General features: G+C 40.7%; 1 protein-coding gene across 1 annotated transcript; it reads right to left on the bottom strand.

Annotated features, from left to right (window-relative positions):
* Positions 1–31,365: 31,365 nt before the first annotated feature.
* LOC137317438 (NACHT, LRR and PYD domains-containing protein 3-like) lies at positions 31,366–69,494 on the bottom strand. The gene is made up of 10 exons (XM_067980785.1): positions 69,294–69,494; positions 60,300–60,395; positions 45,759–45,925; positions 43,093–43,261; positions 42,922–42,987; positions 38,227–39,982; positions 35,911–35,997; positions 34,640–34,810; positions 33,308–33,478; positions 31,366–31,540 (listed from the first exon to the last, which is right to left on the bottom strand). The coding sequence occupies exons 2-10, from the start codon at positions 60,361–60,363 to the stop codon at positions 31,366–31,368; spliced, it is 2,826 nt and encodes a 941-aa protein (XP_067836886.1). The 5' UTR covers positions 60,364–60,395; positions 69,294–69,494.
* Between the last annotated feature and the right edge of the window lie 2,595 nt (positions 69,495–72,089).

Here is a 72,089-nt window from a genome sequence, read left to right as displayed (position 1 = left end):
GAGAGGGAAAGCGAGAGGCTGTGGTGTGAATAATTCATCATAGGAACATAGGAACAGGAGTTGGCCATTCAGCCCCTCGTGCCTGTTGCGCCATTTGATAAGATCACGGCTGATCTGTGATCCAACTCCATATACCTGCCTTTGGCCCATATCCCTTAATACCTTTGGTTGCCAAAAAGCTATTTATCTCAGATTTAAATTTAGCAATTGAGCTAGAATCAATTGCCGTTTGCGGAAGAAAGTTCCAAACTTCTACCACCCTTTGTGTGCAGAAATGTTTTCTAATCTCGCTCCTGAAAAGTCTGGCTCTAATTTTTAGATTGTGCCCCCTACTTCTAAAATCCCCAACCAGCGGAAATAGTATCTCTCTATCCACCCTATCTATTCCCCTTAATATCTTATAAACTTCGATCAGATCACCCCTTAACCTTCGAAGCTCCAGAGAATACCACCCCAATTTGTGTAATCTCTCCTCATAACTTAACCCTTGAAGTCCGTGTATCATTCTAGTAAATCTACGCTGCACTCCCTCCAAGGCCAATATGTCCTTCTGAAGGTGCGGTGCCCAGAACTGCTCACAGTACTCCAGGTGCGGTCTAACCAGGGTTTTGTATAGCTGCAGCATAACTTCTGCCCCCTTGCACTCCAGTCATCCAGATATAAGGGCCAGCATTCCATTGGCCTGATTGATTATTTTCTGCACCTGTCCATGACACTTCAATGATCTATGCACCTGAACCCTTGGTCCCTTTGGACATCCACTATTTTTAACGTTTACCATTTAGAAAGTACCCTGTTCTATCCTTTTTTGATCCAAAGTGGATGACCTCTCATTTGTCTACATTGAATTCCATTTGCCACAGTTTTGCCCATTCACCTACTCTATCAATATCGCTTTGTAATTTTATGTTTTCATCTACACTGCTTACAATGCCACCAATCTTTGTGTCATCGGCAAACTTAGATCTGAGACTTTCTATGCCTTCATCTAAGTCGTTAATAAATATTGTGAATATTTGAGGCCCCAAGACAGATCTCTGTGGGACTCCACTTGTCACATCCTGCCGATGTGAATACCTACCCAAAATACCTACTCTGTCGCCTTTCGCTCAGCCAACTTCCGAACCAAGTCCGTACTTTTCCCTCGATTCCATGGGCTTCTATCTTAGCTAACAGTCTCTTATGTGGGACCTTATCAAATGCCTTCTGGAAGTCCATGTGAATAACATCCAATGACATTCCCCTGTCCATACTTTCGTCACCTCTTCAAAAAATTCAATCGGGTTTGTCAGGCACGACCTTCCGTTTCACAAATCCATGCTGGCTCTCACTGATGAACTGAAAATTCTCCAGGTGTTCAGTCACTCGATCCTTAATTATAGACTCCAGCATTTTCCCCACAACAGATGTTAGGCTAACTGGTCTATAATTCCTTGGTTCCCCTCTCTCTTCTTTCTTAAAAAGCGGAGTGACATGTGCAATTTTCCAATCTAGAGGGACAGTTCCTGAATCTAGAGAACTTTGAAAGATTATAGTTAGGGCATCTGCAATGTGCTCACCTACTTCCTTTGAAACCCTGGGATGGAAACCATCTGGTCCTGGTGATTTGTCACTGTTTCGTGCGATTATTTTCTTCATTACTGTTGCTTTACTTATGTTAATTTTATTGAGTCCCTGTCCCCGATTCAATATTAGTTTTCTTGGGATTTCCGGCATGCTATCCTCTTTTTCGACTGTAAATACTGACACAAAGTAATTGTTCAACATGTCCGCCATTTCCCCATTGTCAATGACAATATCCCCACTTTTAGTTTTTAAGGGGCCAGCACTGCTGCTGACCACCCTCTTTTTCCGAATGTAACGATAAAAGTTCTTCGTATTGGTTTTGATATCACTTGCAAGTTTCTTTTCATACTCTGTTTTTGGAGCCCTTACTATCTGTTTTGTGACCCTCTGTTGATCTTTGTATCTTTCCCATTCGCCAGGACAGGTGCCATTTTTTGCCTTTTTGTCTGCCCTTTCCTTGTGTCTTATACTGTCCCTTACTTCTTTAGTTGTCCATGGCTGTTTTTTTTTTGGCAAGTTGAGTTCTTGCCCCTCAGGGGTACAATCCGATTCTGTATCACGTTGAATGTTTCTTTAAAGATTTCCCACTGATCATCAGTCGTTTTACCCATCAACAGATTAGCCCAGTTTACTGTGGACAGTCTCTGTCTCATCCCATTGAAGTCGGCCTTGCCCAAGTCTAGAATCTTAGCAGATGATTCACTTTTTTCCCTTTCAAACACTACATTGAACTCGATCATCTTATGATCGCTATTGGATGGATGTTCACGCACAGTTAAGCTGTTAACTAAATCTGGTTCATGACTCATTGCTAAATCTAGAGTGACTTGCCCCCTTGTTGCCTCTAGGACGTACTGCTGTAGAAGACTATCCCGGACACACTCAATAAATTCACTACCTTTCGGACAGTTGGTGGTCTGCTTTTCCCAATCTATGTGAAGGTTAAAGTCCCCCATTAAGACAAATCCTTCCTATTTCTCAATTCAACCCTTAAGGTCTATGTTGGCTGCTTACCTCTCGTTATATCCTCCTTTATCATTGAAGTGATTTCATCTCTAATGACGAAGTCTGCTCCTCCCCCTCTTCCATTTTCCCTATCTCTCCTGTAGACCTTATAACCCGGTATATTTAGTTCCCAATCCTGACCATCCTGCAGCCATTTCTCAGTAATAGCTATCATGTCATACCCTCCAATTTGAATTTGAACCTGTAGTTCATTTAATTTATTCCTTATACTCCCTACATTTGTGTACAGAACTCTTAATTGGGCCACACACCTTCGCCAGACCTTCAGCTTTGATGCTGGGTTAATCGCCTTACACTTTCTAGTTTTCACCTTATCTGTATTGTCTAAAGTACACTTTCTTTCTGCTGCTCTACGCTTTTCCCTTTCACTTGTTCTTGAACAAATGTTTGTATTATTTGTATTGTAAATTTCCCCTGGGTCTTCCCCTCTCTTGCTGCTCTTAATTTACCCCCTTCTGACTCCCCGCTCAGGTTCCCATCCCCCTGCCACTCTAGTTTAAACCTTCCCCAACAGCACTCGCAAACACCCCCGCGAGGACATTGGTCCCGGTCCTGGTCGGGTGTAACCCGTCACGCTTGTACTGGTCCCACCTTCCCCAGAACCGGTCCCAATGTCCCAGGAATCTAAATCACTCCCTCCTACAACATCCCTGCAGCCACGCATTCATCCGGTCTATTCTCCTGTTCCTATACTCACTAGAACGAGGCACTGGTAGTAATCCTGAGATCACTCCCTTTGAAATCCTGTTTTTTAATTTATCTCCTTAAATTCGCCTTGCAGGACCTTATCCCTTTTTTCACCTATGTCGTTGGTGCCGATATGGACCAAGACTACTGGCTGTTCACCCTCCCGCTCCAGAATGTTCTGCAGCCGCTCCGCGACATCCTTGACCCTAGCACCAGGGAGGCAGCATACCATCCTGGAGCCACGTTTGCGGCCGCAGAAACGCCTATCTGTTCCCCTTGCAATTGAATCCCCGATCACTATAGCCCTGCCACTCTTCTTCCTCCCCTCCTGTGCAGCAGAGCCACCCGTGGTGCCCCGAATCTGGCTCTTGCTGCTTTCCCCTGATAAGGAATCTCCCCCAACAGTATCCAAAGCGGTACGTCTGTTTGAGAGGGAGATGGCCCCAGGGGACTCCTGCTCCACCTGCCCAGTCCTTTTACTCTGCCTGGCAGAATGAGCTGCTGAAACTTCCAGTACAATTAAACGTAGAACATGTAACTTGAAGGTGTTATTATGATGTGGTCAGATTGGGTGAGTTTTTCTGTGGGACTCGCTCCTCATGTTTGAATCCCTGTCAGCTCCTCAGTCTGGTTTTGTGAATGTTCCTTGTTTTCCACATTGACATTGAACATAATTAGAATTTGTTTAAAGAATAGAATCAGAAATGTATTGATCGTGATGAATTATTCGGATACTGTACGTTAAAGCTGGGCGGAATTCAATAAACAACGAGGTAGATTTAATTAATACGCATAAATTTAATTTTAATTGAATGGACAAGTTAAATTTATTGAACACATTTTATAGGCACTCAGGTTCCCTGACATCAATAACCACAGAAATGAACTGTAGAATGTAATAGTTGGATTGTGTCAGTGGGACCGATAGGTTAGATTTCCTTTAACACTCTGCTGCAGTCTCTCCCTGCTAATCCCAGCCTCCCCTCCCACTGCATTGAATCCTCTGTCTCCTCATCCCTTAGTTCAGTTTGTCCGCTTTCCCAAACCATCTACTCCTGATTCCTCTCCAGCTCCGACATGTTCTTTTCCTTGTCTCCCTCCCAATCTCACTCACTGGCTCGGACTCCAACTGCCTTTCCCGATTAGTGCCAGCCGCTCTCGGCTATCTTTACCCAGAGCAAAAAACCAGCTGTACCTCCCCCTGGCCCCTCACCTTCCCGACCCTTCCCTCTCTTCCCGTCATTCTGGAGCCCAAATCTGGCTTTAATCTGCTGGATTCCCGTTGTGTAAAACCACATCTCCCTTCCCCACGGGCACTGTGCCCTCACTCAGCCCTTCCAGTGGATCCGGTGCTCACTTTATTCACTTTCTGTATCCATCTCCCAATTCATTTTTCATCATTGTGTTTAAAAACATCTCTCTGTTCGAAAGCACTGCCCAGGTCAATGAATCACTTTCCAACCTCCGATGCATCAACAAAGCTCGAAATTTCACCCCAGATCCTCTCAAACTGTTGCATTTGCTCCAGATCTGATGAGTAATTTCTCTGCTTCCTTTTCTCTCTCTTACAGTTAACTTGGTGGCGATTGTGATCCTGTCCCGAGGAAAGTGCGGTCTCTCCAAATGTATCAGTCGCGACCTGGTGGGAATGGCAGTGGCTGATCTCATGATCGTTATCATTAGTGTGATATTGAATTGGATTGGTATGATTTATTTCAGAGATTCATTCCTGCTCATTACTCCCGTGTGTAGTTTTATTGACTTCTTGGGTGCTGCAGTCACTGTGGTTTCTGTTTGGTTCACAGTCGCTTTCACCTTTGATCGATTTGTGGCTATTTGTTGCGAGAAGCTGAAAACTAAATATTGCACCGATAGAACGGCGGCTGTGGTTCTGGGAACAGTGAGTGTGCTGGGCTTTTTGGTGAATGTCCCCACGTACTTTGTATATGAACCTTACGTTATAATTGATAATGTTCCCTGGTTTTGTGAGATTAAACCGAGTTTCCGTACTTCCCCCGCATGGGCCGCATTTGACATGTTTCAATCCATTTTAACCCTTTGTGTCCCGATCTGTCTAATTTTGCTGCTCAATGTTCTAACAATCAGGCGGATTTTAGTGTCCAGTCGAGTCCGCAGGGGACTCCGGGTCCGCAGTAATGGAGAGAATCAGAGTGATCCAGAGATGGAGAACCGAAAGAAATCCATCATTTTACTCTTCACTATATCTTGCAGTTTTATACTGTTGTGGCTGACACAGATTGTATTTTACATTTATGTGCGAATTGCAGACATTCGGTTTGTTTATTCCTTCACTGACCCTGTTTATCTCACAGAACAGATATCAAAGATGCTGCAGCTAATCAGTTCCTGCACAAACACGTGTATTTATGTCCTGACCCAGACTAAATTCAGAGAGGAGCTGAAGAACGTGATGAAATACCCATTCAATCTAATTGTTAAATTAGTGAAATCATTGAAAGAGCTGAAGGGTTTCAAGCACTAAACTAAATCCCATTTCATACTCCATCCCCTACACTTCACAGGGGATGGAAAGTACATTTTATATTAGCAGCACAGAGCCATTAAATGATCTTAATCTGATTCTGCGATTATATTTTATTGCTAATCTGAACCATTGAGGCAGGATTTACTCTGCAGACGATACGTACATTTTTGCTCGAAATGACGGCACTAAAGAGCTCAGCTGGACTTCAACTAAGTATTTGTCCATCAACATTTGCAAAGTTGGGAATCAAAGTTGCTGCTGTGGGCCTGATCATAATGAGTGCACGCCAAATAAACGGAGAGAGTTAGAGAGAGAGAGAGATGTATAGAGAGGGGAGATGGAGGGAGAGATGGAGCGAGAGAGAGAAAGACAGAATGATTGAGAAAGAGGGAAAGGGAGAGAGACTGAGACAGGGAGCGATACAGAGAGGGAGAGAGGGGGGCGGAGAGAGAGTGACAGAGAGACAGAGAGAAACACATAGCGATAAAGAGTGATAGAGAGCGAGAAAGTGATTTGTTGAGCGAGAGAGAGACAGGGAGTGAGAGCGAGAAAGAGAGAGAGGGAGGCAGAAAGCTACACATGCTGAGGGTGAGAGAGAAACAGAGAGAAACAGAGGTAGATAGCGAGACATAGACAGAGAGAAAGAGAAAACGAAAGAGACAGAGAGAGACAGAGGGAGAGAGAGATGGAGGGAGGTGGGGACAGAGCGAGAGAACACAGGGACAAAATAATTATAATGATTAAAGAGCACAGAAAATTAAAACATATTCACATAAAAGGGAAAGGGTGTGCGTGAGAGAGAGAGAGATAGTAACAAAGAGGGGGAGAGACAGAGTTACAAAGAGAAGGAGATAATTAATGAGAGTTTGTAATACAGGAGAGAAAAATAAATAGAGAGAGAAAGAGCGAAATAAAGCGTATCAATATATAAAATGAGAGAGAGAGCAAGCATTTGAAACGAGAGAGAGAGAATGACAAAGAATTATAAAGTGATGGAAGTAGAAGTGGAAATATCAAGCTGGAAAAACAAACAGAAAATAAATAGAGACAGACGATATGAACAGAGAACAGAAACAATGAAAGACGGACAAACATATATAGTGACAGGAGGGTAGAGACAGGAGTGAGAATAGAACACAGAAAGCATTAAATAACCAAACAAACTGTGTAATCAGCCTGGAGTGTGTGAGAGTGCTGACCAGCAGAACAGCAGCTGATGAAGCAGGTCAGACAGTTCATGTTTGTTCTGGGGTAACACTCTTGTGGATTCAATTTTGACATTTCTAAAGGTGATGCCTGGAGGCTGCACAATAAAGTCACTCAGTCTTGTGTACCTGACCCTGACCATTACTTACTGCAGGAGTTTCCCAGCTGCTCTGTGTAGCAAAAAATCATCTGATAAACGAAAGCCTGATCCTGTTAAGTAGGAACTGGAGAAGGTTACTCAGCCCCTCGATCCTGTTACTTAGCAACAGGTGGAGGCCATTCAGCCCCACGAGCCTGTTACACAGGAATAGATCATTCAGCTCCTCGAACCTGTTCCGCCATTCAGTTCGATCATGGCTGATCTATATCTTAACTCCATCGACCCGCCTTGGTTATTTAATCCTTCATACCCTTGACTAACAAAAATATATCAATCTCCGTTTTGAAATTTCGCATTGACCCCCAGCCTCAAAAGAATTTTGTGAGAGAGAGCTCCAGATTTCCACTACCCTTTGTGTGAAGAAGTACTTTCTGACATCACCCCTGTACGACCGAGCTCTAATTTTAAGGTTATTCCCCCTTGTTCTGGACTCTCCCACCAGAGGAAGTAGTTTCTCTCCATCGACCCTATCAACTCCTTTAATCATCTTAAACACCTCAATTTGATCGCCCCTTTATCTTCTATATTCAGAGAATACAAGCCCAGTCTATTCAACCTGTCCTCATAATTTAAACCTTTTAGCCCTGATATAATTCTGGTGAATCTGCGCTGCAGCCCTTCCAAGGGCAATATATCCTTCCTGAGGTGCAGTGCCCAGAACTGAATGCAGTCCTCCAGATGTGCTCTAACCAGAGCTCTGCACAGCTGTAACATAAGTCACACCCCTTTATATTCCAGCCCTCTTGAAATAAAGGCCTTTTAAATTATTTTTGTAACTGTCCACTAGCTTTTAGTGATTTCTGTACTTGGACCCTAAATCTCTCTGCTCCTCCACAGTTCCGAGCTCCTCACCATTTAGAAAACTCTCTGATCTATCTTTCTTAGATCCGAAGTGGATGACCTCACATTTCCCCACATTGAACTCCATTTGCCACAGTTCTGCCCACTCACATAATCTCTCAATGTCCTGGGAATGTTCGGTAATTTTGATTGGTTGGAGAATGCTTCATATCAGATCGTTATTTTAAAAAGATTACAATTGATTTTTATTTTGTACAGTTTAAACAAGATCATTATTCCCCGATCAGTAAAATGTCTGTGTTTTTCAGATAGGGGAGACAGTTCAGAGATAGTTCCCTTTTTGTCTACTTTATTGAAATGATTTTTTGCTGATTTGAAATCAGCTGTATTTCTAAGCTTGAAAAAGCAACTCCTCTGTTAGGTGAGGCTTCACTCCCAATGTCTCAGTGTTTCCGCTTGTCCAGATATCAATGTAACATTTGAAGGGCTCCAGGTAATGAACAGTGAAATCCCTTCAGATTATCTCAGCCCACTCCTTCTATCCAGTACCTAATAGTGCCTGCTCTTCAGAGGGTGACAGATTCACACTACACGAGACATTGTTTTAAACTTTAACTGTGATCAAATTGATGAAACAGTATGAGAACATGCAGAATAGTAGCAGTAAGACAACAGTTTTACTGTAAAGCTCAACCAGATCCTTATTGGAAAAGAAAATAAGAAATAATTCACAAATACTATACGAAACTGTGACCGAACTTTCGAACATCCTGGTTCTTTGTTGTCTTTTTCTCACAAACTATGGAAACTGTCGACTTGATTAACATTCTCAGAGATTCCAAACAGACTCACCAGTTTGAAAAAGACAGGCTGATAAATGGCTTCAAAACAGTGACTGGCAGCCAGTCATTTTAAGCAATGGTCTGTTTAATTCAAAAGAAGCTGCCAATCAAAACTATAGGAGAAGAAATGACCCCGAAGGTTTGGATCTGAATCAAATGTTTGACTCGTTCCCCCGGCAACTGCCCGGGAACAAGCTGCTAATTGATACATTGCGTGTATTAAATTAACCTGGGACATTATTTCTGTGTGAAGCTAGTTTGTAATCCCTTATGTACCATGTATTCCTTATGTACTCCTTTGAACGAGCTATCCAGTAAGTCCCTTAAAGAAGCCAATACCATGTGAAATATTGGACACCCTTGCTTCATTTTGTCACACGGGATTACTTTGCTGGACCACATGGCGTGTTACACAGTATGGCGTTGGCTGTAATTAAAATCAGCGTTTTCTCAGACTCACTCTGCCCATCAACATGGGAGATCTGCCACTGTTTACAAACCGCACAGAGAAAGGGCTGAATCATAGAAATTTACAGCACAGAAGGAAGATATTCGGCCCATCGTGTTTGTGCCAGCCGAAAAAGAGCCCTCCAGCCTAATCCCACTTCCCATCTCTTGGTCCGTCGCTTTGTAGATTGCGGCACTTCAAATGCAAAAGTTTCTTCTATACCAGACAACAAAAAGACCAGACAGCTTTAGACACTAGTATTATCGTGTTAAACATTTTAAAGCCTGTCTGCACTCATGCAATAATTCAAATTTGCTCTTTCTTTAAAAAAAACAAACTTTTCCCCCACCATTGATGAAAGCGAGGCCCAGCTTCTCACTCACATTATCCCACACTAGTCGGGCAGGAAACCTGAAACTGCCAAGGCAGCATTCAGTGTGGGGGCCGCTGGCACAGGTACAGACAAATGGTGAGGGTACAGTAGCCTCACACACAGGTATCTAAGTTACTGCCACAATGGGCACTCAATGTGACGCACCACAGTTTACTGCAGTCAAGATATCGGTTTTATTTAAGAGGATCCTGCAAACTCATTCGAATCAAATTGTTTGTTGTATATTAAAAATGTTGAGAGAATTACTGACTGCAATTCCTGTATTGACGATCCCTGCTAGAAATAATCACTGAATAGAGGGCAATGCAGAGCCTGCAGAATAACTCGACTCTCCAATCCCTGCATCACTCGTCTCAACCCATACCTGCAGTCGAACACCATCCCTCTCTGTTTGAAGCTCAACATAATGGCACTGTGCACCTATGTACCAAACATGGGCAACAGGAAAGGGTATAGCTAGTGGTATGGTATCATCGTATCATCGTATAAACACGACAAAGCAAAATCGTCGAGCAGAAATTGATAGCCAAGTTCCGCACCCATGAGGACGCCCTCAACCGGGATCTTGAGTTCATGTCACGCTACACGTAACCCCACCAGCAGGAAAAAAAAGTTATCTGCTTTTAATACAACTGGACATTCTCTCCCTCTCTCTCTCTGCCTTTCGGGTCTCTTTCTCTCTTTGTCTGTGTAATTTGACCCATTGCGTATTCAGTATACTGGGACCTACTGTTTTCCGTGGCTAACCTGTTTGAACACCAACGACACCTTTGATTGGTGTGATGGTGTCCCAGCCTAATATAAGGTATGCGATTTGAGAACCTCTCATTCACTCACTCAGCTGACGAAGGAGATAATCTCCGAAAGCTTGTGATTTTCAAATAAAACTGTTGGACTATAACCCGGTGTTGTATGATTCCTTACATTCATCGTAGGTGAGCAGAGAAGGAGGCCATTCTGCCCATCATGCCGTCTCTTTGAAGGAGCTATCCAGTAAGTCCCATTCCCCTGCTCTTTCCCCATAGCCCTGTACATTTTATCCGTTCAAGTATTTATCCAATTCCCTTTTGATAGTTTCGATTGAATCTGCTTCCACCGCCCTTTCAGGCAGTGCATGCCAGATCATAACAACTCGCTGCGTAAATAAATGTTTCCTCTTGTCCCCTCTGGCTCTTTTACCGATCACCTTATACCTGTGTCCTCCGGTTACCGACCCTTCTGCCACTGGAAACTGTTTCTCCTTATTTACTCTGTCAAAATCTTTCATGATTTTGAATACCTCTATCAAATCTCCCCTTAACCTTATCTGTTCGAAGGAGAACAACCCCAGCTTCTCCAATCTCTCCAGATATCTGAAGTCCCTCATCCCTGGTATCATTTTGGTAAATCTCACCTTAACCTTCTCTACTCTAAGGAGAACAACCCCAACTCTCCAGACTGTCTTCATGACTGAAATCCCTCATCCCTGGTCCCGTTCTGGTAAATCTCTTCTGCACCATCTCCAAGGCCTTGACATCTTTCCAAAGGTGTGGTACCCAGAATTGGACATAATATTCCAGCTGAGTCCTTACCAGCATTTTACAAAGGTTTAGCATAAATTCCTTGATTTTGTACACTAAGCCTTTATTAATAAATTGATATGAAAATGTACTTTTACTCACTTCAATAAAATCACAAGGTTATTAAACTGCAACCATGAAACAATGCTCCAGCAGAGTGGGTAAATTAATTGTGTGCATGGTCCTGAGGTGTACAGATCAGGAAGGCCCACATTTCGATCCATACGCTGAGTTCGCTGTTTAAAGCTGAGGCAGCAGTGAGTGCTATTAGGAACCATAGAGCCCAGGCCAGACAGAGAGAGAACACGGGTACGATTGGATCATTTCAGATACAGGGTACTGCTCAAGTATTGTTTATAAATCTGGAATTAAATGGTGAAACTGAAAACCAAATTCTAGGCCTGCAGTTTGTTGCATATTGGTGGTAAGATACCATCTCCATTACTTAGAACCATCACTGATAACCCTGAGTCCACAGTACAGAAGGTGCTGATCACCACCACTGATAACGCTGAGTCCACAGTACAGGAGGTGATGAGCACCATCACTGATAACCCTGATTCCAAAGTACAGGAGGTGCTGAGCACCATCACTGATAACCCTGAGTCCACAGTACAGGAGGTGATGAGCACCATCACTGATAACCCTGAGTCCACAGTACAGGAGGTGCTGAGCACCATCACTGATAACCCTGAGTCCACAGTACAGGAGGTGCTGAGCACCATCACTGATAACCCTGAGTCCACAGTACAGGAGGTGCTGAGCACCATCAATGATAACCCTGAGTCCACAGTACAGGAGGTGCTGAGCACCAACACTGATAACCCTGAGTCCACAGTACAGGAGGTGATGAGCACCATCAATGATAACCTTAAGTCCACAGTACAGGAGGTGCTGAGCACCATCACTGATAACCCTGATTCCACAGTGCAGGAGGTGATGAGCACCATCACTGATAACCCTGAGTCCATAGTACAGGAGGTGCTGATCACCACCACTGATAACCCTGAGTCCACAATTCAGGAGGTGCTGAGCACCATCACTGATAATCCTGATTCCACAGTACAGGAGGTGCTGAGCACCATCGATGATAACCCTGATTCCAAAGTACAGAAGGTGCTGAGCATCATCACTGATAACCCTGAGTCCACAGTACAGGAGCTGATGAGCATCACCACTGAAAACCCTGAGACCACAGTACAGGTTGGTGCTGAGCACCATCACTGATAACCCTGAGTCCACAGTACAGGAGGTGCTGAGCACCATCACTGATAACCCTGAGACCACAGTACAGGTGGTGCTGAGCACCATCACTGATAACACTGTGTCCACAGTACAGGGGGTACTGAGCACCATCAATGATAACCCTGAGTCCACAGTACAGGAGATGCTGAGCACCATCACTGATAACCCTGAGTCCACAGTACAGGAGGTGCTGAGCACCATCACTGATAACCCTGAGTCCACAGTACAGGAGGTGCTGAGCACCATCACTGATAACCCTTAGACCACAGTACAGGAGGTGCTGAGCACTATCACTGATAACCCTGAATCCACAGTACAGGAGGTGCTGAGCACCATCGATGATAACCCTGATTCCACTGTACAGGAGGTGCTGAGCTCCATCACTGATAACCCTGAGTCCACAGTACAGGAGGTGCTGAGCACCATCACTGATAACCCTGAGTCCACAGTACAGGAGGTGCTGAGCACCATCACTGATAACCCTGAGTCCACAGTACAGGAGGGCACGTAGACGATGGTCCGAATAGACTCCTGATGTGTGGTAACTTTCTCTGATTCTCTGATTCTATGATTCGCTGAAGTACTTTATTCACTACATTTGTGACCCTGACGCGATCGACGAGATTTTAGATCTGGACCCTATCAGAGTTTTACGAGGCTTGGACATTATTTTTTGCTTTTGATATTTAAGAATTTTCCTTTAGATTACCTTTTGGTCTAACTTGAGTCATTTTGACCTTTTCATCATGGCGTCGGAAGCAGAAACTTTCCCCATTCAACAAGCTCCTGCAGCAGCAGTCAGCTTTAAACTGGCGCCCTTTTGGTCGACCGACCCAACAATTTGGTTCGCCCGGGTGGAGGTGCAGATCATGACCAGAGGTTTAACAGCTCAGGCAAACAAGTACGCCAACGTCATCGCCTCGCTACAACCTGAGATCACTCAGGAGGTTAGAGATCTACTAATCGACCTGCCGACGGAACGTCCTTATGAAGTACTGAAGGAACAACTGGTGAAACGGACTTCAGCTTCGGAGCAGAATCGTCTTCACCAACTACTGGTCTCGGGGGGGCTTGGGGGTCGAACGCCTTCACAGCTCCTCCAGCGCCTGAAGCAGCTGTTCGGTCAGAACACCCCGGAGGACAGTGTTTTAAGGAAGCTCAACAGAGGTCGCCCACCAACATCCAGCTCATCCTGGCGTCATCCACCGTCAGTGTCAAATTGAACAACTTGCCAACATCGCTGTTAAAATCTTGGACGTCACTGTACCGCCATCCACCATCGCTCCAGTGACCACTCCAGAATCTCTAGTGGGAGCAACTTCAGCTGGAAGTGAGGTGAACCGACTCAGCCCACAAGTCGACAGACTCACAACTCAAGTGCAAGCCATGACCTGCCAGCTGCAAGAAGACCATCGGAGACGTGGTCACGACTGAGACAGTTTGAAAGAACATAAAAGATGGTCTTCACGAAGCCCGAGTGCTCGGCAGCAGGCTGGCTGAGCACACTGGTGCCACTGGTGTTTTGGGCGAGATGCCCACGAGTGTACCCCTGCTTGCACATATTTAGACCAGCCGAGACAGAGTCAGGGAAACGACCAGGCCAGCAGCTGAAGGCGAAGAGTGCAGCTGGTCAGGACAATGAAAGTCGCCTATTTTACGTCACAGACAAGTACTCTGGCAACCGTTTTTTGATAGACACGGGTGTGGAGGTTAATGTTCTTCCTCTAACTCCAGAAGAACGCCGGCACCCTACTTCAACCGTTTATTCACTATAGGCGACTAACAAGTCCTCTATCGTCACGTTTGGTGAGAGGTCAGTAACTCTGAATATTGCTTTACGCCGAGTTCGCCGTTGGGTTTTGACATCCAGACACCCATCATCAGATCTGATTTCCTGAGGCATTTCGGTCTGTTAGTGGATATCAAACATCGAAAGCTCATTGATTGATTCCACGACCAGTCTAACTGTGCAAGGTATCGCTTCACGTGTTCCATTCTTCAGCCCAATGTTTGTTAAGCCTGATAACGCCGCAAGTTTAGACACCCTCCTTCAATGATATTCAGAGATTACTCGACCGATATACAGTGAAACGTCAATCAAACCTCCACTATACACTCGTGGACCACCAGTCGCAGCTCGACCATGGCGTCATGCACCGGATCGTTAAAAGTTTGCGAAAGCTTGGTATAATACAACCTTCAAGCAGTAACTGTTCCTCACCTCTGCACATGGTTCCAAAGAAGACACCTGGAGACTGGTGGTCATGTGGTGGCTGCCGCACATTGAACCGTGGTACTGTACTGGGTCATAAGGGCATAAGAAATAGGAGCAGTAGTAGGCCATACGGACCCTCAAGCCTTCTCCACCATTCAATCAGATCATGGCTGATCTTCAACCTCAACTCGACTTTCCTGCCTGATCCCCATATCCCTTGATTCCCCGAGGGTCCAAAATCTCTATATTTAATTGAGTTAATATTACCATTAGTTTCAGTTCTTATTCATTACATAGATGATCTGCATCACTACAAGGATGTCACGGAGCGGCTGCAGGGCATTCTGGAGGGGGAGGGTGAACAGCCAGTAGTCGTGGTCCATATTGGTACCAAAGATATAGGTAAAAAAAAGGGATGAGGTCCTGCAAGGCGAATTTAAGGAGTTAGGAGATAAATTAAAAAGCAGGACTTCAAAGGTAGTGATCTCAGGATTACTACTGGTGCAACGTGCTCGTGAGTATCGGAACAGGAGAATAGACACGATGAATGCGTGGCTGCAGGGATGGTGTAGGAGGGAGGGATTTAGATTCCTGGGACATTGGGGCCGGTTCTGGGGAAGGTGGGACCTGTACAAGCGTGACGGGTTACACCCGAGCAGGACCGGGACCAATGTCCTCGCGGGGGTGTTTGCTAGTGCTGTTGGGGAGGGTTTCAACTAATGTGGCAGGGGGATGGGAACCGATGCAGGAAGTCAGTGGGAAGTAAAGTGGTGACAGAAACAAAAGGCAGTAAGGGAGAGTGTACAAAACATGACCGGACAGATGGTCTGAGAAAGCAGGGCAAAGACCAAGGGAAGTCTAGATTAAACTGCATTTATTTCAATGCAAGAAGTCTGATGGGCAAGGCAGATGAACTCAGGGCATGGATGGCTACATGGGTCTGGGATGTTATAGCTATTACTGAAACATGGCTAAGAGAGGGGCAGGACTGGCAGCTCAATGTTCCAGGATACAGATGCTATAGGATAGATAGAGGAGGAGGTAAGAGAGGAGGGGGAGTTGCGTTCTTGATTAGGGAGAACATCACGGCAATAGTGAGAGGGGATATATCCGAGGGTTCGCCCACTGAGTCTATATGCGTAGAACTGAAAAATAAGAAGGGAGAGATCTCTTTGATAGGATTGTACTACAGACCCCCAAATAGTCAACGGGAAATTGATGAGCAAATATGTAAGGAGATTACAGACAGCTGCAAGAAAAATAGGGTGGTAATAGTGAGAATCCCTACGTGGTCAGTTTTCGGTAAAATATTAAGATGCCTATGTGGCAAAGAAGCAGAATGCAAAATGGTTAGAAAGGGTTAATTAGTTAGTAACTGAGATTGGTACAGATAGCCTGGCCTCCTGCTGGGCCATATGTTTGCGTAGTCAGCAGGTTTGCATGGTCTTAGCAATGTAGAGTCTTTGATGTGATTCAAGGACTGGTCTGAATGTCTTCATGTTTATGGCAGATCAATATAGGTAACGAGCTTAGCCAAAGTTGAAAGACATTCCAGGTTGGGAGATAAGGAACAGAAGGGACAGGGAAGAACATTCCAAGTTGGAAGGTGAGGAAGTGTCCCCTTTGATGTCTAACAGCAGCATGATCAGCACATGGACGATTTATGATTGGCCGGAAATAATGTAACCTCGCATGGCAACCTATGCCCGGCTTATGATTGGTGTTGACCCTCGTTAAGTATGTTCCAACCCTATTCATCTGTATAAAAACGTGTGGATTTCTGTATGTTTTCTTGTTCTTGCTCTCCCAGCATAGAGGGACTCTATCAGGAGTCCAAATCAATGCTGCAGACTAAGAACCCTGCTATTAAAGTTGTGCTGAACTTTAAAATGTATTCGACTTCAGTTTTTACTGAACCAGACAGAGGGGAAAGAATCCGGATCGTCATTTGGTGTCAGAAGTGGGATCTTAACGGTCGTTCACCGAGAGTTCGCGGTGTAAGAGGCGGATTGTCTCACACACGGAGGAAGGAAATGGCGCCCCGATGTAAGTAATCTTAATTTACTATGTCGGTTTTCCTCCAATCCGTCAGTCTGACGACGAATCGTCCAATCGCTAACACTCGTGTGGCGTCCTTACAAGATTCAGGTCAGTCTGGCGAATACACAGAAATAGCAGGAAGAGGTCAGTGGTCGAATATCACTGAGGGTCAGCTCCGGCTGAGGGTCAGCGTACGTACTGAGGGAATAACTTGTAAGCGGTAGGTCAGTGGTTAATATCACTGAGGGTAGTCAGGGTTTAAGTTCCTGGTGATTGGATATAAACAGGAACTATTGATAAAACTTAGATGCCGCCAAAAAGGCTCAGGAATTAATTTGGAAAAATAACAGAGGTACCACAGCCAAAGAACTAATTGCTTTATGGAGACAGTACTGTAAGAATAAATATGGATAGAATTAAGTGACTAGACAAATGTTTAAAAGACAGAGACCCGAAAAAGAAAGGTTTTGTTGTTTAAGTGTACTGTCCCTTTAAAAAGCCTGTCTTGATCAGTGTTTTTTTTTGTCGGTGTTGTGGGCCACGCCCCCCTTCTTACTGTGTCTTATGTGTTTTCTTCCTTTGTGTAATGTATCTGTCTTGTCGTGTGTTTAATTCTGATACTGCTGAATTAAAATTGGAGTTATTGAGGTTAAGTGACCTATTAAATTCTGGTTCTTATAAAGTGTGGGCATGTTAAATTCCAGACATGGAATCTTCAAAAAATTGGCATTTTGAATGTTTATTTTGTGATTGGCTGTGGTTTAAAAAGAGGTTAAAAATTAACGGGATACATTAAAAAAACTATCAGGATCATTGTGATCGGAAAAGTCGGAAAGCTGGAACAGCTCGGAGCGTTGATTATAATCACATCCACTAAAAGTATGTGAAAAATAGTGTGCAAAAATATAGTATAAAGCAATCCACAAATGTGAGAAGTAAAAAAAATCAGTCAAACCTGTGTGAAGTGAAATTTTGAAGGTGGGAACTTAATCTCAAAAGGGAGAAGGATCAAGTTACTCCTACCACAAGAGCAAGTCAATATTAACCCCTTCCATCCCAAGAAGCCAGACTGTCATGCCAAGACCAGTTCAAACAGATAGAAATGACCCAGTCGGTTGAGAACTGTCTGAGGCTAACCATTACACAGGTGAACATGAGATAACAATTGGTATAGGTTATATTAGTAAAATTGTCCCAATCACTCGGAAATGCCAAAGGCTACAATTGACTGAGATAAGTTTTCACGCTACAGTGAAAAATTGATAAGAAAGGAATGTAAAACAAATCATATGAAAAGGAAGCATAGGTTAGACAATTGGAAGTCCATTACTTGAGCTATGTACTGACACAGGGTACTAAACGCCTATCAGTTTTACCCTGCCACAGTATGATAAGGAAGTTTTGACAAGTTCTGGGGCTATTCAATTTTATTTGAATTTAATAGTAGAATACAAGATCTGACCAAAGAGGGGAGACCTTCCCTGACAAATTATATAACTCGCATTGAGAATGCTAAGAAAACTCAACAATTAGATCAACACCTCCTAACTCAAGTGTTAAAACAAAGAGCCACATGGAATGGAGGTGGACATCGTAAAAAGAGATAGGCAAATATGGAGACGTAAAGTGGAGACGTAAAGATCTGTGATAAGTGATATAGCAACTGCCTTTGCCTCAGTTGTTAACACCATTGATTTGACAACATTAGATCAAAAGGTCAGAGATTTAGGGTCTCGCATTAAAGATATATTAAAAGATAAATGAAAATACAGATAAGGAATTGTCTGAGGATCAAATGCTGACCATATATTTGCAAAGGATAGCTACAGTGCTAGAAACACATGCCCAAACCATTAATAAATTAATAAAAGAGGAATATAATGTATCTTAGCAGGCGGCTGCTAATGATATCTGCTTAATGTAGTTACATCTTGAAAACACAGATTAGGACTTGGAGTTAGAAATTCCAGTCTGCAGCCCTGCGTACATCTGTATGTGGGAGAGACCGTGTTTATTTCAGACAGGCTGCGTGCTTCAGAGAGAGAGAGACTAGGCAATTTCTCTCTCCTGTTTTGTTTTCTGAATTTGTTTTGGGTAAAGGGATTATTCCTTTGGATAGATAAATAATAAATGAAGATTTGACAAATTAATCATTTGGGCTCTCAAGAAGAGCCGCAATGGATTTTCTGTGTTTCTTTTAAAACAGGTGACCCTGTTTTTTTTTGGACCACGCGAGTGTTGATGGTGCAGGATTACCAAGAGTAGTGACAAAGTTACGGTGCAACCTTTGCTGGAGAAATTTGGTGCAGGAAACGATCCAATGGTGTTAAAGATTTAAGACTTTTGCTGCAGACATCAGCAGATACCAAATGTCACAGCGTGGTGATATCAACCTGATTCTCTTCTTTTGAAAACATTTTGATTTGTTTTGTTTTAACCTATTTGTTGTCTTCCGAGACAGACTGCTCGAGGTGGGGAGATATGTGAATTTCTCTAAAGTCATTGAATTGGGCATGATAAAAAAAATCAATCTGGCATAAATATACAATCTAGTGGAAGTCAGGAAAGTGTAGTTGAGAATAGTAAATTGATAGCTTTCTCGTGGAGATATTTGTGTCCTTGCCTATGAATAATGAGAAAACTACACTCAATAGCCTGGCCACTACCCTGACATCGGGACCATGCACGGGGAGATAAGCACTCTAGACACCCCTGATCTTTTTGATAAGATAACCTGAAAACCTAAGAGTGGCTACAGTGGACATAAAAGATACAAATGTATGTTGCCATCATCTGAAACGGAGATCAGGATGAAGAACATGATTACAAAGGCCTATGGCCTGGTGAGCTATTGCAACCACTCTTTAAACAAACCAGTTGCTTTTACAGGACTGAAGCCTACAGGACATATGATGTGTCCCATGGGAAATGTTCGGAAATACCATGAGGAAGAAGAGACTGGCCAGCAGAAAGTTAATATCCAAGAACACTAAGCTCATTCCTATGAGATGCTGCTAGTATGCGGAGATACATGAAGAAGATACATTGCAGAATGAGTCTCAGACAGGCTCAGTTACTTGACAACAGCACAACAGGAAAATGGTTAATGTGGTTCAGGCGAGTGAGAAATCCTTTTAAACAAGGCACTGACACATGGTCCATAGAGAAACCAACTAATTAATGAAACAGTCAGGAAACACTGGTATCAATCAAAAGGACTGAAATTAAAGTAAAGAGGGACACAGTAATTTGGATTTCCAAAATTCAGGGTTAGGTTCCCATCAGTTAACAATAAAATTGGGAGAAACAATATTTAGAAGATATCCGCACGATGGATACAAAATTACAAAATTATGAGGGGCTCGGATAAAGTATACAGGAAGTACCTGTTTCCACTAGCAGAGGGTTCAAGAACTAGAGGACGTAGATTTAAGCTGATTGGCTGGAAAAAAATTAAAGGGATGTGTTACTGGACATTTTGTCACTGTATGTCCACATAGTGTTGGAGACAGCCTAGAAGCACAGTGTGGGTTTAATAATACCGGTACCAATCGGGATATTAACTGTACCATGGAGGCCCTAGAGGCGGATCTAAAACCCACTTAAGTGGCATATGCCGGAGAGGGCAAATATTGTGTTACAACTAATTTGAAAACGTTTAAATATGCCAATCTAACTTGTGATATTTTAAGTCCAGAATTCTACTCCATTTCTGAAGTCCTGGTTCGGATTGGACCCGAGGAACTGGTAGAGATACACCGGCATAACCTCACCACCTTACAAGTTTCTGAGAATGTCAGAAAGGACTTAAAAGAATATTAGGACACATTTGGGTATCTGCCACCCCTGTTGCCTAAATACTTGAAAGCATTGCGAATGGAGATACGCCTCGCCCAGAAGGTTTATTATAACCTACAACAGGACAATAACAACATTAAGCATGACATTGACCAAATTAAAGTCACCACCTGGTGAAATGACCTCTGGAATTTGGGACTGAATATACAGATCCATCCTTGGATTAGATTAGTTTCATATGTATTAGTCGTAGTGCAGTTTGTTGTAATGTGCTTCTTGATTTTCATTGCATGTAATAAATGTAAGCAGAGGATGAAGGGTTTGGCAAAGATAGTAAAACAGAGCCTGGGTGAGAATGTCCCCATTGTCTCTGTGGTTTCAACTAAGAACACATCTTAATGGTACCGGGAGTAGCACCCGCTGGGGTAAGCTGCATGTAAAAGGGAAGACAATTATAGTTTGATAGGATTATCAGATGCTCTGCCTCTCTTCCACCCGGACTGGTGGCCAACACGAAGGGAACCTGGTTAAGATGAGGTACAGCATCTAACGGGATATTGTAGGGAGAATTTGGATTAAGGGATATAATGGGGAGGGCACCAATTCACAGGTGTAAAATGGTCTGAAAGGTACCATTCAGTCTAGTTAGGCTGGAAACAAAATATAAAGCACCATAGGATATTTGACTATGTTAGCCTTTTCAAATTAACATGAATAGGTTTAGCTGAACAAGGACATTCGCAGCTTACTTGAGAGATGTTTAGAAGGAGTCTGTTCCTGAGAACAGATAAGAGTACAAAGGCCTATTGATGAAACATGTCTGTGTTCTATTGGGACTTCTCTAGTTCAAGGGCTAGTCATATTCATTGTTATAATTATTATAGTTTATTGCTTACTTAAATGTTGCTGCACTGCAGAACCAGTGAGCACCGTAATAATTGGTTATCATGTAATGATAAAAGGGGGGAATGAGAATCCCTACGTGGTCAGTTTTCGGTAAAATATTAAGATGCCTATGTGGCAAAGAAGCAGAATGCAAAATGGTTAGAAAGGGTTAATTAGTTAGTAACTGAGATTGGTACAGATGGCCTGGCCTCCTGCTGGGCCATATGTTTGCGTAGTCAGCAGGTTTGCATGGTCTTAGCAATGTAGAGTCTTTGATGTGATTCAAGGACTGGTCTGAATGTCTTCATGTTTATGGCAGATCAATATAGGTAACGAGCTTAGCCAAAGTTGAAAGACATTCCAGGTTGGGAGATAAGGAACAGAAGGGACAGGGAAGAACATTCCAAGTTGGAAGGTGAGGAAGTATCCCCTTTGATGTCTAACAGCAGCATGATCAGCACATGGACGATTTATGATTGGCCGGAAATAATGTAACCTCGCATGGCAACCTATGCCCGGCTTATGATTGGTGTTGACCCTCGTTAAGTATGTTCCAACCCTATTCATCTGTATAAAAACGTGTGGATTTCTGTATGTTTTCTTGTTCTTGCTCTGCCAGCATAGAGGGACTCTATCAGGAGTCCAAATCAATGCTGCAGACTAAGAACCCTGCTATTAAAGTTGTGCTGAACTTTAAAATGTATTCGACTTCAGTTTTTACTGAACCAGACTGAGGGGAAAGAATCCGGATCGTCAATAGTAGGGGACTTTAACTTTCCCAACATTGACTGGGACAGCCATAGCATTAGGGGCTTGGATGGAGAGAAATTTGTTGAGTGTATTCAGGAGGAGTTTCTCATTCAGTATGTGGATGGCCCGACTAGAGAGGGGGCAAAACTTGACCTCCTCTTGGGAAATAAGGAAGGGCAGGTGACAGAAGTGTTAGTGAGGGATCACTTTGGGACCAGTGATCATAATTCCATTAGTTTTAAGATAGCTATGGAGAATGATAGGTCTGGCCCAAAAGTTAAAATTCTAAATTGGGGAAAGGCCAATTTTGATGGTATTAGACAGGAACTTTCAGAAGTTGATTGGGAGAGTCTGTTGACAGGCAAAGGGACGTCTGGTAAGTGGGAGGCTTTCAAAAGTGTGTTAACCAGGGTTCAGGGTAAGCACATTCCTTATAAAGTGAAGGGCAAGGCTGGTAGAAGGAGGGAACCTTGGATAACTCGGGAGATTGAGGCCCGAGTCAAAAAGAAGAAGGAGGCCTATGACATGCATAGGCAGCTGGGATCAAATGGATCCCTTGAAGAGTATAGAGATTGCCGGAGTAGAGTTAGGAGTGAAATCAGGAGGGCAAAAAGGGGACATGAGATTGCTTTGGCAGATAAGGCAAAGGAGAATCCAAAGAGCTTCTACAAATACATAAAGAGCAAAAGAGTAACTAAGGACAGAGTAGGGCCTCTTAAGGATCAACAAGGTCATCTATGTGCGGAACCACAAGAGATGGGTGAGATCCTGAATGAATATTTCACATCGGTATTTACGGTTGAGAAAGGCATGGATGTTAGGGAACTTGGGGAAATAAATAGTGATGTCTTGAGGAATGTACATATTACAGAGAGTGAGGTGCTGGAAGTCTAAACGCGCATCAAGGTCGATAAATCTCCGGGACCTGATGAAATGTATCACAGGGCGTTTTGGGAGGTTAGGGAGGAAATTGCGGGTCCCCCAGCAGAGATATTTGAATCATCGACAGCTGCAGGTGAGGAGCCTGAAGATTGGAGGGTAGCAAATGTTGTGCCTTTGTTTAAGAAGGGCGACAGGGAAAAGCCTGGGAACGACAGACCGGTGAGCCTGACATCTGCAGTGGGTAAGTTGTTAGAGGGTATTCTGAGAGACAGGATCTACGGGCATTTGGAGAGGCAGGGACTGATTAGAAACAGTCAGCATGGTTTTGTGAGTGGAAAATCATGTCTCACAAATTTGATTCAGTTTTTTGAAGGGGTAACCAAGAAGATAGATGAGGGCTGTGCAGTAGACGTGGTCGACATGGACTTTAGCAAAGCCTTTGACAAGGTACCGCATGGTAGATTGTTACATAAGGTTAACTCTCAGGGGATCCAAGTTGAGGTAGCCAATTGGATACAAAATTGGATTGACGGCAGAAGACAGAGGGTGGTTGTAGAGGATTGTTTTTCGAATTGGAGACCTGTGACCAGCGGTGTGCCGTTGGGATCGGTGCTGGGTCCGCTGTTATTTGTTATTTATATTAATGATTTGGATGAGAATTTAGGAGGCATGGTTAGTAAGTTTGCAGATGACACCAAGATTGGTGGCATTGTGGACAGTGAAGAACGTTATCTAGGATTGCAACTGGATCTTGATAAATTGGGCCAGTGGGCCGATGAATGGCAGATGGAGTTTAATTTAGATAAATCTGAGGTGATGCATTTTGGTGGATCAAATCGGGCCAGGACCTACTCCGTTAATGGTAGGGCGTTGGGGAGAGTTATAGAACAAAGAGATCCTGGAGTACAGGTTCATAGCTCCTTGAAAGTGGAGTCACAGGTGGATAGGGTGGTGAAGAAGACATTCAGCATGCTTGGTTTCATTGGTCAGAACATTGAATACAGGAGTTGGGATGTCTTGTTGAAGTTGTACAAGACGTTAGTTAGGCCACACTTGGAATACTGTGTACAGTTCTGGTCACCCTATTATAGAAAGGATATTATTGAACGAGAAAGAGTGCATAAAAGATTTACTAGGATGCTACCGGGACTTGATGGTTTGACTTATAGGGAGAGGTTGGATCGGCTGTGTCTTTTTTCCCTGGAGAGTAGGAGGTTTCGTGGTGATCTTATAGAAGTCTATAAAATAATTAGGGGCATAGATTATGTCGATAGTCAAAATCATTTCCCAAATGTAGGAGGGTCTATAACGAGGCGGCATAGATTTGAGGTGAGAGGGGAGAGATACAAAAGGTTCCAGAGGGGCAATTTTTTCACTCAAAGGGTGGTGAGTGTCTGGAACGAGCTGCCAGAGGCAGTAGTAGAGGCGGGTACAATTTTGTCTTTTAAAAAGCATTTGGACAGTTACATGGGTAAGATGGGTATCGAGGGATATGGGTCAAGCGCAGGCAATTGGGACTAGCTTAGTGTTATAAACTAGGCGACATGGACATGTTGGGCTGAAGGGCCTGCTTCTATGTTGTAAACTTCTATGATTCTATGATTCTATATTGTATCATTCTGTGATATTGCGGCAGCTTCATGGCGGACATTTTGCGCTGCTTGTCGGGAGGCCATTTTGTCGACTCCCAGCTGAGCTCTTTTGCTCACAGTCCATCTCAACATTTTGTGTAAATTGCAAATCCAGACCGTCCCACATGGGGAAAGACCCTCCCAGTTCAATAGACCAACCGATCACATCTATGATGCCTTTTGGAGGAGGTGTGACGTAGTTTCCAGGAACGTTTATTCAATATTTTAATTTTAAATAATGGGGAGACAAGGCCTGAGCTGAAGTAAACGATGGAGTTTTATTAACATGGACAACAACTTACATTTAAATAGAGCTTATACAGTTACAAAACGTCCCAATGTACTTCACATGAGCAATCACACAAAATTTGACACTGAGCCAAAAAAGGAAATATTGGACAGGTGGCCAAAAGCTTGGTCAGATAGGTATTAAGGACCATCTTAAAGGAGGAGAGAGAGGGGGAGAGTTGGAGAGGTTTTGGGAGTGAATTCCAGAGCTTAGGGCCTCGGCAGCTGTAGGGGTGGTACACTGGGAAATTTGTTGTAGATTCTGACTCGTCACTGGGAGGGGCACTGAGGAGTACTGAGTCCAATTATTAGTGTCCCACTGCATCCCAGACGAACCCCCACCCTGGGCCCTTCATGTCTGTACATTGACCAAGTGTGTCACTGGAGCCCAGACTGAGCCCCAGCCTGGAACCTTCCTGTCTCTACATTGACCCATTGACTCATTGCAGCCCAGACTGAGCCCCACCCTGGGCACTTCCTGTCTGTACATTGACCCAGTGTCCCATTGCAGGCCAGACTGAGCGCCACCCTGGGCCATTCCTGTCTCTCCATTGAACCAATATCCCACTGCAGCCCAGACTGAGCCCCACCCTCTGCCCTTCCTCTCTGTACATTGACCCAGTGTCCCACTGCATCCCAGACTGAGCCCCACTCTGGGCCATTCCTGTCTTCACATTGACCCAGTGTCCCACTGCAGCCCAGACTGAGCCCCACCCTCGGCCCTTCCTCTCTGTACATTCACCCAGTGTCCCACTGCAGCCCAGACTGAGACCCACCCTGTGCCCTTTCTCTCTGTACATTGACCCAGTGTCCCACTGCAGCCCAGACTGAGCCCCACCCTGGGCCCATCCTGTCTGTACATTGACCCAGTGTCCCACTGGAGCCCAGACTGAGCTCCACCCTGGGCCCTTGCTGTCTGTACATTGACATAGTTCCCCACTGCAGCCCAGACTGAGCCCCACCCTGGGCCCTTCCTGTATGTACATTGACACAGTGTCCCACTGCAGCCCAGACTGAGCCCCACCCTGGGCCCTTCCTGTCTGTACATTGACCCAGTGTCCCACTGCAGCACAGACTGAGCCCCACCCTGGGCCCTTCCTCTCTGTACATTGACCCAGTGTCCCACTGCAGCCCAGACTGAGACCCACCCTGTGCGCTTCCCTTCTGTACATTGACCCAGTGTCCCACTGCAGCCCAGACTGAGCCCCACCCTGGGCCCTTCCTGTCTGTACATTGACCCAGTGTCCCACTGCAGCCCAGACTTAGCCCCACCCTCGGCCCTTCCTCTCTGTACATTGACCCAGTGTCCCATTGCAGCCCAGACTGAGACCCACCCTGTGCCCTTACTTTCTGTACATTGACCCATTGTCCCACTGCAGCCCAGACTGAGCCGCACCCTGTGCCCTTCCTTTCTGGACATTGACCCTGTGTCCCTCTGCAGCCCAGAGTGAGCCCCACCCTTGATCCTTCCTGTCTTTGCATTGACCCAGTGTCCCACTGCACCCCAGACTGAGCCCCACCCTGGGCCCTTCCTGTCTGTTCACTGACCCAGTGTCCCACTGCAGCCCAGACTGAGCCCCACCCTGGGCACTTCCTGTCTGTACATTGACCCAGTGTCCCACTCCAGCCAAAACTGAGCCCCACCCTGTTCCCTTCCTGTCTGTACATTGACCCAGTGTCCCACTGCAGCTCAAACTGTGCCCCACCCTGGGCCCTTCCTGTCTGTACATTGACCCAGTGTCCCACTGCAGCCCAGTCTGAGCCCCACCCTGGGCCCTTCCTCTCTGTACATTGACCTGGCATCCCACTGCAGCCCAGACTGAGCCCGACCATGGGTCTTTCATCTCTGTACATTGACCTGGTGTCCCACTGCATCCCTGACTGAGACCCACCCTGGTCCCTTCCTGTCTGTACATTGACCCAGTGTCCCACTGCAGCCCAGACTGAGACCCACCCTGGGCCCTTCCTGTCTGTACATTGACCCAGTGCCCCATTGGTGACCATCCAGCCCCGGATATCCGGCAGAATCAGCGCTGTGGGACCGGGTGACTGAGTCTCGTGACCCTGTCGCTGGGCCTCTGACGTCACAATGGGAGACGACGCTCGCTCAGCTCGAGCTGGAAACCGTTCAAGGGCCGTTCGGATTTCAACCTGGAGCGCGGCCGGTTAAAGGGGAGGGATAGAGAATCGGCCAAAAATGTTCCTATAATAAGACCAGGAATGGTTATAAATTGAAATGTTCATATAATGAGACCAGGAATGGTTATAAATTGAAATGTTCACACTTTCACACTTAGTCCGGGTCTGGATTCCCGCAGCGACTTCAGGAGTCTCTTTCCGTTTGAACTGAACTGATTCCACCTGAGCCTGTAACAGATTAAAGATTAAACAGGAAATAAACAGATTGAACAACAGTGTAAATAACAGGGAGACTAGGGTTAATATTTCAATAATAATTACAGACAAATATTACCCATAAAAGGGACTGAATCCCATTGATATTTTATTTATTACATTAAACATTAACACACACTCACCAGATCCGCTCCAGACTCCTCCGGGTCAGTATGAGGGAGCAGAGAGCGGGGACAGATCGGTCTGTGAAGGAGTTTGATCCCAGGGACAGATCCGTCAGTGACCTGTTTGTACTGAGAGCGGAGACAAGATCCTCGGTACAAGAATCTGTGAGACCGACATCATCCAGACTGTGGATCAGAGAGAGAGAAATAACAGGAATCAGGGTAAATCCCCAGTGTTTATTAATAACACTATTACTGATACTAATAATAATTCACAGTGTTTATTAATAACACTATTGCTGATACTAATAATAATTCACAGTGTTTATTATTAACATTATTTCTGATACTATTAATAATGTACAATGCTTATTAATAACACTATTACTGATACTAATAATAATGTACATCGTTTATTAATAACACTATTACTGATAATAATAATGAACAATTTTTATTAATAGCATTGCTGATACTAATAATAATGTACAGTATTTATCAATAACACTATTACTTATACTAATGTAGGTTGATTCGGGTAAGCCACCCCGAATTTGTTCAAGGCAAATCGTGTTTATCTAACCTGATAGCGTTTTTTGATGAGGCAACAGAGAGGGTAGATGAGGGCAATGCTGTTGATGTGGTGGATATGGATTTTCAAAAGGCGTTTGATAAAGTGCCACCTGGTAGGCTTGTCATCAAGATTGTGGCCCATGGAATTAATGGGTCAGAAGCAGCATGGATACTAAATTGGCTAAATGACAGGAAACATAGAGTAGTGGTGGACGGTTGTTTTTCGGACTGGAGAGAGGTGTAGAGTGGTGTTCCCCACGGGTCGGTGCTGGGCCCACTGCTTTTCTTGATATATATTAATGACATGGACTTGGGTTTTCAGGGCACAATTTCAAAATTGCAGATGACACAAAACTTGGCAGGGTAATGATCAGTGAGGAGGGTAGTGATAGACTTCACGAGGATTTCGACAGGCTGGTGGTACAGGCGGACACGTGGCAGATGAAATTTAACGCAGAAAATAAAGAGGTGTTGCATTTCGGTAGGAAAAGTGAGGAAAGGCAATATAAACTAAAGGACAAAATTCTAAAAGGTGTAAAGGAACAGAGATATCTGGGGGTATATGTCCACAAATCGTTGAAGGTAGCAGGGCAGGTTGAAAAAGCGGTTGAAAAAACATATGGGATCCTGGGCTTTAGAAATCGAGGCATGGAGTACAAAAGTATAGAAGTCATGATGAACCTTTATAAAATACTGGTTCGGCCACAGCTGGAATAGTGTGTCCAGTTCTGGGCACCACACGTTACAAACGATGTGAATGTTAGAAAGGTTGCGGAAGAGATTTACTCGAATGATTCCAGGGATGAGGGACTTTAGTTATGTGGATAGACTGGAGGAGCTGGGTTGTTCTCCTTGGTACTGGTCAAGGTTGCGAGGCGATTTGATAGGGGTATTAAAAATCATGAAGGGTCTGCACAGGGTAGATAGAGAGAAAATGTTCCCATTGGCGGAAGGGTCAAGAACCAGAGGGCATAGATTTAAGGTGATTGGCAAAAGAACCAAAGGTGATATGAGAAAAATATCTTTTACACAGCGAGCGGTTAGGATTTTGCAAAGATCCGGCATGGACTCGATGGGCTGAATGGCCTCCTTCCATGCTGTACCTTTCTTTGATTCTCTGATTCTAATGGTAATCTACAATGTTTATTAATAATACTGTTATCGACATTAACAATAATTTACACTGTTCATTAATAACACTATTACTGATACTAATAATAATGTAGAGTGTTTATTAATAACACTACGACTGTTACTAATAATAATGTACAGTGTTTATTAATATCACTTCTACTGACACTAATAATAATACAGTGTGTATCAATAACACTATTACTGATACTAATAATAATGTACAGTGTATATTAATGACAGTATTACTGATACGAATAATAGTGTACAGTGTTTATGAATAACACTATTACTGACGCTAATATTAATCTGCAGTGTTTATTAATAACATTATTACTGATACTAATAATAATGTACAGTGTTTATTAATATCACTATTACTGACGCTAATAATAATGTACAGTATTTATTAATAACACTATTACTGATATTAATAATCCACAGTGTTTATTAATAATACTATTTCTGTTACTAATAACAATGTACAGTGTTTATTAATAACACTATTACTGATACTAATAATAATGTACAGTGTTTATTAATAACACCATTACTGACGCTAATAATAATGTACAGTGTTTAATAATAACACTATTACTGACAATAATAATGTACAATGTTTATTAATAACACTATTACTGTTACTAATAATAATGTACAGTGTTTATTAATAACACCATTACTGACGCTAATAATAATGTACAGTGTTTATTAATAACAATATTACTGATATTAATAATTCAGTATTTATTAATAACACTATTACTGATACTTATAATAATGTACAGTGTTTATTAATAACACTATTATTGACAGTAATAATAATGTACAGTGTTTATTAATAACACTATTACTGACACTAATAATAATGTAGTGTTTATTAATAACACTATTACTGATACTAATAATAGTGTGCAGTGTTTATTAATAACACTATTACTGATATTAATAATCCCCAGTGTTTATTAATAATACTATTACTGATACTAATACCAATGTACAGTGTTTATCAATAACACTACTACTGATGCTACGAAGACGATACAGTGTGAAACATTCAGGAACGACAACAGCTTGTAATTATACAACGTGTTTAAAGCTGTAAAACATCCCCAGGTACGTAACAGAAGAGTTATCAGGCAAAATTTGTCACCGAGCGACAGAAGCAGATTTTAGGACAAGAGGTAGGTTTTAAGTAGCGTCTTAAAGAAGGAGAGAGAGGTAGAGAGGTTTAGGGAGAGAATTCCAGAGTTTATGGTCGGGACTGCTGAAGGCACGGCCTCCAATGGTGGAGGTGAGGTAATTAGGGATGCATAAGTGGCAAGAACTGGAGGAACGCAGAGATCTCGGAGGATTCTACACTACAGAGATAGGGAGGGGCGAGATCATGCAATGGTGGACGCAGCAGGAAGTTTGGTTTGGGAGAGGGGAGGGGATGTGAGTGATGAGGCAAACAACGAGGTGATCAGAGATGGCTAAATCTTTATAAAACACTGGTCGGCCTCAGCTGGAGTATTGTGTTCAATTCTGGGCATCACACTTTAGGAAGGATGTGAAGGCCTTATTGATGGTGCAGAAGAGTGACACTAGAATGGTACCAGGTGTGAGGAACTTCAGCTATGTGGAGATATTGGAGAAGCTGGGGTTGTTCTTCTTAGAACAGAAAAAGTTAAGGGGAGATCATGAACGGGTTTGACAGAGTAAATAAGGAGAGACTTTATCCAGTGGTCGAAGGGTCGGTAAGCAGAGGACACAGATTTAATGGGATCGGCAAAAGAGCCAGAAGCGACATGAGGAAAGATATTTTATGTAGCGAGTTGTAATAATATGCAATGCACTGTCTGAAAGAGAGGTGGAAGCAGATTGAATAGTAAATTTAAAAGGGAATTGGACAAATACTTGAAGGGAAACAATTACAGGGCTACGGGGAAAGAGCGAGAGAATGGGTCGAATTGCATAGCTCTTTCAAAGAGCTGGCACAGGCACGATGGGCCGAATGGACTCCTCCCCTGCTGTACCTACTATGACACTATGGCCTTCTCTGTGATTGAGGCGATGGGAATAGAGAGGCCACGTGAGATGGGAAGGTCAAGGGGGTGGCTATGAATAGGGGTAGAAAACTTTATATGAAGGGAGAGGTTACATCAGACAGGAAGGCAGAGAACTCAGATGAGATCCATTTATTATAAAGAGAATCTGACACAGTCTGGCACTTACCGCAGTTTCTGTATTTTACAGTCCGGGTTCCTCAGAGCCGCAGACAGTAGTTTCACTCCTGAATCTCCCAGTTTATTATTACCCAGATTCAAACCCGTCAGTGACCGGTTTGTACTGAGAGTCGAAACGAGATCCTCGGTACAAGAATCTGTGAGATCGGCACGATCCAGACTGGGGATCAGAGAGAAAGAAGTAGCAGGAATCAGTCTATTAATAACATTATTACCGACACTAATAATATACAATGTTTATTAAAAACTCTGTTGCTGATACTGATAATCTACAGTGTTAATTAATAGCACTATTACTGATACTAATAATAATCTACAGTGTTTATTAATAACATTACTGATAATGTAGTGTTTATTAATAACACTATTACTGATACTAATAATAATGTACAGTGTTTATTAATAACATTACTAATACTGATAATGTCTTGTTTATTAATAACACTACTACTGACACTAAATATTATGTACAGAGTTTATAATAACACTATTAATGACACAAATAATGTATAGTGATAATTACTGACACTAATAATATACCGTGTTTATTCATAACACTATTACCGATGCTATTAATGAACAGTGTTTATTAATAACACGACTACTGTTACTAACAATAATTTACAGTGTTTATTAATAACACTCTTACTAATACTGATAATCATGTAGTGTTGATTAATAACACTAATAATAATGCGCAGTGTTTATCAATAACACTACTACTGACACTACTAATAATGCACAGGGTGAAACATTCAGGAACGACGCAGCTTGTAATTATGCAACGCGTTTAAAGTAGTGAAACATCCCCAGGTGCGTCACAGGAGAGTTATCAGGCAAAAGTTGTCACAGAGCCACTTAAGACGATATTATGAGAAGCGGTAAGTTTTAAGAAGCATCTTTAAGGAGGAGAGAGAGGTAGCGAGGGTTCGGCAGGGAATCCAGAGCTTAGGACCTGGACTACTGAACGCACGGCCGCTGATGGTGTAGGTGAGGTAATTGGGGATGCACAAGAGGCAAGAATTGGAGGAATGCAGAGATCTCTGAGAATTCTACACTTGGAGGAGGTTACAGAGATAGGGAGGGACGAGATCATGCAATGGTGGACGCAGCAGGAAGTGTGGTTTGGGAGAGGGGAGGGGATGTGAGTGATGAGGCAAACAACGAGGTGATCAAAGATGGATAAACCTTTATAAAATACTGGTAGGCCTCAGCTGGAGTATTTTGTTCAATTCTTGGCACCACACTTTAGGAAGGATTTGAAGGCCTTAGATAGGGTGCAGAAGAGATTTAATAGGGTGGTACCAGAGATGAGGGACTTCAGTCATGTGGAGAGATTGGAGAAGCTGGGGTTGTTTTCCTTCGAACAGAGAAGGTTAAGGGGAGATTTGCTACAGGTGTTCAAAATCATGAACGGGTGTGACACAGAAAATAAGGATAAACCCTTTCCAGTGGGAGAAGGATCGGTAACCAAAGGTCACAGGTTTAGAGTGATCAGCAAAAGAGCCAGAGGGTACATGAGGAACCTTTTTTTTAAGCAGCGAGTAGTGATGATCCGGAATGCACTGTCTGAAAGGGTGGTGGAAGTAGATTCAATAGTGACTTTCAAAAGGGAATTGGACAAATACTTGAATGGAAACAATCACAGGGCTATGGGAAAGAGCAGTGGAATGGGTCTAATTGGAGAGCGCTTTCAAAGAGGCACGGGCACAGGCACGATGCGCCGAATGCTCCTCCTGTACCTCCTATGATACAATGACCTTAATTGCGATTGAGGCGATGGGAATAGAGAAGCCACGCATAATGGGAAGGTAGAGGGGTTGGCCGTGAATAGGGGTAGGAGGGTTTATATGGAGTCAGACAGGAGGGCAGAGAACTCAGATGATATCCAGTTATTATAAACACAATCTCACAGTCTGGTACTTACCGCAGTTCCTGTATTTTACAGTCCGGGTTCCTCAGAGCCGCAAACAGTAGTTTCACTCCTGAATCTCCCAGTTTATTATTACCCAGGTTCAGATCCGTCAATGACCGGTTTGTACAGAGAGCGGAGACGAGATCCTCGATGCAAGAAGCTGTGAGACCGTTAAAATCCAGCCTCGGGATTAGAGAGAGAGAAATAACAGGAATCGGGGTAAATCCCAAATGTTTACTAATAACACTATTACTGATACTAATAATAAAGTAGTGTTTATTTATAACACTATTACTGATATTAATAAACATTGTACATTATTAATAACACTTTTACTGATACTAATAATGTACAGTGTATATTAATAACATTATTACTGATACTAATAATAATGATACTGATAATATTCTGCAGTGTTTAATAATATCAGTATTACTGATAATAATGTAGATTTTTAAAAATCACACTATTGCTGATATTGATAATCATGTACAGCGTTTATTAAGAACACTGTTACTGACACTAATAATTTTGTGCAATGTTCATTAATAACACTATTACTGACACTAATAATTGTGTACAATATTTATCAATAACATTGTTACTGACACTGGTACTGTACAGTGTTTATTAATAAAACTATAACAGATACTGATAATAATGTACAGTGTTTATTCATAACAATATTACTGATTCTAATAATATACTGATTTGATTAATAACACTATTACTGAAGCTGATAATAATGTACAATATTTTAATAACTATTACTGACACTAATAATTATGTACAGTATATATTAGTAACACTATTAATGACACTGGTAGTAATGTACAGTGTTCATTAATAACACTATTTGTGATACTAATAATGTACAGTGTTTATTAGTAACACGATCACTGATACTGATAATGTACAGTGTTTATCAATAACACTATTACTGATGCCGATAATACAGTGTTTATTAATAACACTTACTGACACTAATAATGATGTACAGTGTTTAATAATAACACTATTGCTGATAATATTCTGCAGTGTTTAATAATATCAGTATTACTGATAATATAGAATTTTTTTTAATAACACTATTGCTGATATTGATAATAATGTGAAGTGTTTATAAATAACACTATTACTGATACTGGTAGTAATGTACAGTGTTTATTAATAACACTATTACTGACACTGGTAATAATGTACAGTGTTTATTAATAAAACTAGAACAGATACTGATAATAATGTATAGTGCTTATTAATAACACTATTACTGACACTAATAATAAAGAAAAGTGTTACATATCCGGTTATTATAAACCCAATCTCACAGAGTCTGATACTTACCACAGTTCCTGTATTTTACAGTTTGGGTTCCTCAGAGCCGCAGACAGTCGTTTCACTCCGGAATCTCGCAATTTATTATTACTCAGGTTCAGAACCGTCAGTGACCGGTTTGTACTGAGAGCGGAGACGAGATCCTCGGTACAAGAATCTGTGAGACCGACATTATTCAGCCTGAGGATCAGAGAGAGAGAAATAACAGGAATCAGGCAAATCCCCAGTGATTATTGATAACATTATTACTGAAACTAACAAGAGTGTACAATGTTTTTAATAACACTATTACTGTTACAAATAATAATGTACAGTGTTTTTAATAACACTATTACTAATACTAATCATGTACAGTGTTTATTAATAGCACTATTACTGATACTAATAATAATGTACATTGTTTACTAATTACTCTATTACTGCTACTGATAATGTACAGTATGTATTAATAATACTATTACGGACAGTAATAATAATGTACAATATTCATTGACAACAATATTACCGATGATAATATGCAGTGTTTATTAATAACTCTATTATTGATTCTAATAATAATGTACAGATTATTTGATAACACTATTAGTGATAATAATACACTGTGTTTATTAATAACAACGTTACTGACACTAATGATGATGTGCACTGTTTAATAATAACACTATTACTGAAGCTGATAATAATGCAGTGTTTTTAATATCTATTACTGACACTAATAATTATGTACAGTGTTTATTAGTAACACTATTAATGACAGTGATAGTAATGTACAGTGTTCATTAATAACATCATTACTGATACTAATAAGGTACAGTGTTTATCAATAACACTATTACTGATGCCAATAATGCAGTGTTTATTAATAACACTTATTGACACTAAAAATGATGTTCAGTGTTTAATAATAACACAATTACTGATAATATTCTGCAATGTTTAATAATATCAGTATTACTGATAATAATGTAGAATTTGTTAAATAACACTACTGCTGATATTGAAAATGTACAGCGTTTATTAATAACACTATTACTGACACTAAGAATTGTGTGCATTGTTTATTAATAACACTATTTCTGATAGCTGATAGTAGTAGCAATGTACAGTGTTTATTGGTAACACTATTACTAATACTGATAATGTACAGTGATTATTAATATGACTCTTGCTGATACTGATGTACAGTGTTTATTGGTAACACTATTACTGGCACTAATAATAATATACAGTGTTAGACATCCCATTATTCTAAAGACAATCTCACACAGTCTGATACTTACCGCATTTTCTGTATTTTACAGTATGGGTTCCTCAGAGCCGCAGACAGTGGTTTCATTCCTGAGTCTCCCAGGTTATTGTACCCCAGTCTAAACACAAAGAAATAAAGTGAGAAACAAATTGGGGTAAATTTTAATTAGGAGCCGAGGAAGGAGGTGCGTAGGCGGGGGGGGGGGGGGGGGGGGGCGGGGGGGATGGTGGCGCGGAGGAGAATTCCTGATGGGGAACCCGGAATTACGGGTTCCCCAGACGTCCGTACGATTTTGACGTCAGGACATCTTTCATTTTTGGCAGCAATTTCCTTGAACTGCGAGATCAAATAACATCAGTGTTCTTTTCCGGGCTGTGTGAGCGGGTAAAAGATCTCTACGGCCCATCAACCAATCAGTTTGAAGCAAGCCAGGCTGTGAGATCCTTGAAGTGCAGTTCATTCCCAAAGAGCGCAAACTAAAAACCAGGAAGTCCCCGATAAGGTTTTATAAAATGAAGGAGAGAGCGAAATAAAGAGAGGATAAGATTAAAAGACTGAGAGAAAGGAGACAGAAGGAAAAAGTAACAACAAAAATTCATTACATTTTTTTAAATGTCCAAAACTAGTAAATTCAGGAGTAACGGGACTCCACGTTTTGAAAAGTTAATATTTAGTGCCAGAGATATTATTTGGCAGTCATTAAGACTTACCACGCTGTTAAAAATGATTTTGTCCTTTAAAAACCGAGCGTATCTGTTGTATGGCGATATTTGTTAGTTTCCTGCTGGGCAGAAGAGCAATTTGCCGCTGATCTATTGATTACAGCCGGCAATATCCCTTTAATGTGAAGGTCACATTCCCGGCGAACCAGGAAGAGTAAATTCTGGATTTCCGCCTTTAATTGCGCATGAGGGGTCGCTGCAACTTGCTCTTCGATTTCACCACGAATAACGGTGAGCGCTGTTAGGCTCACAGTTACTTTAAAACGAATTTCCAGCCCAATGGCTAAATACATCAGGCTAAGAGTTGGCTAACGTTACCTATTGTTCCAGCTCCTACAATTTGCAGTCCAGCACGAAATCAGCCATAGTCTCGTAACGAGGATGCAAGATAACAGATGTTACCAGAACAGAGAACTCTGCAAGGACGACTCTTAACCTGGTTAACCTAAAGGCAGAGAGCTACCTCGCAAAAAGGGCCCTCGTGACACCCTCGGCAACGAAGAAAGATAAAGGTCAGTAGAGCTATAGGTAGAAGGACAGCTTGGAGCTACCGGACCGCTCACCAGGAACACCCAGGGACCCTGGATCTGATCAACACATGACCGATGATAGAAGCACCTTAATCATCTGTCCCATTCTGTAACGTACAATTAGCTACTGATTTGTGCCATGTTGGAGTATCAATAAACACCCATACCCCAAAAGGAAGCTCGTTGTCCGAATCAGTAAATCTGCTGCAGATGTAAACTGGCTGGGAGTGAAATTGGACATTGGCGATGACGCAAAATAAGCGGAATCGCATTGATGGCCTTTTAAAGCACACGTCTGGTAATCGGTTCTATTGGAGTGAACGAGACTGAATATTGAACAGAGTGTATCACAAGTGACTAAAGGGATATCGTCTGTTCTGCTCGACGTTCCACCCATTTACGATTTTATCCCCGCGAACAATTCACTATCACTGGTTTCACGCTACGAGTGAAGACCAATCTCACCCCTCTCGGTATTTATTAAATAAAGTGCTGTCTGTGTGAAACCTTTAAATGTCCCTCAGTCCGGTCTCATTCCCTAATGATCAGAATTACCCTCCTGGAGGTCAGTGACCAGCCCCGTCATATTTGGTCCTCGCACACGGATTACCGGGAAATCCCTTGTCCATTACAGGCGGTTTTACCGGAACCCGTCTACTGTGTGCGAAATCCAGCTGGTGATGCAGATTGTAAGAAAAAGTCTCTGTGATACAATTGGGCAACGGGGGAGTTTTGGAGCCTTTAAAACAGCAGGTTTCGTTTTTTAAAGAACAGAATTGGGAAAAAAATGAAACAATTATCAGCCGAAAACGTCCATTTACCTCATTTTCTCAATCGAACACATTTTTGGCCCCTCTGCAGAAGCCATTTTATTACATATCATGATATGGTAAATTATTGGTACATTTTAAATTATTTTGATTTGCATTGGTGTTGGGGAATTACTTACCAATCCTCTCATCATTGTCATATTTGTGTTGAATCTGCTTCTCTCTGGTTTAATTGAACTGTTTGTTTCCCTTCATTACAGAGCAACAACACAATCCGTGACTGTTCCACAATTGACGAAACAGTTAGAGACAAATAAACAGTTACCTCAACACCTGGCATTTGTGCAGTGCGGGTCCCAGCCGCTGGAGTCCTTCACACTGAATGGAGCAGTTCCACAGATCTAGGTGTTTTATTGCATCACAGAGTCCAATGACATGAGACAGCACCGCACAGTCAATCGGGGTCAGTCGCAATGCTTCCCCTGAGTTCAAGTGTCCAAATGTAAGTGTTTCCAGAGATCCCAATGTGACCCGAGCCAGTGTTTGATTCTGAGACTCAAACAGGTAGTGGAATGTGTTCAGGAGGTTCCTTTTACCAGTTTGACTCTCTGTTTTTCCAATCTGTCCTTCAACCTTCTCCTTCACCCAGTCAATCACTCCGCAGATTGTGCGATGAAGAAATGGACCCAGAAACTCCTCCAGGGGCCGAGCTGACTGTGAGGAGGAGAGACCAACAACAAAACGGAGAAATATCTCAAATCGCCCATCTTCCTTGCTGTGGGCTTCACTGAGGAGTTTCCTGATGTCCCCTGGATCTGGAGTCAGGAATTGTGCGAGTGCGGCTACAAACTCTTGGATGGTGAGGTGCGGGAATGTGTAAACCAGACCCTGGGCAGAATCATCTCTCTCCAAAAGTTCCATCATGAACCCAGACAGGAACTGGGAAGGTTGCAGATTGTACTTGATCAAATCTCCATTTCTAAACACAATCTTCTTCTCGGAGACTCCTGTGAAGGCCATCTCACCGATCTTCAGTAACACATCACGGGGGGATTCAATCTCTCGGCCATGGTTTTTCAGAATGTTGTAAATATAGTAGGAATATAGTTGGGTGATGGTCTTGGGAACTCGCTTTTGTTTCCTGTCTCTTTGTGTGAAGAAGGGACCCAGTGACAGACCGAGGATCCAGCAGTAGGAAGGGTTGTAACACATGGTGTACAGGAGCTCGTTCTCGTCCACATGTTTGAAAACAGCTGCTGCCACCACCTGATCTTCAAAAAACTTGTTGAAATATTCCTTCCGTTCGTCACCAACAAATCCTAGGATTTCAGCCCAGACACTGATCTCAGCCTTTTCCAATAAATGTAATGCAGTGGGGCGGCTGGTCACTAGCACTGAACATCCTGGGAGCAGCTTGTGCTGTATTAAACTGTACACAATGTCAGACACTTTACACCGCCATTCGGGATCTGTGCACATGTACTGAGGTTCTGTATTTCTCCGATTCTCAGTAAAATCGATACTGTCCTTGAATTCATCTAAACCATCGAATATAAACAGTAATCTCTCTGGGTTCTTCCAGAGTTCTCCCAGAATATTCCTCAAATAAGGATAGAAAATAAGTATCAGATTCCACAGGTTTATGCTGCAGTTAACAGCGTTTAACTCACGGAATTTAAAACTGAAAACAAATTGAAAGTGTGGGTATATTTTCCCAGTGGCCCAGTCATAAACAATCTTTTGTACCATTGTTGTTTTTCCAATCCCCGCGACTCCGCTCACTGCTGCTGAACTCCCAGATTTAGATTTTCTCTGGGAAAAACTGCTCTGGAACAATTGATCAGTTCGGATTTTTTCCAGTTCTCTCCGGAGATGTTTCTCTCTCCACTCCTCATGGTCTCGGCCTCTTGCCAGCAGTTCATGTTCTACAAGTGTCCGATCTCGAACAGTAGAAATGATCGTTAGTTCAGTGTATAGAGTGACCAGCTGGAAAATCTTAACCTTCTCCTTTATTAGGATCGTGTTCACTCTCAGTGTTTCAGTTTGGACCCGGAGTGTTTCCTTGTGTTTCTGTTGAACATCTTCAATTAGAACAGACAAAATGTGGTTCTCAATGTTAGTTGTATTGACATAAAAACAAATTGTCAATCTCGCTTTACTATTCAGTAAAATGTTCCGAGATTGAATTCACAGCTTCAATAGAGGTGCGAGCAGGAAATTAAACTCAGTTACTGAGAACATCTCTTGAAAGTGAATAATGGCGGAGAAAAGTTTCAAATCCTCACTTGATTCTTATACTTAATGAACATGGAGATTTCTATGAAGGTGATATTTTCCCTCTGATGTTTAATACTATCAGCCCTGCCCTGTACCATGGACATCTCATTTCAAATCCACACATGATCATGGTTATGCGACAGAAGTTCTCGTGGATCAGTCTATGAAATTGTCAGTGGTGCTGACCTTCAGCGGAAATGTGAAATCGGGTATTGGGTATCAGTGGAAGAGGGACAGACTGTGAATGGACAGAAATTCCACTCGGTGTTCTAATTGACCGTGATAAGATTCCGACCCCTTACCCTCTCCATCACATAGGCCACCTTCTTCCACCTCCGTGATATTACCCGTCTCCTCTACTCCCTCAGCCCATTTGCTGCTGAAACCCCCATCAATGCCTTTATTACATCCAGACTCGCCTATTCAAATGCTCCCCTGGCCAGCCTCCTACCTTCTGTAAACTTGAGCTCATCCGAAACTCTGCTGCCCGTGTCTGAACTCACGCCAAGTCCCGTTCACCCATCACCCCTGTGCTCACTGACTTACATTGACTCCCGGTGTGGAAAAGCCTCGATTTTTAAATTTTCATTCTTATTTCTACATCCCTCCGTGGTCCTCGCCCTTCCCTGTCTCTGTAACCTCCGCCAGCACTACGCTTCTCCAATTGTTGTGCATCACCCGAATTCCATCACTCGATTGGCGGCCTTGCCTTCAACTGCATAGGCACTAAATTCTGAAATTCCCTCCCTTAACCTCTCCACCTCTTAACAGAAGCCCCACTGTTATTGTATCAGACCTCGGGCAGGTTATCTGGGATATTGTGGGCACTGGGAGAGGGACAGACTGGGAATGAACAGAAGTTCCACTGTTATTGTATCAGACCTCGGGCAGGTTATCTGGGATATTGTGGGCACTGGGAGAGGGACAGACTGTGAATGGACAGAAGTTCCACTGTCATTGTATCAGACCTCGGGCAGGTTATCTGGGATATTGTGGACACTGGGAGAGGGACAGACTGTGAATGAACAGAAGTTCCACTGTTCAACCTCGGCTGTGAGGAAGCTTATAGAAACGGGACTCGGATATTTTATCTGGGGTATTACTTGTACTTTTATAGTCACCTGATCACAGGTAAAGATTATTGACATTCTTAAGGTACAGAGAGGAATAAGAAAGATGATTTAAGGTATTGGAGTATTGGTCGAGGGAAGGGTTTGATGTATTTTGTTTGGGCAAGAGACTTCGGTATTGAAATGTTTTAATGGAATTCAGAACATTCGTGCAGGAAACAGGCTCACAATCATCAAAATAATTAATAACGGGGAAAATTGAAAGCCAGAAATACGAAGGGAAATCAGGGTAATTTTCTCACCCAAAGGATAAGAGAGCGTGGACCAGTTACCAGGGAAGGACACTAAAGGGGCAGAGTAAGTGGGGTGAAGAGACAATCGGACGTGTTTTTGTGGATACACTGACAGGAGGGGTAGTGGGGTCATCTCTCTAACAGGGACAGACTTATTTGGGCCAAATGGCCTTTTCCTGTCTCGAATCATTCTCCTGCTAGATTGTGTTTCAGAAATTGTGAACAATTTTTCAGCAGTTTTTCACCTACATTGAACGTGTTTTCCGAACAGTCCTTTCATATCACCGATTGGAATTAGAATTTGAATTACTGCCCACATCACTCGGTGTAATGTTAGAGCAGAAAACATTCACAGTTCATTTCAACTGTTCTCCCAATAATTATACTCCGTTTCATTTTGTTCTGAATTTCCTATAATGCAGGTTTGGGAAATTACAAATCTGCTTCCATCAGTCATTCCATTGGGTCTAAAAAGACCCTGAGATAAAGGACTATTCTTTGAGTCGAATACGTTCTCTCTTTCACTGCCATTAGGAAGCCAGCCCAAAACTTTCCAATAACCCTGAGCATTGTCTTTCCCTCACAATTCGCCATTGGACTGCTCTTTACTTGTGAGCGCAGAAAATCTGGGCAGCACGTAGGAGGTGTGTTTGAAGGCTCGAAGTGTCGGGATCCTGACAGGTGTGTATGGGGACTCACAGTTTATCGGGATCCTGTCAGGTGTGTATGGGGATTCACAGTGTATCAGGATCCTGCCAGGTGTGTATGGGGATTCACAGTGTATCAGGATCCTGCCAGGTGTGTATGGGGATTCACAGTGTATCAGGATCCTGCCAGGTGTGTATGGGGATTCACAGTGTATCAGGATCCTGTCAGGTGTGTATGGGGATTCACAGTGTATCAGGATCCTGCCAGGTGTGTATGGGGATTCACAGTGTATCAGGATCCTGCCAGGTGTGTATGGGGATTCACAGTGTATCAGGATCCTGTCAGGTGTGTTTGGGATTCACAGTGTATCAGGATCCTGCCAGGTCTGAATGGGATTCACAGTGTATCAGGATCCTGCCAGGTGAATATGGGGATTCACAGTGTATCAGGATCCTCCCAGGTATGAACGTTTTTTCACAACTTTTAGCGCCTGGATCAGCTGGAGTAATAAAACATCTGCAAATTTAGAAATAATTGAGAACCACGAATGGTAACGGATCGCGCAAACGATTTAAAGATTATTAACAAATCAAAATCTAAATTTATTCTGTTTCCTCCACCCTTTGAACTTGATTCCCAAATTGTGACAATCTCTAAATAAACGGCTACAGTAAAACATTCTGATTTTCAGAAGTGAAATAAACGGTTTGAAATCTCCAGGTCATCACTTACCTTTCAGGTGACTGGGTATTTCAGATAAACCTCGTCCGATGTTCATATAATCAAATGGATCAGGACCTGTTTAAATCAATGAGCTTTCATGAAATCTGATCTGTGTAATATTAAAGTAAATTCTGCAGTGTTTCAATCTGAAATTGAATTCAGTGTGAGATTTTACTGTACCAAGTTCCTGAATCTCTTTCAGTATTTTGACCAACTTTGGTAACCTGTGCATTTTCACAAAGGATTCCCACATCACCCTTCGGGCCCGAGAGCCTTTCTCCATCACCAGATTTATTAGAAGTTTGGAACTGTCCGCCCGGTTTCCCTTCTCCGCGAGCTCAGTGACTATCTGTAAAGAATAATAATTAATATATTGAGGAGTGGAGTGAATGACAAAGATTGAGAATGAGAAGGAAAGGAGCTGCTCCGTGATGGGATCTCTCAGTTTATATTGAGGAGTGGAGTGAAAGATAAAGACTGAGAATGAGAAGGAAAGGAGCTGCTCCGTGATGGTATCTCCCAGTTTATATTGAGGAGTGGAGTGAAAGACAAAGACTGAGAATGAGAAGGAAAGGAGCTGCTCCGCGATGGGATCTCCCAGTTTATATTGAGGAGTGGAGTGAAAGACAAAGACTGAGAATGAGAAGGAAAGGAGCTGCTCCGTGATGTGATCTCCCAGTTTATATTGAGGAGTGGAGTGAAAGACAAAGACTGAGAATGAGAAGGAAAGGAGCTGCTCCGCGATGGGATCTCCCAGTTTATATTGAGGAGTGGAGTGAAAGACAAAGACTGAGAATGAGAAGGAAAGGAGCTGCTCCGCGATGGGATCACCCACTTTATATTGAGGAGTGGAGTGAAAGACAAAGACTGAGAATGAGAAGGAAAGGAGCTGCTCCGTGATGGGATCTACCAGTTTATATTGAGGAGTGGAGTGAAAGACAAAGACTGAGAATGAGAAGGAAAGAAGCTGCTCCGTGATGGGATCTCCCAATTTGTATTGAGGAGTGGAGTGAAAGACAGACTGAGAATGAGAAGGAAAGGAGCTGCTCCGTGATGGGATCGCCCAGTTTATATTGAACACAGAAAGTAATCACTGGGCTGGGTATTGATCCATTCTGAACATGGGCAGAATATTCTGTTAACACTTTGATTCAGTCATTAACGGGAATGAAAAGTGATGAAACTATAATGGAAACGAGAAATATCGTTCCAGGAGAGTGAGGGATCACTGAGAATCTGCAGTAATTTTAATGGGACTAGTTTTCTCCCTCCTTCAGTGTCCAACATGACATCAGATTACTGATTGACAATATGATACTCTTGTTTCTCACACTTACTTCCTGCTCTCACAATTTGTTGATTTGTCTAAAAATTAAACAGTAGCGAATCAGAACTGAAGTTAAAGGGAAGGGACGATTCTAAAGTTAGGGAATCAGCTGGGAAACTGGCTGAGGAATTACCACTCCTGCTTCATCACTGAGGAGAGCCGACCAATAATAATAACCGTGCTAAATATCCATCACTTTTCAGTTCGTAATTAAATGTCTGACATCCAGGTTTCTGCACATCTGCTATTGGTATGAAACCTCGGGAACCGGGAGCACTTATCCAGCAATGGGGCTCATGTAGTCAGGACTGTCATCAGCAACAACGTACATTTATATAATGCCTTTAATGCAGAAAAACGTCCCAACACTGGACCACTACTGCTAGGGTGATGATGAGATGTACAAGATGCTAGAGCCAGAGCAATAGAGAACTCTTGGGACGCAGGAAGGTCGTATGACTGGAGGAGGTCACAGAGATAGGGAGGGGCGAGGCCATGGTGTGGCTTAAACAGGAGGATGGGAATTGAAAAGTGAAGGCATTCGAAAACTGTGAGGCAATAGGTGAGTGAGCACTGGAGTGAGAGGTGAGTGGGACCTTGAGAGGGGTAGGGTACAGACAGCAACGTTTTGGATGAGCTGAAGTTTACCGAAGGCAGAGGATGGGAAGCCGGCCAGGAGAGCATTGGAATAGTTCAGTCCAGAGGAAATTTCCTCCAATGAATTATTGGAAAGACCAAACCCATCCCTTTGTCACCTACAGACTCCACTGTTCCAATGCTTCCCTGGCCGGCATCCCATCTTTCACCCTCCATAAACTTGAGCTCACCCAAAACTCTGTTGCCTGTATCCTAACTCGCACCAAGCCCCATCACCCATCACCCTCTGTGCTTGCTGACCTGCATTGGCTCCCGGTCCGACAAAGCCTCGATTTTAAAATGCTCACCGTTGTTTTCAAATCCCTCCTTGGCCCTCGCTCCTCCAGCCCTACAACCCTCTGAAATCTCTCCACTCCTCTAATTTTTGCCTTTTGCGCATCTCCGACGGCAATCGCTCCACCATTGGCCGCCGTGCCTTCAGCTCCCTCGGCCCTGAACTCTGGAATTCCCTCGCTAAATCTCTCCACCTCGATACCTCTCCTTTCCTTTAAAGACACTCCTTATAACCTACCTCTTTGACCAAGCTCTCCTAATATCTCTTCATCTGGCTCAGTGTCAAAATGTGTTTGATAATCGCTCATGTGAAGGGCCAAAGGACGTTTTACTATGTAAAAGGCGCTACATCAATGCAAGTTGATGTTACCCTGTCTTTTCTCCGGATAGATAATGAACGATCCGCTGGATATTTCCATCTCATCGTATCATTGTTTCAGATTCAGAATATTTGTAGTTTCATCCATTTCTCCTCTATTTGGCCTGTTTCTGTTCTGTAACATTCTATGATTCTAAGATGTGATAGTCTGTCAGTTCTGTTTTGTTATGTTTAAATAATCCAAACTCATTCTGTATCCAACGCACTTACGTGGTACTCCTGTCCACTGAAATGTTTCTCATGCGTTAATACGAAACTAACGCCCTCCACCCCCTCTTCAATCGCCTGTTCTAGTCTGTCCCGGTAGAATTTCGTCAACTGGAACAGTTGGTAATCGTCGCACTTTGTCAGGAACTCACTGATTGCAGTGTTCGGATCTGTGAACAAAAATGGAGAAAACTAAACACATTATCGACTTTCTATCCGGGCGGCGACATTTCCTCTTATACCAAGCGGCTGAAGCCTCTTGTGAGACACATTATCAAACACCTTCTGAAAACCCATATACACCGCATGTGCTACATTCCATTGATCTGCAAAGTCAATTCCTAAAAAATAATGTTAAAAAATGTCAAATACGACTTGAATACAGGTAATCAGTTCCAGCCTCCCCTGACCATCCCCTGTATCTCGAAATGTTCACTAATTCGACCTGGAATTACAGATTCGAGGAGTTTGCCCACTACTGACGGAGACTAATTGGTCTCCAGTTACCCGGTTTATCTTCTCTCTCTCTTGAAAAGAGACATTACTTTGGCTCTTTCTAATCCATCAGCACAGTTTTTTTTTTATCCAGAGCCTCCTCCCTGACCTCATTTAACCGCATTAGTTGTTGGTCCAGAGGCTTCTCCAATTTGGCTATTTTTGTCAGATCCAAATCCTTCTCTAGTTATCTCTAACTCTGGTCCCACATGCTCTTCCAATGCACCTATATTCCCACTAACAACATCAATGTTAGAATATTCATTAATCGCCCATCAAAATGTTACAAACAGGAAGATTTTGTTCTGAGTCCCTCGTAAACCTAAACCATATGGTCTCATAGATCCGGAACCATATGTCTTAAGCTTCTGAATTTCCAAATGTGTTTGGAATTATTTGCACATTCACAGACACAACATTTAATCCCACCTCCGATTTTGTCCGAATTTTAAACATTATTCTCGTTCATTTCGACAACCAATTACGATCACTCACTACTTCAAAATAATAACTTTCTCTCTCACGACTTCAAAATAATAACTTTATCACTCACTACTTCAAAACAATAAATTTTTCTCTCACTACTTCAAAGCAATAACTTCATCTCACACAACTTCAAAAAAATAACATTATGGCTCACGACTTCAAAACAATAACTTTATCTTTCAATACTTCAAAACAATAACTTTATCTCTCAATACTTCAAAACAATAACTTTATCTCTCAATACTTCAAAACAATAACTTTATCTCTCAATACTTCAAAACAATAACTTTATCTCTCAATACTTCAAAAAAATAACTTTATCTCTCAATACTTCAAAACAATAACTTTATCTCTCAATACTTCGAAACAATAACTTTATCTCTCAATACTTCAAAACAATAACTTTATCTCTCAATACTTCAAAACAATAACTTTATCTCTCACTACTTCAAAACAATAACTTTATCTCTCACTACTTCAAAACAATAACTTAATCTTTCAATAATTCAAAACAACAACTATATCTCGCAATACTTCAAAAAAATAACGTCATCACACAATACTTCAAAACAATAACTTTAACTATCAATAATTCAAAACAATAACTTTATCTATCAGTACTTCAAAACAATAACTTTATCTCTCACTGTGTCAAAACTTTTATTTTATTTTTCAATACTTCAAAACAATAAACTTATCTCTCAATACTTCGAAACAATAACTTTATCTCTCAATACTTCGAAACAATAACTTTATCTCTCAATACTTCGAATCAATAACTTTATTTCACACAACTTCAAAACAATAACTTTATCTCTCACTACTTCAAAATAATAACTTTATTTCACACAACTTCAAAACAATAACTTTATTTCTCAATACTTCAAATCAATAACTTTATCTCTCAATACTTCAAAACAATATATTTATCTCTCAATACTTCGAAACAAAGCTTTATCTCTCAATTATTCAAAATAATAACTGTGTCTCTCACTACTTCAAAACAATAACTTTAACTCTCAGTACTTCAAAACAATAACTTTATCACTCAATTTATCAAAACAATAAATTTATCTCTCACTACTTCGAAACACAGCTTTATCTCTCACTATTTCAAAACAATAACTTTATCTCTCAATACTTCGAAACAATGAATTTATCTCCCAATACTTAAAAATAATAACTTTATCTCTCAATACTTCAAAACAATCACTTTATCTCTCACGACTTCAAAACAATCACTTTATCTCTCACGACTTCGAAACAATGAATTTATCTCCCAATACTTTAAAATAATAACTTTATCTCTCAATACTTCAAAACAATCACTTTATCTCTCAATACTTCAAAACAATAACTTTATCTCTCAATCCTTCAAAACAATAACTTTATCTCTCAATACTTCAAAACAATAACTTTATCTCTCAATCCTTCAAAACAATAACTTTATCTCTCAATACTTCAAAACAATAACTTTATCTCTCAATACTTCAAAACAATAACTTTATCTCTCAATACTTCAAAACAATAACTTTATCTCTCACTATTTCAAAACAATAACTTTATCTCTCAATACTTCAAAATAATAACTTTATGTCTCAATGCTTCAAAACAATAACTTTATCTCTCAACACTTCAAAACAATAACTTTATCTCTCACTACTTCCAAACAATAACTTTATCTCTCACGACTTCAAAACAATAACTTTATCTCTCAATACTTCAAAACAATAACTTTATCTCTCAATACTTCAAAACAATAACTTTATCTCTCAATACTTCAAAACAATAACTTTATCTCTCAATACTTCAAAACAATAACTTTATCTCTCAATACTGAAAAACAATAACTTTATCTCTCACTATTTCAAAACAATAACTTTATCTCTCAATACTTCAAAACAATAACTTTATCTCTCAATACTTCAAAACAATAACTTTAACTCTCACTACTTCAAAACAATAACTTTATCTCTCAATACTTCAAATCAATAACTTTATCGCTCACTGCTTCAAATCAAGAACTTTATTTCTCACTACTTCAAATCAATAACTTTATCTCTCACTGCTTCAAATCAAGAACTTTATCTCTCACAACTTCAAAACAATAACTCTATCTCTCACTACTTCAAAACAATAACTTTAACTCTCAGTACTTCAAAACAATAACTTTATCTCTCACTGCTTCAAATCAATCACTTTATCTCTCACTGCTTCAAATCAAGAACTTTATCTCTCACTACTTCAAAACAATATCTCGATCTCTCACTACTCCAAAACAATAACTCTATCTCTCACCACTTCAAAACAATAACTTTATCTCTCAATTCTTCAAAACAATAACTTTATCTCCCACTACTTCGAAACATTAACTTTATCTCTCACTATTTCAAAACAATAACTTCATCTCACAACACTTCGAAACAATAACTTTATCTCTCACTACTTCAAAACAATAACTTTATCTCTCACTACTTCAAAACAATAACTTTATCTCTCAATACTTCAAAACCATAAGTTTATCTCTCAATACTTCAAAACAATAACTTTATCTCTCAATACTTCAAAACAATAACTTTATCTCTCAGTACTTCAAAACAATAACTTTATCTCTCAATACGTCAAAACATTAACTTTATCTCTCACTATTTCAAAACAATATCTCGATCTCTCACGACTCCAAAACAATAACTCTATCTCTCACCACTTCAAAACAATAACTTTATCTCTCAATACTTCAAAACAATAACTTTATCTCTCAATGCTTCAAAACAATAACTTTATCTCTCAATACTTCAAAACAATAACTTTATCTCTCAATACTTCGAAACAATTACTTTAACTCTCAGTACTTCAAAACAATAACTTTATCTCTCACTAGTTCAAAACAATAACTTTAACTCTCAGTACTTCAAAACAATAACTTTATCTCTCACTGCTTCAAATCAAGAACTTTATCTCTCACAACTTCAAAACAATAACTCTATCTCTCACTACTTCAAAACAATAACTTTAACTCTCAGTACTTCAAAACAATAACTTTATCTCTCACTGCTTCAAATCAATCACTTTATCTCTCAATATTCCAATGCAATAACTCAATCTCTCACTGCTTCAAAACAATAACCTTATCTCTCAATGCTTCAAAACAATAACTTTGTCTCTCACTACTTCAAAACAATAACTTTATCTCTCAATACTTCAAAACAATAACTTTATCTCTCACTACTTCAAAACAATCACTTTATCTCTCACTATTCCAAAGCAATAACTCAATCTCTCACTTCTTCACAACAATAACCTTATCTCTCAATGCTTCAAAACAATAACTTTATCTCTCAATACTTCAAAACAATCACTTTATATCTCACTACTTCAAAACAATCACTTTATCTCTCACTATTCCAAAGCAATAGCTCAATCTCTCACTGCTTCAAAACAATAACCTTATCTCTCAAAGCTTCAAAACAATAACTTTATCTCCCACTACTTCAAAACAATAACTTTATCTCTCCATACTTCAAAACAATAACTTTATCTCTCAATACTTCAAAACCATAAGTTTGTCTCTCAATACTTCAAAACAATAACTTTATCTCTCAATACTTCAAAACAATAACTTTATCTCTCAGTACTTCAAAATAATAAATTTATCTCTCAATACGTCAAAACATTAACTTTATCTCTCACTATTTGAAAACGATATCTCGATCTCTCACTACTCCAAAGCAATAACTCAATCTCTCACTGCTTCAAAACAATAACCTTATCTCTCAAAGCTTCAAAACAATAACTTTATCTCTCACTACTTCAAAACAATAACTTTATCTCTCACGACTTCAAAACAATAACTTTATCTCTCACTACTTCGAAACACAGCTTTATCTCTCACTATTTCAAAACAATAACTTCATCTCTCACTACTTCGAAACAATGAATTTATCTCTCAATACTTCAAAACAATCACTTTATCTCTCACGACTTCAAAACAATCACTTTATCTCTCACTATTCCAAAGCAATAACTCAATCTCTCACAGCTTCAAAACAATAACCTTATCTCTCAATGCTTCAAAACAATAACTTTATCTCTCACAACTTCAAAACAATAACTTTATCTCTCACTACTTCAAAACAATAACTTTAACTCTCAGTACTTCAAAACAATAACTTTATCTCTCACTGTGTCAAAACTTTTATTTCATTTTTCAATACTTCAAAACAATGACTTTATCTCTCAATACTTCAAAACAATAACTTTATCTCTCACTACTTGAAATCAATAACTTTATCTCTCAATACTTCAAAACAATAACTTTATCTCTCAATCCTTCAAAACAATAACTTTATCTCTCAATACTTCAAAACAATAACTGTATCTCTCAATACTTCAAAACAATCACTTTATCTCTCACTATTTCAAAACAATAACTTTATCTCTCAATACTTCAAAATAATAACTTTATCTCTCAATACTTCAAAACAATAACTTTATCTCTCAACACTTCAAAACAATAACTTTATCTCTCACTACTTCCAAACAATAACTTTATCTCTCACTACTTCAAAACAATAACTTTATCTCTGAATACTTCAAAACAATAACTTTATCTCTCAATACTTCAAAACAATAACTTTATCTCTGAATACTTCAAAACAATAACTTTAGCTCTCAATACTTCAAAACAATGACTTTATCTCTCAATACTTCAAAACAATAACTTTATCTCTCAATACTTCAAAACAATAAATTTATCTCTCAGTGCTTCAAAACAATAACTTTCTCTCTCAATACTTCAAAACATTAAATTTATCTCTTACTATTGCAAAATAATAAATTTATCTCTCAATACTTCAAAACAATCACTTTATCTCTCAATACTTCAAAACAATAACTTTATCTCTCAATACTTCAAAACAATCACTTTATCTCTCAATACTTCAAAACAATCACTTTATCTCTCAATACTTCAAAACAATCACTTTATCTCTCAATACTTCAAAACAATAAATTTATCTCTCAGTGCTTCAAAACAATAACTTTCTCTCTCAATACTTCAAAACATTAACTTTATCTCTTACTATTGCAAAATAATAAATTTATCTCTCACTACTTCAAAACAATCACTTTATCTCTCAATACTTCAAAACAATCACTTTATCTCTCAATACTTCAAAACAATAACTTTATCTCTCAATACTTCAAAACAATAACTTTATCTCTCAATACTTCAAAACAATAACTTTATCTCTCAATACTTCAAAACAATAACTTTATCTCTCAATACTTCAAAACAATCACTTTATCTCTCACTATTTCAAAACAATAACTGTATCTCTCAAAACTTCAAAACAATCACTTTATCTCTCACTATTTCAAAACAATAACTTTATCTCTCAATACTTCAAAACAATAACTTTATCTCTCAATACTTCAAAACAATCACTTTATCTCTCACTATTTCAAAACAATAACTGTATCTCTCAAAACTTCAAAACAATCACTTTATCTCTCACTATTTCAAAACAATAACTTTATCTCTCAATACTTCAAAACAATAACTTTATCTCTCAATCCTTCAAAACAATATCTTTATCTCTCAATACTTCAGAACAATAACTTTATCTCTCACTACTTCCAAACAATAACTTTATCTCTCACTACTTCAAAACAATAACTTTATCTCTCAATACTTCAAAACAATAACTTTATCTCTCAATACTTCAAAACAATAACTTTATCTCTCAATACTTCAAAACAATAACTTTATCTCTCAATACTTCAAAACAATCACTTTATCTCTCAATACTTCAAAACAATCACTTTATCTCTCAATACTTCAAAACAATCACTTTATCTCTCAATACTTCAAAACAATAAATTTATCTCTCAGTGCTTCAAAACAATAACTTTCTCTCTCAATACTTCAAAACATTAACTTTATCTCTTACTATTGCAAAATAATAAATTTATCTCTCACTACTTCAAAACAATCACTTTATCTCTCAATACTTCAAAACAATCACTTTATCTCTCAATACTTCAAAACAATAACTTTATCTCTCAATACTTCAAAACAATAACTTTATCTCTCAATACTTCAAAACAATAACTTTATCTCTCAATACTTCAAAACAATAACTTTATCTCTCAATACTTCAAAACAATCACTTTATCTCTCACTATTTCAAAACAATAACTGTATCTCTCAAAACTTCAAAACAATCACTTTATCTCTCACTATTTCAAAACAATAACTTTATCTCTCAATACTTCAAAACAATAACTTTATCTCTCAATACTTCAAAACAATCACTTTATCTCTCACTATTTCAAAACAATAACTGTATCTCTCAAAACTTCAAAACAATCACTTTATCTCTCACTATTTCAAAACAATAACTTTATCTCTCAATACTTCAAAACAATAACTTTATCTCTCAATCCTTCAAAACAATATCTTTATCTCTCAATACTTCAGAACAATAACTTTATCTCTCACTACTTCCAAACAATAACTTTATCTCTCACTACTTCAAAACAATAACTTTATCTCTCAATACTTCAAAACAATAACTTTATCTCTCAATACTTCAAAACAATAACTTTATCTCTCAATACTTCAAAACAATAACTTTATCTCTCAATACTTCAAAACAATAACTTTATCTCTCAATACTTCAAAACAATAACTTTATCTCTCAATACTTCAAAACAATAAATTTATCTCTCAGTGCTTTAAAACAATAACTTTATCTCTCAATACTTCAAAACATTAACTTTATCTCTCACTATTTCAAAATAATAACTTTATCTCTCAATACTTCAAAACAATAACTTTAACTCTCACTAATTCAAAACAATAACTTTATCTCTCAATACTTCAAAACAATAACTTAATCTCTCACTACTTGAAATCAATAACTTTATCTCTCAATACTTCAAAACAATCACTTTATCTCTCACTATTTCAATACAATAACTTTATCACTTAATTCATCAAAACAATAACTTTATCTCTCACTACTTCGAAACACAGCTTTATCTCTCACTATTTCAAAACAATAACTTTATCTCTCAATACTTCGAAACAATAACTTTATCTCTCACTACTTCTAAACAATAACTTTATCTCTCACGACTTCGAAACAATAAATTTATCTCTCACTACTTCAAAACAATCACTTTATCTCTCACTATTCCAAAGCAATAACTCAATCTCTCACTGCTTCAAAACAATAACCTTATCTCTCAATGCTTCAAAACAATAACTTTATCTCTCACTACTTCAAAACAATAACTTTATCTCTCAATACTTCAAAACAATAACTTTATCTCTCAAGACTTCAAAACAATCACTTTACCTCTCACTATTCCAAAGCAATAACTCAATCTCTCACTGCTTCAAATCAATAACCTTATCTCTCAATGCTTCAAAACAATAACTTTATCTCTCAATACTTCAAAACAGTAACTTTATCTCTCAATACTTCAAAACAATAACTTTATCTCTCAATACTTCAAAACAATAACTTTATCTCTCAATACTTCAAAACAATAACTTTATCTCTCAATACTTCAAAACAATAACTTTATCTCTCACTGTGTCAAAACTTTTATTTCATTTTTCAATACTTCAAAACAATAACTTTATCTCTCAGTACTTCAAAACAATAACTTTATCTCTCAATACTTCAAAACATTAACTTTATCTCTCACTATTTCAAAACAATATCTCGATCTCTCACTACTTCAAAACAATAACTTTATCTTTCAATACTTCAAAACAATAACTTTATCTCTCACTATTTCAAAACAATAACTTTATCTCTCAATACTTCAAAACAATAACTTTATCTCTCAATACTTCAAAACAATCACTTTATCTCTCACTATTTCAAAACAATAACTGTATCTCTCAAAACTTCAAAACAATCACTTTATCTCTCACTATTTCAAAACAATAACTTTATCTCTCAATACTTCAAAACAATAACTTTATCTCTCAATCCTTCAAAACAATATCTTTATCTCTCAATACTTCAGAACAATAACTTTATCTCTCACTACTTCCAAACAATAACTTTATCTCTCACTACTTCAAAACAATAACTTTATCTCTCAATACTTCAAAACAATAACTTTATCTCTCAATACTTCAAAACAATAACTTTATCTCTCAATACTTCAAAACAATAACTTTATCTCTCAATACTTCAAAACAATAACTTTATCTCTCAATACTTCAAAACAATAAATTTATCTCTCAGTGCTTTAAAACAATAACTTTATCTCTCAATACTTCAAGACATTAACTTTATCTCTCACTATTTCAAAATAATAACTTTATCTCTCAATACTTCAAAACAATAACTTTATCTCTCACTACTTCAAAACAATAACTTTATCTCTCAATACTTCAAAACAATAACTTTAACTCTCACTAATTCAAAACAATAACTTTATCTCTCAATACTTCAAAACAATAACTTAATCTCTCACTACTTGAAATCAATAACTTTATCTCTCAATACTTCAAAACAATCACTTTATCTCTCACTATTTCAATACAATAACTTTATCACTTAATTCATCAAAACAATAACTTTATCTCTCACTACTTCGAAACACAGCTTTATCTCTCACTATTTCAAAACAATAACTTTATCTCTCAATACTTCGAAACAATAACTTTATCTCTCACTACTTCTAAACAATAACTTTATCTCTCACGACTTCGAAACAATAAATTTATCTCTCACTACTTCAAAACAATCACTTTATCTCTCACTATTCCAAAGCAATAACTCAATCTCTCACTGCTTCAAAACAATAACCTTATCTCTCAATGCTTCAAAACAATAACTTTATCTCTCACTACTTCAAAACAATAACTTTATCTCTCAATACTTCAAAACAATAACTTTATCTCTCACTACTTCAAAACAATCACTTTATCTCTCACTATTCCAAAGCAATAACTCAATCTCTCACTGCTTCAAAACAATAACCTTATCTCTCAATGCTTCAAAACAATAACTTTATCTCTCACTACTTCAAAACAATAACTTTATCTCTCCATACTTCAAAACAATAACTTTATCTCTCAAGACTTCAAAACAATCACTTTACCTCTCACTATTCCAAAGCAATAACTCAATCTCTCACTGCTTCAAAACAATAACCTTATCTCTCAATGCTTCAAAACAATAACTTTATCTCTCAATACTTCAAAACAGTAACTTTATCTCTCAATACTTCAAAACAATAACTTTATCTCTCAATACTTCAAAACAATAACTTTATCTCTCAATACTTCAAAACAATAACTTTATCTCTCAATACTTCAAAACAATAACTTTATCTCTCAATACTTCAAAACAATAACTTTATCTCTCACAACTTCAAAACAATAACTCTAACTCTCACTACTTCAAAACAATAACATTAACTCTCAGTACTTCAAAACAATAACTTTATCTCTCACTGTGTCAAAACTTTTATTTCATTTTTCAATACTTCAAAACAATAACTTTATCTCTCAGTACTTCAAAACAATAACTTTATCTCTCAATACTTCAAAACATTAACTTTATCTCTCACTATTTCAAAACAATATCTCGATCTCTCACTACTTCAAAACAATAACTTTATCTTTCAATACTTCAAAACAATAACTTTATCTCTCACTATTTCAAAACAATAACTTTATCTCTCAATACTTCAATACAATAACTTTATCTCTCAATACTTCAAAACAATCACTTTATCTCTCACTATTTCAAAACAATAACTGTATCTCTCAAAACTTCAAAACAATCACTTTATCTCTCACTATTTCAAAACAATAACTTTATCTCTCAATACTTCAAAACAATAACTTTATCTCTCAATCCTTCAAAACAATATCTTTATCTCTCAATACTTCAGAACAATAACTTTATCTCTCACTACTTCCAAACAATAACTTTATCTCTCACTACTTCAAAACAATAACTTTATCTCTCAATACTTCAAAACAATAACTTTATCTCTCAATACTTCAAAACAATAACTTTATCTCTCAATACTTCAAAACAATAACTTTATCTCTCAATACTTCAAAACAATAACTTTATCTCTCAATACTTCAAAACAATAACTTTATCTCTCAATACTTCAAAACAATAAATTTATCTCTCAGTGCTTTAAAACAATAACTTTATCTCTCAATACTTCAAAACATTAACTTTATCTCTCACTATTTCAAAATAATAACTTTATCTCTCAATACTTCAAAACAATAATTTATCTCTCACTACTTGAAATCAATAACTTTATCTCTCAATACTTCAAAACAATCACTTTATCTCTCACTATTTCAATACAATAACTTTATCACTTAATTCATCAAAACAATAACTTTATCTCTCACTACTTCGAAACACAGCTTTATCTCTCACTATTTCAAAACAATAACTTTATCTCTCAATACTTCGAAACAATAACTTTATCTCTCACTACTTCTAAACAATAACTTTATCTCTCACGACTTCGAAACAATAAATTTATCTCTCACTACTTCAAAACAATCACTTTATCTCTCACTATTCCAAAGCAATAACTCAATCTCTCACTGCTTCAAAACAATAACCTTATCTCTCAATGCTTCAAAACAATAACTTTATCTCTCAATACTTCAAAACAATAACTTTATCTCTCACTACTTCAAAACAATCACTTTATCTCTCACTATTCCAAAGCAATAACTCAATCTCTCACTGCTTCAAAACAATAACGTTATCTCTCAATGCTTCAAAACAATAACTTTATCTCTCACTACTTCAAAACAATAACTTTATCTCTCCATACTTCAAAACAATAACTTTATCTCTCAAGACTTCAAAACAATCACTTTACCTCTCACTATTCCAAAGCAATAACTCAATCTCTCACTGCTTCAAAACAATAACCTTATCTCTCAATGCTTCAAAACAATAACTTTATCTCTCAATACTTCAAAACAGTAACTTTATCTCTCAATACTTCAAAACAATAACTTTATCTCTCAATACTTCAAAACAATAACTTTATCTCTCAATACTTTAAAACAATAACTTTATCTCTCAATACTTCAAAACAATAACTTTATCTCTCAATACTTCAAAACAATAACTTTATCTCTCACAACTTCAAAACAATAACTCTAACTCTCACTACTTCAAAACAATAACATTAACTCTCAGTACTTCAAAACAATAACTTTATCTCTCACTGTGTCAAAACTTTTATTTCATTTTTCAATACTTCAAAACAATAACTTTATCTCTCAGTACTTCAAAACAATAACTTTATCTCTCAATACTTCAAAACATTAACTTTATCTCTCACTATTTCAAAACAATATCTCGATCTCTCACTACTTCAAAACAATAACTTTATCTTTCAATACTTCAAAACAATAACTTTAACTCTCACTACTTCAAAACAATAACTTAATCTCTCACTACTTGAAATCAATAACTTTATCTCTCAATACTTCAAAACAATAACTTTATCTCTCAATACTTCAAAACAATAACTTTATCTCTCAATACTTCAAAACAATAACTTTATCTCTCAGTACTTTAAAACAATAACTTTATCTCTCACTGTGTCAAAACTTTTATTTCATTTTTCAATCCTTCAAAACAATAACTCTGTCTCTCACTACTTCAAAACAATAACTTTATCTCTCAGTACTTTAAAACAATAACTTTATCTCTCACTGTGTCAAAACTTTTATTTCATTTTTCAATCCTTCAAAACAATAACTTTATCTCTCAATACTTCAAAACAATCACTTTATCTCACTATTTCAAAACAATAACTTAATCTCTCAATACTTCAAAACAATCACTTTATCTCTCACTATTTCAATACAATAACTTTATCTCTCAATACTTCAAAACAATAACTTTATCTCTCATTACTTCGAAACAATCACTTTATCTCTCACTATTTCAAAACAATAACTTTATCTCTCAATACTTCAAAACAATAACTCTATCTCTCACTACTTCAAAACAATAACTTTATCTCTCACGACTTCAAAACAATAACTTTATCTCTCAATACTTCGAAACAATCACTTTATCTCTCACTATTTCAAAACAATAACTTTATCTCTCAATACTTCAAAACAATAACTTTATCTTTCAATACTTCAAAACAATAACTTTATCTCTCAATACTTCAAAACAATCACTTTATCTCTCACTATTTCAAAACAATAACTTTATCTCTCACTACTTCAAAACAATAACTTTACCTCTCAATACTTCCAAACAATCACTTCATCTCTCACTACTTCAAATCAATAACTTTATCTCTCACTACTTCAAAACAATAACTTTCTCTCTCAATACTTCAAAACAATAACTTTATCTCTCACTACTTCAAAACAATAACTTTATCTCTCACTACTTCGAAACAATAACTCTATCTCTCACTACTTCAAAACAATAACTTTATCTCTCAATACTTCAAAACAATAACTTTATCTCTGAATACTTCAAAACCTCCTTCCTTTCTTGCTGCCCATAACTTTTCATTGTTTCATAAATCTTCTGTTTCTGCTCCAACAATTTTATTAATTCCACTCTCGCGGATATTTCCCACCCTCCAGTCATATCAGCTGAAACCCTCCCACTGCTCCATTCACCCAGTCTGTAAAACAATTGTTGGTCGGTTCAGATTGTTACGATCCCTTCCTTTCTTCCTGAACTGACTGGAGTGTCCCAAGACCGTGAACCCTTTCCTCCTGCTCCATTCACCCAGTCTGTAAAACCATTGTTGGTCAGTTCAGAACGTGACCGTCCCTTCCCTTCTCACTGACCTCACTCAAGTGCTCCAAGACCGTGAACCCTTCCCTCCTGCTCCAGCCCTGCAGCCACACATTGACCTGTCTCATATTTCCCTCCTTTAGCGGCCCAGTGTAAATCAATCCAAAGATCACAACCTGGAGGCCTTGTTTTTTAATCTACTGCCTCAGTCTTAATATTCACTCGAAAATCGTATTTCTATCCGTGTTATTGGTTCCGACCATGGCTATTCTCTATTTTCCTTTCCTTCCCAGAGATGGTCCCACCCGTTCCTGGAAATTCTTCCCTCTGGCACCAGGGATGCAACTTGGCATTCGGGACCTGCTCAGGGCTGCAGAAGTGTCTCTCTATTTCCCTGACTGTGGAATCTCCCAAAACTATCGCTCTCCTATTCCTGTGTCCCAACTGCCTCTCACCCCCGCCCCACTCGGGGTGTCCCCCTGCTCCCCGGTCTCACACTGTTACTCAGGAAGACCATCCTCTGAGTCACTGTCTCTATCCAGCTTATAGTCCCCAACACCAGGTATCTATTGGACACTTCCAGTACTCGGGAGATCCCGCTACCTGTGACTGCACTGTCACTCCAGATGTTCACTCACTTCCCTCTATGAACACAGTATCTGTGCTGTTACCTCTTCCTGTGTGAGCTGAAGGTTCCTGTTCGTGATCTGGACCATTTGTCAGGACAGAAAGTCAATTTTGAAGAATTTTCTGAACCTACCTGAGACCATTATCATTCTTGTTGAAGATGTTGGATCTTCTCCCCTGTTTGAACCTTCAGCCATGGCGGTGACAGACGTTCCCAGATTCTGATGCTCTGTAATAAATATAATATTAATAGGAGGGTTAGACAGAAATATTAAAATGAGCAGGAGAACGTTGCCTTGTTAAACATGATACCAAGTCCATCCTCTCCCATCAGGACAACAGCTGTTAGTTCTGGGATCGAGCATTTCCCGAGTGTTATGATCAACACTCGACATCAGGTGTGAGACAGAGAGCTGCCCAGTGAAACCCAGTGAGTCCCGGTGATCTCCACAATCCAGTTCCAGTCGGGCTCCCGTCGGTCGAGACTCCGCACTGGGAGTGCCCATTGGTAAGATTTACTCACACAGTACAGGCCAGAACCAGCCTTATTCTTGAGGTAGTGAATATTCTGGAGGGAATTTTGGAGCGGGTTGATCATTGATTAATTAAATGACCCTCACTCGGTTTTACGCAGTCGGGGGCAATTGCATTATTTTTATTCACAAAATTGTGGTGAATATTTTTGATTTGTTGATTTTCGTTATTAAATACAGATACTTTATGAATATGATATCTATCAACAAACACAATATATAGCGGGGTGTGATTCCGCTGCTCTCTCTGGGCAGTGACTTTCTCCGTGTGTTCATGGAGATATGTCCTGGCTGCTGCTTTTATTAGAATATATTTACCACATCACTCATGGTGTCAGCATCTGACTAATGAGCACTGTTGGAGGTGAGGAGATTTACCACTGTTCTAATATTAAAACTAATGAGCACTGTAGGAGGTGAGGAGATTTACCACTGTTCTAATATTAACAATAATGAGCACTGTAGGAGGTGAGGAGATTTACCACTGTTCTAATATTAACAATAATGAGCACTGTAGGAGGTGAGGAGATTTACCAATGGTCCAATATTAATACTAATGAGCACTGTAGGAGGTGAGGAGATTTACCACTGTTCCAATATTAACACTGATGAGCACTGCAGGAGGTGAGGAGATTTACCACTGATCTAATATTAACACGAATGACCACTGTAGGAGGTGAGGAGATTTACCACTGATCTAATATTAACACTAATGAGCACTGTAGGAGGTGAGGAGATTTACCACTGTTCTAATATTAACACTAACGAGCACTGTAGGAGGTGAGGAGATTTACCACTGTTCTAATATTAACACTAACGAGCACTGTAGGAGGTGAGGAGATTTACCACTGATCTAATTTTAACACTGATGAGCACTGTAGGAGGTGAGGATATTTACCACTGTTCTAATATTAACACTAATGAGCACTGTAGGAGGTGAGGAGATTTACCACTGTTCGAATATTAACACTGATGAGCACTGTAGGCGGTGAGTTGATTTCCCACTGTTCTAATATTAACACTAATGAGCACTGTAGGAGGTGAGGAGATTTACCACTGTTCTAATATTAACACTAATGAGCACTGTAGGAGTTGCGGCGATTTACCACTGTTCTATTATTAACACTAATGAGCACTGTAGGAGTTGCAGCGATTTACCACTGTTCTATTATTAACACTAATGAGCACTGTAGGAGTTGAGGAGATTTACCACTGTTCTAATATTAACACTATTGGGCACTGTCGGAGGTGAGGAGTGTTGTCAGTGTACATGTGAAAGCTGACCCCTTGTCTTCGAATAATGTCTCCAAGGGGCAGCATGTGGATGAGAAATAGACGGGCGAGGTTAGATCCATGGGGGAATCCAGAGGTAACAGTGCGGGGGTGGGAAGAGAAGCCATTGATGATGATTCTCCTGATACGACTGGACAGGTAAAAGTGGAACCAAGTGAGGGCAGTCCCACTGAGCTGGACAATGGAGGAGAGGCGTCGGAGGGGGATATTATGATCGACCGTGTCAAATACTGCAGAGGTGGAAAATGAGGAGGGATAGTTCACCGCGGTCACAGTCATAGAAGGTGTTACTTGTGACATTGAATATTGCCATTTCAGTGCTGTGACAGGAGGGGGAACCTGATTGGAGAGAGTCAAACATGATGTTTTGAGAAAGATGAGCAGAGATTCTGGAGGCGACAAAAGATTGAGAGGAAAGGGAGGCTGGAGATGGAGATACACGTGTCTAACTATTCACCCGCGGGTCAAACTGGGCGCCTCTCTTTGATGAAACCCTCTCCTCTGTGATACACAAGTCTCATTTATGGTTTCATGTTATAGAACAAGTTAAACTCAGTCAACTTTTACATAACATTCCATGCTCTGGCTGAGAAACTGGAATCTCCCAGTTCCACCGGAGAAGTTCACTTATTGAAGGATAGAGAATTAGACAAAAGATTCCGATATTCTCATTTTACAAAACTGATTCATAAAATGCAGCCTCGTCACTTCCCTTTTCTACATAGAATTACACAGGATGTACAGCACAGAAATAGGCCACTCGGCCCGTCCGGTCCATGTGGAGTTAATGGTCCACTTGAGTCTCCTTCAAACCCTCTTCATCTAATCAGGATACCAGTCTATTCCTTACTCGCTCATGTGTTTATCTAGTTCCGCTTAAATACATCTTTTTTTTTTGTTATGAGGGTCTGTAACCTGCAGATTGCCTTCTCACCGACGTGTTGTTGTTCCTCCGTCCCACAAACACAATTCCGCGCCGACATCACACCGACCCTGCACTGCGCCCACACCCCACCGACCCGACCCCAGCGCCGACAACCCACCGACCCGGCCCCGCGCCGACACCCCACCGACCCGGTCCCACACCGACACCCCACCGACCCGGCCCCAGCGTCGACACCCCACCGACACAGTCCCAACCGACACCCCACCGACCCGGTCCCACACCGACACCCCACTGACCCAGTCCCACGCCGAAACCCCACCGACCCAGTCCTACGGACACCCCACTGACCCAGTCCTACAGACACCCCACTGACCCAGTCCCACGCCGAAACCCCACCGACCCAGTCCTACGGACACCCCACTGACCCAGTCCTACAGACACCCCACTGACCCAGTCCGACAGACACCCCACTGACCCAGTCCCACGCCGAAACCCCACCGACCCAGTCCTACAGACACCCCACTGACCCAGTCCGACAGACACCCCACTGACCCAGTCCCACGCCGAAACCCCACCGACCCAGTCCTACAGACACCCCACTGACCCAGTCCTACAGACACCCCACTGACCCAGTCCGACAGACACCCCACTGACCCAGTCCCACGCCGAAACCCCACCGACCCAGTCCTACAGACACCCCACTGACCCAGTCCGACAGACACCCCACTGACCCAGTTCCACGCCGAAACCCCACCGACCCAGTCCTACAGACACCCCACTGACCCAGTCCAACAGACACCCCACTGACCCAGTCCTACAGACACCCCACTGACCCAGACCCACGCCGAAACCCCACCGACCCAGTCCTACAGACCCCCACTGACCCAGTCCTACACACACCCCACTGACCCAGTCCCACGCCGAAACCCCACCGACCCAGTCCCAACCGACACCCCACTGACGCTTCCAACCACTACATTAATGAACAAAGGCTCCCTACAGGCGGCGTTTTCAATTGACCACATTCCTTACATAGATCTTCTTTCCTCCCGGTCTTATCGCTATTACAGGTGCCTGTCTGCAGCCAATTCGGTTCACACCACGTGTGAATGAACAGGAGAAAGTGAATACCATTGGCCCTGACTGCATCCCACCATCGTGCTGAAGAAAGAGCTGTCGCCCAGACAAACTGTAGCAGTGCACCAATTATACTGGCTCTACCCGCCAATGTACAAGGTGGAACTGCTGTGTCCAGTGCACAGAATCAAGGACTAATTGGACCCGGACAATCAGCTCCCTTTCAGTCACCTCTCAATCATCAGCAAAGTGATGGAGGGAGTTGGTCCATCAAGTAACCCTCGCTCGTCAATAATCTGCCCGCCAGCGCTCAGAACCGATTCCGGTAGAACGACTCGGTTTCAGACTTCTTTATCGTGTCAATCCACAAATGGATGCCAGAGTGGAGAACCATAGGAGAAGTGAGCAGAACTGATCCCGTCAACAAGCAGCGTTTGACAGGGTGCGGCACCAAAGAGCTCCAGCAAACTGAGGTCAACGGGAGTCAAAGGGAAAACCTCCAGTGGCTGGAAGGATACGGGCCACCACATTAGGTTATGTTGGTGGCTGGGGGCTGTGTTGTATGTTGCAAAGTGTCAACCTCCAACTGCTTGTTCATAAGAGATGTAATAATTCAGAAATATCTTCCAATAATATTATAAACAATAGCATTTTAGCGAGAATGAATAGATTGAAGTTTTAGCCTCTTAAATGACGCTGCCACGAATGTTAATTTCAAGAACTAAACAACCCTTACATTCTGATCAGTGAGTAACTCCCCGACTTTCAATATAATTGAATTACTTCACAAGTAAACGGTGAAAGCCCCATTGGTCTACTTTAAAACACTTTAATTGTGCTCAGTATATTCGGGGCCCTAACCTTGTGCTGCGGCTCCTGATTCTGGTTCCACAGTGTCCGGGTAAGTTCGGGATGTGGGGTCTGCAGGTTGATGAACACACCCTGGGTAAAGATGAGTTCCACATCACCGTCATAAACACGACCTTCAGCCTGATCAGTACAATCCCTCCCCGCCCTGTTCTCTGGTGCGGGGCTCGGTCTGAATCACACACCGTCTCATTCAAATTGAAATGGTCTTATAAATCACTGATATATTAACCAAAGCCATTACTTCTTTGTGTGGCAAAAATATCAACCCCCCCCCCACCGGCCCCCATCTCCTCCATCTACGGTTCAGAAGACCCCGCGGTGAAACTGTGTTCTGTAGCCCGATACAGTTCCCTGTCCTCAATTCGATTTTAATACTCACCATAAAACCTGTTTATTATCGAACCATAAAAGGACACAGATGGCAAGGGGCAAAGATCGCTGTTAGTTTATTGGGGTCAAACACCAGAGGGAAGGAATAAGTGAACTCTCTGAGTTGAAACGTTATGTGTTTGGAATTATCTCCCCTTTCGATAATTGACTGTTTCATTGCCCCGATTCTAACTCTGTGTAAATGTAACACATTCCGATCCCGGCTCTATTAATCTCAGTATTGGGTCTATTATAATGTTAATCTGATTCTTATTGCCCTGAATTTGTACAATTCCTGTCACATGACTGGTTACAGTTTATCTTCCAATCATGGCCATTTGTAAACAACAGAGCAATGATTATAATCTCCGGCAGATAGTCTCCAGTTAATGAGTAACAGTCTCGGCCTTGATCAGGATATTCACACCCTTCAGTATCAGGATCCAGGTTTCACTTACTGGAACTGAATCAGCAAATGTGTGCGGAAAACAAGTGACTTTTCAGTTCATCGGCCTGTTAATCTTTATTGGGGGTGATGGAATTTCACCCTTTCATTTAATCTTTGTTTTAAAAGTTTAGCAGCGAGTTCGATTTATTGTGAGGCTTAGAAACTCTGAACATTAAATTCACTTCCAAATTAGTGTTTGTATTTAACGGAAATATTAAAAGTCCATGCAACGCATTGCGAGTCCTCCATGTCCGTTCCATTTCCTGCTTCTCTGTCATCCCACTCCGTTTACAGCTCCCCTGCTTCGTGTCTGAAATCTCTGCCTTTCACCTGTCCACTTTCCCCAACCAATTCTGTACGTGACCGCAAATGTTTGTTTCCCCCCTCACACAGACCGGTTCCATATCTGTTTCTCCCCTTGTTTCCATTCCCTCAGCTCTCTGTCTGATTCTGTACTAACTTGCCTTCCCCAGATGCACTTTCCATCCCACCTGCTCCGTGACTGAATGTCCCACTGCACCTGCAACCGCCTCCAGTTGAACGGCCTTTCCTCCACTCCTATCTCTCCCCGAACTCTTTATTCGATCCCCACCTGCAGCAATCCTAATTCTCCCCTTGCCCTTCCTTTCCTCCTGTTCCCGGCCTGATCTTACCCAAATCCTTTCGCCTTCCTGCTCCATATCTGATTCTACCCCTCCTTTCCATTCCACCTGCCCCATGCCTGATTACCTTCCCTGCTTCCTTCCCCATCCTGCTGCATGTCCGATTTCCCACACACAACAAAGGAAGAACCAAAGCTATTCTAAGTACTTCAGCTTCACACCAAGTACGGGCAGAATCCAACATTGGCTGCACAGCCCATCCCGTTTTATTTTCACAAATGCAGTTAACGTCTCGAGAAATAATCCCGACAATAATCAACCAGCATCAGGCTAATGTTTTTACATGGGAACATAGGACCACAAGTAGGCCATTCAGCCCCTCGAGCCCGCTCCGCCATTTGATAAGATCTTCAATATTCTTTTCTGTTTGGTCACACATCTCCATGTAAAAAATTCCACTTGCGGTATTTTGCCTATTTTATACACTCACTGGATTAAGGCCTCTTTCTAAGGTCCAATTATATCAATCTGAGTACATACCATTTATCGCCACTGTCTCCCAACTCCCTAACCTGTCAATCTGACAACTTACCATTTATCCCCGCTGTCTCCCAACTCCCTAACCTGTCAATCTGAGTAAATATCATTTATACCCATTCTCTCCCAACTCCCTATCCTGTCAATCTGAGGACATATCATTTATCCCCACTGTCTCCCAACTCACTAACCTGTCAATCTGAGTACATAACATTTCTCCCCATTGTCTCCCAAGTCACTAACCTATCAATCTGAGTACATATCATTTATTCCCTCTGTCTCCCAACTCCCTAACCTGTAAATCTGAGTACATACCATTTATTCCCACTGTCTCCCAACTGCCTAACATATCATTCTGAGGACATACCATTTAGACCCACTGAATCCCAACTCCCTAACCAGTCAATCTGAGGACATACCATTTCCCCGACTGTCTCCCTACTCCCTAACCTATCGCTCTGAGGACATACCATTTATCCTCACTGTCTCGCAACTCCTTAACCTGTCAATCTGAGTACATACCATTTATTCCCACTGTCTCCGAACCACCTAACCTGTCATTCTGAGTACAAACCATTTATCCCCACTGTCTCCCAACATGCTAAACTGTCAATCTGAGGAAATAACATTTATCCCCACAGTCTCATCACTCCCTCACCTGTCATTCGGAGTACAAACCATTTATTCCCACTCTCTCCCAAATCCCTAACCTGTCAGTCTGAGAAGATACATTTTCCCCACTGTCTCCCAACTCTCTTACCTGTCAATCTGAGTACATACCATTTATTCCCAAAGTCTCATCACTCCCTCACCTGTCAATCTGAGTGCAAACCTTTTATAGCCAATGTCTCCCAACTTTCTAACCTGTCAATCTGAGTACATACCATTTATTCCCAAAGTCTCATCACTCACTCATCTGTCAATCTGAGTACAAACCATTAATCTCCACTGCCTCCCAACTCCCTAACCTGTCAATCTGAGATCATACCATTTATCTCCACTGCCTCCCAACTCCCTGACCTGTCAATCTGTGTACATTCCATTTATTCCCTCTGTCTCATAAATCCATAACCTGTCAATCTGAGTACATAACATTTATCTCCTCTGTCTCCCAAATCCCAAACCTGTCAATCTGAGTATGCACCATTCATCCCCACTGTCTCCTAACTCCCTAAACTGTCAGTCTAAAGTACATACCATTCATCCTCACTGACTCGCAACTCCACAAACTGTCAGTCTGCGCACATACCATTTATCCTCACTCTCTCGCAAATCCTTAACCTGCCAATCTGAGTACATACAATTTATACCCACTGTCTCCCAACATGCTAACCTGTCAATCTGAGGACATAACATTTATCCCCACAGGCTTATCACTCCCTCACCTGTCAATCTGAGTACAAACCATTCATCCCCACTGTCTCCCAAATCCCTAACCTGTCAGTCGGAGAACATACATTTTTCCCACTGTCTCCCAACGCCCTTACCTGTCAATCTGAGTACAAACCATTTATTCCCAAAGTCTCATCACTCCCTCTCCTGTCAATCTGAGTGCAAACCATTTATCTCCACTGCCTCCCAACTCCCTAACCCGCCAATCTGAGTACATACCATTTATCCCCTTTGTCTCCCAAATCCTAAACCTTTCGATCTGAGCACATATCATTTATCCCCACTGTCTCCCAACTCCCGAACCCGCCAATCTGAGTACATACCATTTATCCCCTTTGTCTCCCAAATCCCAAACCTTTCCATCTGAGCACATACCATTTATCCCCACTGTCTCCCAACTCCCTAACCTGTCAATCTGAGTACATACCATTTATCTCACAGTCTCGCAACTCCCTGACCTGTCAATCTGGTTAGCTACCATTTTCCACAATGTCTCACAACTCCCGAACCTGTCAATCTGAGGACATACCGTTTATCCCCACTGTCTCAAAACTCCCCAATCTATCAATTTGAGTGCATACCATATTTCCAGTCTCCCAACTCCATAACCAGTCAATCTGAGTACATACAAATATACCCACTGTCTCCAAATTCCTAACCGGTCAATCTGAGTACATACCATTTATCCACACTGTCTCCCAACTCCCTAACCTGTAAGTCTGAGTACATACCATTTATCCCCACTGTCTACCAACTCCCACCAATTTCGAACACAAGTCAAAATACTGCCTCCAATTCCATGTCCTTTCGTTTTTGCCAATTATCTTTTGTATGGAATCTTATCGAATGCCGTCTGGAAGTCCACCTAGATAACATCTGCAGACATTCTTTTTCTACCTTGTTAGTGATCTCCTCAAAAAATTCAACTGGATCAGTCAGACATGAGTTCGCTTTAACAAATCCTTGCTGGCTCCCTATCTTCAACTCATATTTGTTCAAGTGCTCAGTCACTCGATCCGTAATCACCAATTCTGTTTCCGTATTTCTCCCAGTCCTCTGGATTACCTATTTACTTGGTATTTGTGTAAGTCACTTCCTTTAGCTTTGCACTGCCTCTTACCTCACACGTTGACCATGGTTGCTTGACTGTACATGTGGAATATTTTGCCCTTTCTGGATATGTTTTGGATGAAAGTCTCTGTTCTATCCACAAAACAAAAGGACTGACTGAATCCAGCCAATTATCGCCCTCCCAGCCTCCTCTCAATGATCAGTAACCTGATGGACGGAATCATCAATGGCGCCATCAAGAAACATTCACTCATCAATTATCTGTTCAGCGACGCTCAGTTCGGGCGGTGCCTCAAATCCCCAGATCCTCACTTGTTCACAGATACAAGAGTTCAATGCCAGAGAAGAGATGACTGTAACTCGCTTCGACAAAAAGGCAGCGTTTGTCTGGATTTGGCACCATGGAGCCCCAGCATCTGAGGTCAATGTGGGTCAAAGGGTGAACACCCCGTTGCTGGAAACATTGGATTTCGGTGACGGTTAGCGGCTGTAATTTACTATGAAAAGTCTCAACGTCTAACCGTGTCATAAACGAAGATAATCTTTGAATATTTTTTACAACAGCAGAATTTTAGTGAGGTGTTTACATTTTGAAATTTTATTCTGTTAACTGTCGCTTCTTCCAGTAAGTTAACTTATGTAAAAAAAAAACAATCCTTTCTTATCAGATCCAGTATGGATACAACTTTTCAATCTCATTGCACGAATACACAAATCCACGGCGATGGATCAGTTCTGCTGCGTTAAAACACTCTGATCTTGCTCAGTAAATTCAGGGTCCTTATCTTGTGCTGCGGTCCTGAATATGATTCCAGAGTGTCCGGTAAGTGTACGTTATAGGTTCTGCAGGTTAATGAACACACCCTGGGGAAAGATCAGTTACACATCACAGTCATAAACACGACCTTCAGCCTGATCAGTACAATCCCTCCCCGCCCTGTTCTCTGGTGTGGGGCTCGATCTGAACCACACACGGTCTCATTCAAATTGAAATGGACTGATAAATTACTGATATTTTGACTAAAGTCATTAATTCTTTGTTTGAAAACAATTACTAAATACCCCCCAGCTCTTCCTCTCTGGCTCAGAAGACCCCGCTTTGAAACTGTATTCTGCAGCCGGATTAATTTCCGTGTCCGCAATTCGATTTTATTGCTCATCATAAAACTTCTTTATTATCGGAATATAAAAGAGTAGAGACAACAAGGGGCAAACATCACTGTTAGTTTATTGGGATCAAACACCAGAGGGAAGGACACAGTGAACTCTCTGAGTTGAAACATAATGTTGACTGACCCAGTCCCACACCCCACTGACCCAGTCACATACCCCACTGACCCAATCCCACACCCACACCCCACTGACCGAGCCCCTAACACCGCACTGAAACAATACTGCGATGTGAGAATTCCAAAGTTCCATATCACGACCTCAATGAATCAGCTGCTTCACTTGTCCCTTATCATTGACATTCGTTTTAAAGATTATAATTCCACAATCTGTAGTTATAGCTTCACCTTGACTGAACTGTCCATCAAATCGTTCAACTGGTGACAGTCCCAGAGAGATTAATGAACAATGGCCGCCTTCAGGCGGCGTTATTACTTCACCACTTTCCTTACACAGATGTTCTTTCCTCCCGGGCTTACCGATATCACAGGTGCCTGTCTGCAGCCAATTCTGTTCACACCACGTATGAATGGACAGGAGACAGTGGATACCATTGGCCGTCACTGCATCCCACCATCGTGCTGAAGAACGAGCTGTCGCCCAGACAAACTATAGCAGTGCACCAATTATACTGGCTCTACCCGCCAATGTACAAGGTGGACCTGCTGTGTCCAGTGCACAGAATCAAAGACTAATTGGACCCGGACAATCAGCGCCCAATCAGTCACCTCTCAATCATCAGCAAAGTGATTGAGGGAGTTGATCCATCAAGTAATACTCGCTCGTCAATAATCTGCTCGCCAACGCTCAGAACCGATTCCGGTAGAACGACTCGGTTTCAGACTTCTTTATCGTGTCAATTCACAAATGGATGCGAGAGTGGAGAACCAGGGGAGAAGTGAGGGGAACTCACCCCGTCAACAAGCAGCGTTTGACAGGGTGCGGCACCAAAGAGCTCCAGCAAACTGAGGTCAACGGGAGTCAAAGGGAAAACCTCCAGTGGCTGGAATCAGACGGGCCACCACATTGGGTTATGTTGGTGGTTGGGGGCTGTGTTGTAAGTTGCAAAGTGTCAACCTCCAACTTTTTGTTCATAAGAGATGTGATAATTCAGAAATACCTTCCAATAATATTTTAAACAATAGGATTTTAGCGGGAGAGAACAGATTTGGAGGTTTTAATCTCTTAAATGACGCTGCCACGAATGTTAACTTCAGGAAAGAAACAACCTTTACACTCTGATCCGTGAGTAACTCCCCTACTTTCAATATAATTGAATTACTTCATAAATAAACGGTGAAAGCCCCATTGGTCTACGTTAAAACACAATCATAGTGCTCAGTATATTCGGGGCACTAACTTTGTGCTGCGGCTCCTGATTCTGGTTCCACAGTGTCCGGGTAAGTTCGGGATGTGGGGTCTTCAGGTTAATGAACACACCCTGGAGTAAAGATCAGTTCCACATCACCGTCATAAACACGACCTTCAGCCTGATCAGGACAATCCCTCCCCGTCATGTTCTCTGGTGTGGGGCTCAGTCTGAATCACACACGGTCTCATTCAAATTGAAATGGTCTGATAAATTACTGATATTTTAACCAAAGTCATCAATTCTTTGTGTGGGAAAAATACCAAATCCCCCCCCCCCCCCCCCCCCATCTCCTCTATCTGCTGT

Source organism: Heptranchias perlo, unplaced genomic scaffold (assembly GCF_035084215.1).
Source record: "Heptranchias perlo isolate sHepPer1 unplaced genomic scaffold, sHepPer1.hap1 HAP1_SCAFFOLD_62, whole genome shotgun sequence".
Classification (NCBI taxonomy): Eukaryota; Metazoa; Chordata; class Chondrichthyes; order Hexanchiformes; family Hexanchidae; genus Heptranchias; species Heptranchias perlo.
The sequence above is the reverse complement of the archived record's forward strand: the minus strand, read 5'-3'. Positions and strand labels throughout refer to the sequence as shown.

What these genes read in the sequence shown, in the direction of transcription:
- LOC137317438 (XM_067980785.1), bottom strand. Translation starts at nt 60,363, where the DNA reads ATGGCTGAAGGTTCAAACAGGGGAGAAGATCCAACATCTTCAACAAGA. An exon ending in TCAGTGGACAGGAGTACCAC is followed by an intron (nt 43,262 to 45,758) that starts GTAAGTGCGTTG and finishes TATTCTTTACAG; the next exon opens with ATAGTCACTGAGCTCGCGGA. An exon ending in CACAAATGCCAGGTGTTGAG is followed by an intron (nt 35,998 to 38,226) that starts GTAACTGTTTAT and finishes CTTTGTGTTTAG; the next exon opens with ACTGGGGTACAATAACCTGG.